Raw genomic sequence first — 71,590 nt, 5'->3', positions numbered from 1 at the left:
CATAGCATGAGCATCTTTAGCTTTGAAAAAGATAAACAAGTCCTTATCACTAGAGTTTATAGTAAAATTACTTTTCTAAAAGCAAAAGAATTTATTTTCTATAGCAAGATTGGTATTGGATTTCATTTATATATAAAATATCAAACTTTTGTAAATAAAGAGAGTTAATCATAAGTGGTAATTTGAATTATTGGCATACCTGAAAGAGCAACCAAGTCAACAATATCAAGACCCTTAAGCTTAAACTTGGTAAGAATGGTTTGAAAAGTGTTGTTAGGAGCAGGAATATTGTAGTTAGAGCCGCTCAAACTTGCATCAAGGGAGTCCCTTCTCCCAAGTGGTACTTCCCAGTATGGTCCTCCGGCCTGCATATCATATAAACCATTCATATCTTTTTAAATATTACTCCCTTCTATTCTAATTATTCAAACGTTTCATTTTTGTCAAATATCTCATTTTTTTATTTTGAAATCATTTTAAACTTATTTATGTCCAATTATCATTAAATAATCACTTTTTCCTTACTTACCCACGGGGCCGAGTGGTCCAAAAAATATAAATTTATATTGAATGTATTTACTTTTTGATATTCAGAAGATTAAGGTCTTTGTTAACTATATTTTACCAAAAAAATAGATATAGACCATCAAAATAATAAACAAATATCAAAATAACTAAATTTTTTTGTCATATTTCTAAGAATAATAAAAATCAACAGAAAATTCAAATACCAAATATAACTAAAAATGTAATCAAAACATACTTAATAGGGACCAAAATTTAAAATGAAAGGTATGCTACTAATTACTAAGTTATGATCGACTAATAAACTATAAGTTTGTTAAAGTATAAGGTCCTATCTTTTAAGTCATAAGCAATCAAACACCTTAAATGTCCCTACAACCTCTCCTGTTCACCCCTTCCACTTCCATGTGATTTTCTTTTTTCATAAAATAAATGTATTATAAAATGAGAGATTTGATCAGAATATAAAAAATATTTCATAATCAATAACTAACAAATCACCTAATAATTTAGTTGCTCAAACCAGCCAAGAGACGTTATTCACCAAACAAACTTTACATAAAACTGTAAAACTTACAAGAACAGTAGAATCTCTAGCAGTAATAGCCAAGATATCAGCACAGGAAACAGTTTCAGGGCATTCTTTTTCAACCGCAGCCTTAATCTCATCAATAACCTCAAACCCTCGAGCTGAATTCCTGTTTGGGTTTGATCTCTTCTCGCTAATTATGCTTCCGCTACTGTCTAGCAGCACTCCACCATCACACCCCTGTAATCATCATCACAAATTCACATCACACTTCAATATATATACTTTAACCAGGTGCAGAGCAAAAATCGATAAATTTTTGAAATTCATGTGCAATTTTAAAAATTATGATCTTTTTTGAACAATTTCGTATGTTTAAATACTTAGCTTATACTATATAATTTTATATCTAGGCCCCAATAATTTGGGGCGTCGAACATGTTGAACATACTCAGAACCTCCCTTAACTTTAACGAAACATTTATAAACCAGTTTAATTTTTGTGTAAACTAAGATAAATTAGACCTTGACAAAACAATCATGGAAATGGAGCCTAAGCAAAGAGGCAGCCATTCTAGGTTCTTTAGCGACGGCTTTGGCTACCACAGACTTGACAATTTGTTCAAGTTTAGGACAAGAATGATCATAGAATTGTGGGTATAGAGGGCCTCCTTCAGATTTGTTGGAGAAGCAAAGAGGAGCCATGGCTAATAAAAGGCATAGGAGAATGAGATAATTGGCCATTGTTATGATGAGTTGAGAGAATAGTGCTTTTGTGTTTATGCTAAGACTATATGGGTTTGGATTTGATGTTATTTATAGACTTAAGTAAGAGACTTGTAGACTTGTAGTTGTTTTGGGGGGTAATGAGTACAAGAGCTAGCTGTTATGGGAGGAGGTAAAAAGAGTGGGGTTGGTACCAAAGCTAAGTCATCATATTATTTATTGTACTATTAATTAGTTATCATAAAATAAAATAATGTGTGTTATGTGCCATGCAATGTAAGGAGCTAGGCTTGAAAAAAATAGTCTTTGGTAGGCCTAATATGACATACAAATTAGGTGTTTTTGTTATATTTGTTTTAACGGTACGATTTTTGGAGGGGTGTGAACATAGGAGCACCGGAACCCATGTGATATGTAAAATGAATTTTTTTAATAAAATATTTTATCAATTAAATAAGTGAAACTAAATGCATTTATTTGTACTTATTAGTGACATTTATACTTCTTTTTGGTGTAGTATTATGTCTATTTTGCTAGATTTTATGATGTATTGCGTAATTTCACTTAATGCTCATAATTATAATATTTTATTGAATTTTGAGTTGAAATGGGAGGAATTATGACAATTAATAGCACTATGAAATTATAAGAGGGGAAATCCTTAGAGAAATGATCTAAAACTCCTAACAAGTAAAGAAAAAGTGAGCACCAAAGACAACACCCAGACGGCGAATCATCTAGAAATATTAACTATGTATGAGGCGTAGCTCGAGAAGCTAAGCGGGGTAATTAAGCAAGGAAGGGAGAATTAAAAGTTTGGAATTAGAGAGAAGTAAAGTCGACTTTAATTTTGACGAAGGAAACCTAAAGTGGAGTGATCGTGGTTAAGGAAAGAAAAAAAATTAAGAGTTCAGATACAAAAGAAAATGCCGACTTTTGGAATGGCCAACGAAAGTTGACTCGGCTTTTTTGGTTAAGTGGCGCAAAATGTTATGTTTTTCTGTTTGGCTCGTTTTTATGTAAGTGACTGTGGTTATATGTTAAAAATTTAAATTACATTAAAATAACAACCTAGTTTATTCATTCTAAATATATTCCGTCAATTGTAATCCGATCCTCATCTTTAGGCCTACCTCTCTCGTATCCCATAACACTTCATTATTAACCTCCATTAAAGTTTTTTAAGAACTTAACATGTTCTTCAATTATTAAACTCACTAGGCCTAGAGAGAACGTTCTCAAGTTGAGTAAACTCGGTAAATCTTTTGATGTCGTTAATTATGGTAATTTGTGTTTACTTGCATTAGGTTTTTAATTCTCTGATTTTGTGATTAAATCCATCAACTGATTCAAAATATATATGTTTTTTTGGAAATACATTCAATTTTTGTTGATTAGGCGATAAATCGATAGATAAAACTAAAATATAATACAATATTAAAATTTTTATTCTTTACCTATAAAATGTTGGTAATTAAGTAATTTACCTAGCAAGCTAGATGGATTATATAGAGTAATGAAAAAATTTAAAACGTTGTACTTCAAAAAAACCTCCAGTTGGAAAGTTCTTCTAAACTCAAAATTATTAATGACTTTACTTTCCAATGTGTTTAAATTAATCAACTTGTTCTTTTAATGATTTTGCTTTATTAGCTTTGATGATTTATATTAAGCCGTCTGATTTGAACGCAAAACATGGGACCAACCTAAAAAGATTTGCTACATTCTCCGAGCAATTTGTTGTATATTAAATAACCAAATTAAAGCGCCCTAATCATGATGGAAATTTCATTTAGAAAATTAAACCTTATTATACTTCATCAGTTTTATTTTGCTGGGTCATTTCCTTGGAATATTTATAGATACTTTTTCATGGATATTATTATATTTTTAAAAATGGGTCTTCACAACTAAAATAAAGATGAAAAGAGTAAATTTACTTATAAGTTTAAAGAAAGTTTACTATTAAAAGTCAATTTGGTAATAGTAAAAGTTATTTTTCAAGTAGCATATATTTATTTTATTTCTCACATGTGGGTAATAAAGGCCGCTTCAATACAACCTCACATGTGAGTGTCAGTAGAATTTAAAACCACCAGAATTGTTATAAACTTATTGGCAATGAATATTTAATTAAAGGCCTTTTAAATCACTTGTAAGATTAAATACCCATTTATAAAGAGCCAACACCAACCGAGCACTGATACCATGTTTGATTATTAAAAATGGAAAAGGACAACCTAAACAACGATGAGAAGAGGTAACAAACTTACAAGCTTAAGTTTCACCACTAAAATTAGTGGTAGTAGTAGAAATTTTCTCATCAAATAAAGAATGACCCGAGTGACCTGCGCCTCTCCGCGAACCTGACTAAGGATATGAATAATTGAAGACGTCAGATCCATATTTTAGATTCTAATTGTTTCTTTAGTTGCCTTCTTACCCTAGTGTCTAGTTGTTTCTTACCTATACATTATTTTTTTAAAAGCCTTGCTATTGCTTGTGCTGTTCTTTTTTTCTTTCTACAAGTGGTTGTTCTCTTGTGAAAACGTTGTCACTCATATCCTTTTTATGCAGGGTTCCTTCATGTTTGGAGGAAAAGTCGACCACATTCCTCTAGTACTTCATGTGAAAGGAGTAGATTATGAATTGTTCATCAGTTTCCCTCACTCAAATCTCGCTTCTGAGCTGGACATTAAGATGATAATGATGATGATCCTCTTCTCTTTTCTTGGATATGAGTTAATAAGCTCTTCAACAAATTAAAAATTATACAAAAAATAAATAACCAACAAATTAAAATGAATGGAGTAATAAAAGAGCCTTAAATACTAAGCTTTATGCTACTCTAATTTGAATCCTCCTTTTACTTAGACCAATTGAATTCTGACGTTGTTCGAGTGCAATAAATTAATACTTAGCAATCAATAAATTAAAATATTACCTAATTGAAAGAACAATTGTCGGTGTGGATTGGCATTGCTTTCCAGTGTATTAACATGAATAAAACATATAAAAAGCATATCACTAAGAAGATTTTCATTAATTGAATGCTTATTATGCTGGCTAATTCAGTAATTTGATTGGAACCTTGGTAAATAAATTTGCGCCATGCTTAAATACTAGCTTTAATCATGCTACATTTCGAGACTTGTACCCTGTGATACAAGCAGATGTGCGTTTAGTCTTTTACTCCCTCCGTTCTTTTTTATCTTCCACATTATTATAATGGGTAGTTTCAAAAGTTCTTCCACTTTAGAATACTTTCTATTTTTAGAAAGTTTTTATCACACTTTTACCCTTTAAAACCCCTTTTCTTTTAATGTACCTCTTTTCTTTTATTTATAATTGTTTTCTTTCTCATACTTTCAATACAATCATTACTTCACACTACTATTTGATTAAAATAATACCCACTACAACCTCATACTTCCAATACAATCATTACTTCACACTATTATTTAATTAAAATAATACTCACTACAACTCAAAGATTCTATCTTCCTTAATATGTGTGAAAAAACCAAAGTGGAAGATCAAAAAAGAACGGAAGGAGTACCTTTGTATAAACAAAGGGGATTGTTTGTTGAAAATGTGATTTTTCTGTATGACTTCAAAATAACAGTAAAGAAATTCAAAATGAAAATCAAGAAAATTGGTGCCCAATATTTGCTTCTCTAAAAATATTATTTGTTAATATTAAAAACTCTTCAAAATGAAATATTTGCTTCTTTTCCTTTTTCTCCCCTTTATTTTTTCTTTTCTAATTTGACATCTGAACACAATGAAAAAGAAATTGAGTGAACATGCGAAATAGCTTTATAGACGCTCAAATCTCTACTAGATACAAAAATAAGGAACAAACTCAGGAAATCGGTAATTAAACTGAATTGAGTAATGAAAACAAAAAATAGATCAATAAACATTTGATTAGTGCGAGGTTTGTAATTAAGCTTAGATATTAAATTGTATTATTTCTCAAAATTGTCAACAATAATCTCAATCCGCTTATAATAAATTCAATTATTCTTTGTTTTAAATAATTCACTTAAGTATAATTGTTGAAAATAAATTACCTATTTTTATTTATGTTTAATTGCTTGACTCACTAAGTTATAGGGTTGGAAAGACGAACCCCTATCCATAAAATTAAGTATTGATACCAATAACATAATTGTTCGAACCCCTATCCATAAGATTTGAAAAATATTATAAACAATAAAATGATCTATTTTGAGCAATTATACTGGATTAAAAAACAATTAAATGTGATGTTGATTCATTAGCAGTTTCATTCTAGAATTAAATGAATAAAGACTCAAATAATTGAGCATTCCCAACAAGTGTAACGTTAAAGATCGATTAAATCGGCTAAATCATGGTGAATTGAAATTTGAAAGTAGTCGTTAACCTTTGATGATGACCGTTAATAGTTATTAAATTACAGATTAGTTAATGTATCCCGATAATAATCTTCAACTGCTCCATATTGACTATGATATCATATCTTATATATTCCAATTTAAAAAAGTCCTATTTAATCTCATTCCTAATTCCATATTTCCTTATTAAGCTGGATTGATTTGTTTGGAAATATTTGAGGTTTTAGCAACCTGGGAAAAACGACACTAGTAGTTTTATTACAACATATATTATTTTAATCACTTTTAGTAAACTAAATAAATATAAATTGACTCATTTATCCCTTAATTAATAGTCAAGGGAAAATAATTAATACTATTATTAAATATACGCGTATTAGGTAGGATGTCGCAAGGCTGCCGTAGGTCTCACCCGCTAAGAAAGAGGGTGGGTAGTGGCAAATAAAATAAATCCACTAAAGCAGGCGGACTTTTGAAATTATGGGCCAATGAGCTGGTATTTAGGAGCAAGCATGGTCTGTTACCCGCTCAAACCCGCCAATGAACAACTCTAGTTATGATTACGGTAATAGTCATTCTAGACTCTTACATAAATTTAGAAGTCTGATTTTTTAGCAATAAAAATAAAATGATAAAGCCTTATCCGAAAAAGATTAGAATCAGCTATATAAACTATAAGAACAACTCCGTTCTAATGATTTTCGACATAAACTTTTCTTCAACATTTACGTTCAACTACCAGTCATATCAGATCATTTTCAATTCCTCATTTTCATGTCATCTTTGTTCTACATATATATCTCTCTTATTAAATCCTTATCGGTTGGCCAAGACTACATTGTTGCACATTCCCAAATTTAGACGATTTCATCTCATGCCATCCTCAATTTATTCGAAGCCTAAATCATTTCTTATGTCACCGTTTCACACTCTATCTTTTATCCATTCATCTAAGCTTTCGATGTTTGGTTGTAAATTAGCAACCAACTTTTTTGCCACTGATTGGCCAAAAGTATCGCCTATTTCAGACTAAAATAACTAGCGATCACTGTTATACCCACTACTATTTGAAAATTTGAAAAAAATAAGTCTTTTTAATAACTTTAGTCAAAAAAAAGCTTCGTTTAAACTTATTTCCCAAAAAAAGCGTCCTTGGCTCCAAAGCTAGGCTTGGTGTATACTCGTTGTTACTAAGAGCGAATTAAAGGAAATGATCAAAAATTTAGTCAAGTGTGAAGTCGCTATTAGTAACAGCGAACAAAGGCTTGACCTGGTTTCACCAGGTTTGCTTCTGTTCGATGTTACTAACAGCGAACACATGTTTGACTTTTATTGACTTTTTTGTATGATTTAAACTAGCTATTGTAAAATTGAAAAATAGCCGTTATGAAGTTGAAGATAGCATTGTTATTATGTTCTATAAATAACTCCATCATTTCCCTGCTTCATTGTATCCAAACTCCATCATTCTTGTTCTAGCTAATCGATTTTGAAGGTAACATAAAGTATTATGTTAGTATTATTCTCAATTTATAAATGTTAATATTATTTTTGAATGTTTACTTATGTTACCATATCATATGTGTTCCATAGATATCACAGGAGCATTCTATTGAAGAGTTTTGTGATTGTGGTTATGAAGTTGCGATTAATACAGAATGGAGCGATATCGATCCTGGCCGTGATTTTGTTGCTTGTCCTTTCTACTTGGTTGAAGGAGTAGGTTGCACATACTTTAGATGGATTGCTCTGGAGGGTACCAAATGACAGAGAGTCTTAATAATACGGCTTGAAAAAACAAAAATAAGAGCTTAAAGATGAGGTATTTAATCTCAAGAGACAAATAGAGGATATGGCACATAGGAAAGAAGAGACTGAAAGGATTATGAGAAAGTTTAAGAAGCAATCTTAGTTAGTTTAAGAAGCAATCTTAGTTAGCGGCGGTGGTTTAACTTAACGAATGAACTATGTAATTTGATATGGATTCGTTAAACATGAATGAAATTGTGTTGAATCTTCGAGAGCATTTTCCCTATTTGAATAAGATTGTCTGTTTAATTTTGATTAAATTCATACTTAATTCTTGCCGAAAACTCCGAGTAATTAACATCATTTCATTTATAATAAACATGTGATTATACGATAAACATAGACACATCTACATATATATTACAAAATATACACAACAGTCCACATGTTACAAATATTTAATATATACCAAATGTTACTAATGTTTAATATATAAAACAGTATACTAATGCTAATCCTCCTCCTATACCCTCTCTAACTGTGGCGGTTTATGACGCCACCTACGATAGTAAGAGGCGATCGCATGACGCTCGGGTAGGGGAGGTGATTGATATTGGGATGATCCAGCACCCTGTGAGGACCCGACACCATAGTCGGGGCATGTTTAAGTCTACCTCCTCAAGATGAACGTTGGCATGATAAGGAGATGACCCCTGAGCGTCCATAATGGTGTCAAGAACAAAGACTTCTGGAATGAAGTGCTGAAACTTTATCCCTAGGAGTATGCCTTGGGCAATGTCCAGTACAGGCTCCTCCTGGCAGGAGCTGATGACAGTTACAATGCCCTGTGCCTGCATTCAATTTGCAGTTAATGAAATCTATAATATGTAAGTTCTATGGATAATAATCAACATGGAAGAACACTTACAAACTGTGTCATCGTCGGTGCTGCGGGAGCGTACTGGGCGGCTGCGATGATACCTCGTGGTGTCATCCATCGATGAGTGATGGAGAGGAACCACGACATGTAATCCGCCAAAGTAGGTGCGCTACAGTATCGATCGACGCACCTTGGGCCAGCAGCTCTAGCCTGTGATCCCAACGAGCGATATGGCGCCAGTTGATCTCCAACCAGTTCTTGGGTTCCTGACCCTTGCGTGAGCTGTGATGGAGCTCCGCCTATGTGTCACAAGGCGGCGGGATGCCCTGTACCATTCCAAATTGGCGCAGCACGCGCTCAGGGAGATGCACTTCGACTATGTCGAGGCATATCAAAGGTACATATGCTCTCCATGCCCCTGACAATATCCCTGAGTGCTGAGGCAATGCAGCGTATGCCTTAGCGAGGTAAGGGTCCCATTGAAACTACACGTGAAAATGTAATTAATAAATTACGCAATGTGATAGTTACAAGACTAGTAAGTGAAGCCTTTACCTGGTCAGCTCGAAGTAGATCAAATTAATCATGATAGAAGCCCACGCCAGATCCTGTGTGAGTCCTTGTACGTCTATCAAAAGACCACCGCGATCCATTTGGCACATTTGGTGGTGGAAGAATTGGTGGCACAAATGCATCATGTCCCACAGTCCTCATCGGTTGCCCAATGAGAATGTGCTCCCACGCCCAAAGCTATGAAATACAGATATAAGTAAGTAAACAAAACATAAGAACAAATTAAGAAACTGTAATACCCCAGATTTAGCTTGAAAAAGGATTGATAGACTACTCATATCAACAAGGTGCATCTTCTTTTCTAGGGAGCCCATTTGCTAAGAACTCCACAGTTAAGCGTGCTTGGTGGAGAGTAATCTTAGGATGGGTGACCTCCTGGGAAGTTTTCTCGGGTGCGCACGAGTGAGGCCAAAGTGCGCTGGAAAAACTTATGTTGGTTTGTGGGGCTAGTCTACAGTCTCCAAGAGTAGTCACCAGCGGTCCGAGGGGCCGGGGTGTTATAAATGGTATCAGAGCAACCTTGCGACCGTGGCTGATAGTGTTCAGTGCACCTAGCGGGGGAAGAGATCCTGAAGTTACAGTCCAACGAGGACGTTGTATTCTTAAGTGGGGGTGAGTGTAATACCCCAGATTTAGCTTGAAAAAGGATTGATAGACTACTCATATCAACAAGGTGCATCTTCTTTTCTAGGGAGCCCATTTGCTAAGAACTCCACAGTTAAGTGTGCTTGGTGGAGAGTAATCTTAGGATGGGTGACCTCCTGGGAAGTTTTCTCGGGTGCGCACGAGTGAGGCCAAAGTGCGCTGGAAAGACTTATGTTGGTTTGTGGGGCTAGTCTACAGTCTCCAAGAGTAGTCACCAGCGGTCCGAGGGGCCGGGGTGTTACAGAAACAAATCAATAACATGTAAAGTTAGTATTACCTGGAGAATAAATAAGGGCCCAGCGATCTCCTTCACGTTCTTCCGTGAAGCGTCACATAGTCTCTTGTACATATAACCTAAGGCTGCAGAACCCTAGCTGTAACCGGAGATGACCTCCCATGGCGCATCAAGTAACGTCAAGTACAAAAGTTGTACCCTGTTGCCAGTGTTGTCGAAGAACAAGACAACACCAATTAGATATGAGAGATACTCAATGGTAGCCTCATCAGCACCTTCAGGGAGGTGCGAGAAGTTCTGCGCAAGCCATGTCACAAGCAACCCACTCCCTTTGGATACCTCTGGGGGAGGTCAGACTCCTAAGACGACATGTCCCTTGATGGGAAGCCGTGTAAGCACAACTACGTCAAGTAAAGTGATAGTAGCTTCACCTAGAAGTAGGTGGAAGGTATGTGTCTCTTGGCGCCACCGCTCTACTAAAGCTGTGACTAACGCCCGATCCACTCTCCCATAAGTGATGAGGTGGAAGTCGTACAACCTCGCTCGCTAAATGAAGGGAATGATCCGTGCGTCAATCTGCCACAGAGCAGAGTCGAGATGCCTGGTGTATAGGGTCTCTGTGTTGGACACCTAAACTCAAAGATTATATTAGAATAAAGCTAAAGTATTAAGGCATATACATTTAAAAAATTAAGTTAACTAACCTGGACATCCCATAGTACATTGCTTCTGTGATCCGACTGCATCATCAGCACACTAGATTCACGACGGCCTGAAGCTGCTGGATTCATCTCTACTGTAATTCAATAATAACTTAGTTGTAGTTATGATTATATGTAACAGACTTAAGAAATACTCAAATTGTATACTTATGTTATATATTTGTTTCCATAGTCTTTATGTTTCTATACTCAAATAATGATACAATACCTTGACGTGCAAGTTCTAGTGTTGTGACCTTCGCTACCACACCGTCGACAAGTGTTGCGTCTCCTTGACCCTTTGTCCATCTCGTTGATGATCCTCTTTAACTTAGGTCTTCCTAGTCTACGAATGTGATATGGATCTGTATCATCTCAACACCGGTGTATTGAGGCCATGACCTCTTATCAATCAACGACATGAATATGGATTCATATGTATTAACATAGCTCTAGGTAGTGTAGCAGGAGTCCACAAAACGCTCATACGATAAGTGTCTTTTAATACAAACGGCAAGAACATAAGAACAAGGTAAGTGATATATGAAGGGTTTGTTACAAGTGCATTTCCTCTCTCTCAAATCCACACTTTGTATTTTACCACCCTTGGCGGATCCTCTATTACCACATCCAGTCTTAACTTGAAAAAGGCCTTGTTTGTAGTCAAATGCGACGATCTCATGGAAGTTTGTCTTCTCAGTGTTACGGGTGATAATTCTTGTGGCGTGTAAAGATTACTTACTTCCCCCAATTAGCCATGGATTTGCATTCTTTCGTCTTTTAACAAAATAATCATTAACACGGTAGAAGGTGAACTTCACAAGTGTAGTTATAGGCAAGAAACGTACACCCTTCATCACGTTATTGAATACTTCAGCTAAGTTGGTATTAGTAACACCATACCTATAACCTCCATCATGACATATTGACCATTTACACATATCACCAACTTGATTAATTCAAAACAGAGCTTCTCGTTTGGCAAAACCAATAGCCTTCAATCCCTCGATGACCTTATGTGGTTGTCTTTGCTCTGCAGTCCTACCATACATATTCTTCAGCTTCACATTACCCATTTGATAGTTGAAGTTACATAACAAATGCCGCAAGCAAAACCTATGATGGGCATTTGGAGGTTGCCATTCCGGCTTCTTCATGGTTGCTAGAATGCCCAAATGTCTATCAAAAATAACACATAAACCTGGATTATACATCACATGCTTACGAATACACGCCATAAACCAAGACCACGCAGCTATGCATTCTTTTTCTACCAAAGCAAAGGCAAGCGGGAAGATTTCCTTATTCCCATCTTGAGCAATCGTAGTCAATAATGTATGGCAATACTTACCATACAAGTGTGTTTCGTCAATTGCAATAAGGGGTTTGCAATACTTAAACCCCTCAATACTAGGTTTAAAAGCCCTAAACACATGCTGGAAAGTTCTAATACTAGAACGAACGTACACATCAACATCATTATCTTCCTTAAAGAACCACTCAACTACAGTCCCGGGGGTTAGAAACTTGCATTGCTTTCAAGAAGCGTAGAAGGAGAGGATAAGAGTCTTCCCATGTCCCATAGATTGAGAGAAGGGCTTGCTGTTTAGCACACCATGCCCGCTTAAAGGTCACTTCGACACCAAATTGTTCTTTCACCATTTGTCGCACCACAGAGACCTTAATTGATGGGTCTTCAGCAACACAATTTCTAATAACATTGTTAATAACGGAAGATGTCAAATGAATGTGTCCAGCTGACACATTTTCAGTACTTAATACACAACCCCCATGCTTCCTAACCCTTAGCCTCCAAGCACACCCCCTTTTACACTTCAAGGTAAGCACGGTTTGATTTGAAGTCTCAGTTCGGTACTCAACGTTCCTACGAATATGATACAATCTAACAGCGTCCAACAAGGCATCCTTTTTATCAAACATCATACCCTTTTGAAACTCTCCTTCATTGGTGTAGGTTATATCACATGCCCAAGACCTCCAAGAGTTGTTCTCAACGTGTTCATCTAAAGGGGGAACTAGAGCATAAGGTGTAGAAGCAACGATTGTTGGAATGTTGCCTAAGGTCATGTCATTTGCTAGAGCCTCCTCATCAACACTCACATCGTCCTCAAAAGGAGCTTCAACGAATTCATTACTCTCACTATTAATATCATCCCAAGGCTCATTTGTATCTTCTAAGTTAATCGTATCATCATTTGAGATTTGAAGTTTAAGTTGATTGGGTTCATTAGAAGGAGAAGAGAAAGATGACATAATGGGATTTTGGGTTTCTTGGGTAGAGAAAGGCGTAGGAGATCGAGCAGAAGAAGTTACATTCAGGACTGCATTTGTTTCTACAACATTGACATCTTGATTTCCTAGGGGTACCTCTTCTACATATAACTCTAAAGAAAGAATAGAGGTAGACTTTGAATACTCCCACATTGCATCTATAGCCTCCTCATCCTCAACCGGAAGAGCTAACAGTTCTCCACTCATATTATATTTAAAACTTACATTAACAGTACTTCTTGTTGTGTCAATGCCAATCTTAGAGCATATAAGATGTTTAAATTCATTCAAATCCATGTTTGAGTTGCATGCAAACAGTTTACGTCTTCCCCCAACATACTTAACATTGCTACTACTTGATCGAATTGAACCATTCCAAAAACATACAACAGTCACATGAAATGAAGCCATTTCTATAACAATACGTACAAAAAACATCACCATCAAGTTCATAAGAAAGCAAGTACATTGTTCAACAACCCTCACAACTAGAGTTTACAACATTCATAACAACATTTAAAAACAAGGAACATTGATTATTGACTGCATAAATATATATATATATATATATATATATATATATATATATATATATATATATAAATATATATATATATATATATAATTTACAAATTTAGGGTTTGCATTCAAACATTTTCTACATTAAATTTAAAAATTTTCTACATTAAATTCATGAACAAACAACCTCATTATGAAGATCATGGCAGATAACAACTACATTTGACATATTTATAGAGTTTAAGTGTAAGTGACCACTATAAATGACATACTTTTTAAAAACAAAAAGGACTAAAAAATTTATAATAAAAAGGTACCTTAATAAGCTGTAGATTACCAAGAAGTAGTAATTTGCAAGTTTATGAACCTGCATTTATGTGAAAGTTGATGAAGAAATATAAAAACTAAATTTTCGAAAAAAGAAAAAAAAACAAAAAAAATTAATACCCGAAGTGAATGTAGGAAGATGACAGAACTACTTAGTAGTAGAAACTTGAAATTTGATGAGATTAATTGAAAGATTGAAGTTGATTTTAATGGTGGAAAGAAAAGGGAGATTTTCGTGGGTTAGAGCGCTGAAATGAAGTTACGTGAAATGAGGAAGGAGGAAGAAGACTGCTGATATTTAGGGTAGCAAAAGGTCGTTGTTACTAACAGCGAATTTAAAGTTGACCACTCAACACCAGATGTCGCTGTTAGTAACAACGACTTTAACCTTGACTAAAATTTTGACCATTTCTTTATACTCGCTGTTAGTAACAGCGAGTATACACCAAGCCTAGCTTTGGAGCCAAGGACAAAGCTTTTTTTTGACTAAGTTTATTAAAAAGACTTATTTTTCTCAAATTTTCCTACTATTTTTGGTCGACGAGCCCGTATCTCGCCAGGGACGGATGGGGCAAAAGCCATGGGCCTTATATTCCAGAAATTTAGTAGATTTAAATTTAAATATTAAAAAAGAAAAAAAATAAAGAATTAAGAGTGATAGTGGAATATTATTGGCAAATGAATGAATCGTCTGACAAGTACATTAAATGAGAAAGATTTATACGTATCTTCCTCGCCTTCTCTTGCCCTCCACTGTGATGCTTTCGATCCTCCTCACGAGGGCGTCAAAAGGCTTTTCTCTGTACATGTCCAAACCACCTCAATCTATTTTCACACATCTTTGTAAAAATAGGGGAAACCCTAAGCTTCTCTTTAAATTCCTAGTTCCTATTTCAATCCATTATTGTTTGACCGTTCATCCACCACAACATACTCATTTCTGTAACTTTCATCTTGATTCTCGTTGCTTTTTTTTCTAGACCACCCCTTCCCACCTAAACTGTACATAAAAAAATAACAAATTGTTAGAGTATATAACATATCCTAGGGCCTCAACCATCAGCTTAAGCTTTTGGTTGAGTTGGTTCCTTGACACATTTTAAAATTTTGATTGAAACATCGGTTCTGATACCATGTTAGGTTGTGACAATTTGTCACATTATCTCACTGTGGCCCACTCGTACGGACACGGGACACCCGTAGGCTCTGGCCCACAAACCCACAGGAGTTCGCATGGCGTTCCTACCTTAATTGATTAATTACTCCCACATGCGAACTTGACAGGGGTTCGCATGTGAGGGGGGTGTTGGGATGGGTTATCCCACATCGACAAATTGAAAATGGTATGCACGCTTTATAAGCTATTGGAGACCTTCTTCTTATTGCCATATAGTTTTGGGATGGTATATATCTCCTTGGCTTATGAAGTGTGTGCACCTCGTGTTTCCCCGTTAACATACTAGCATTCACTATAAGTCCAGCCTAATGTAACACAGAAGATCTAGCTAGGTTCTAAAGAAATTGATTAAAGTATGGCAAAGTATATTGGATGACTTCCCATCTGGATACAACTAAGCTAGGCAGGATACAACTTACTTTGTTTAGAATGGCCTAATGGGTGGCAAAGTATATGCCTCACTGGATGACTTCACTTCATATTTCCATGAATAACACTTAATTACCAAACACTCTTTTAGTTAAGAATTTGATTAAAGTGTGTTTAAGCTACTTTTATTGATCATATTCTTATAAATTAAGGATAATTAGTGCCACTTGTTATTTGCCCCAAACACAAATATAAATGGGAAGGGATTCAATGTCTTTGCTTTCGAATATTGTTACATGTTTGTGATTCGTCCTTTTGGGTCATCTTTCTTGGTTCTTATGATAGTACTTCTATAAAGGAGAAAAAACAGTCAATAGACTACTCTATTTAAGCAAGGCACATTTTTTAGGTTCTACTTTATTAGTCTTTAATTAATTTAATAATAATTATTACTCATAGATGATACTCCTTAAGTAGTCCTTACTATATGTCATTAGATGATTATTAGTGTATTGGATTAATATATGTTACTAATAATGCCAAATCCAATTTTTAATATTTATATTAGTATTTTTGCTTTCATGTATGTTAGTTAACATCTCTCTAATATTATATATAAGATTGTACATGAGTTATTTTTCAATACTTTTCTTCAGAACCCTTTTCTAATTGGGAAGGAATACCATTTGTTTCAAACCCATAAATTTTTATGGAGGAATGAAATTTTATTAGTTGATCGAAAACCGTCTGCTATGATACCAAGATAAATTTGTCATTGAGCTTGTACACAATAGGAACCACACAAGAACAGAGTTGTTTGCACACAAAAATCAATTGGTAATAGATGCCCGTTAAATTTATATTTTAATCAACTTCTCTCTAATTTTTCGGTGTACAATTATATATTGATTATTTTTCCAACAAAAAAAAAAAACTAAAAAAGGAATTTTGATTTAATATATTTGAACCTCAATGTTAGGACTTGGAATATTGAAAACCTTAACTAAGAGAAAGCAGAATGTTAGAAACTTAAGAGGTATTGCTCTTTTTATTACCCACGTCCCACAATGTAAATGGAGGTATGTACATACTATGGATATTTATTGCAAATGTTGGAGAAAAATAAAAGACCCTAGGTAAGTGTATCTCGCTAGGTAGGTCGTAGCCTCGTAGGATACATAATTTACACTCTTTTGTCCAATTTGTGAAGAGAAAATTGTTTTTCCTTTTTTTAAAAAAAATATGGATATTTTGTAACTAATATAGAGTAAAAATAAATTTTGTAGATGAAATTAAATAAAAATTAAATAGTATAGATGAGATTAAAAAAAAGTGTTATTGTCAAAAAGTCAAAATAAAATAAAATATAAAAATAAAAAAACAGAAAAATAATGCTAAATAAGAGAGATATAAGTGGATACAAATTAAATGTAAATACAAATGTAAGTAGTAAGTATTAACTAACACTTCAATTAAAATTATAACCAAAACATTAAATTCGATACAACAAATAAAAATTAAAATGTTCAAATTTAGTGAAAAGATAAAAATTAGGAAAAAGAATGATATTTAATTTTCAAACTTAATAATAAGAGTTGATCCTTCTGCAGTTCTGCCTAATCTGACCCTGAGTCCCAGTCAATGGAGAGATATTACCCATCTTAACCATGGAATTGGCAAAATGATCAAAGAAAAGCTGCATATTCTCAGCATATTTCTTAACAAGTGTCATTGATGCTTGATTCTTGGTTAGCAAAATTTGATCAGAACTCAACAATCCCTTGTAAGACAAGATGTTTTTATAGTAAAGATTATCAAAAGTAATAGGGTTTGCGTAGTCTAAGAAGAATAAGTTATCATCACCACCCATCTGAGGACACTGCTGGCGCAACCGCTTAGCATATGTTTGGTCAAGTGTAGAATCAGGTTGCCCATTTCCATTCTCATTATATAGTCTTTGCCTGAAGCTTACACACCTTGCATCACCTATTGTGTGAGCACCTGCACCATGCGCAGAAAAAATACACCATAAACTTGAAAATTCTGTCTGTTTACCTTTTTTTTCTTGAAACTTTAACGCCTAAAAACAATTCATATATATATATGGCTCTGAGATTTAGTGGGCCATATGCAGTCAAACACCTTCCACGTACTCAAATCACTCACCATATATTTTACCTTGCTATTCCATATAATCTTTATTAAAGCTAGGTCCATTTTTAATAGTTGGGATAATTTATTCCATATCGACAAATTAAAAATAATGTGCATACTTTATAAGTTAGTGGATCCCTTCTTTCCATTGCCATATGGTTTAAGGATGACATACTTAATAATTAGCTTTATAAGTATGTACACTTCATATTTCTCCATACTATACTAATATTCATAATAAGTCCAACTCAATTTAACATTAACCAATTAACCTAAGAATTCCAACAATTTTCTTTTTAGTCCATACTATATGTATATTTCTATTTTTTTCAAACTCATTATTGATTAGTATAATCGTTTGTTGTTTGAAAGCAATGAATTTGAAATTGGCTCAATTCCAAGTTCATTTAACCAAAGGTAAAATAAGAAATCGTGAAATTTACTCTACTGTTCAAATTGCTTTTGCTCTCTTAAGATTTTCATTCGCAATTTTTAGTGTTGCTAAACATGGGATTTTAAACTTGAAATCTAAGAATCTAAAATAAAATACTAAGAGTATTCTTAACGGTGAGTTTTTTTTTGATGTTTTTTTACATCACTTGTAAAAAATAGGGGAAAGAAAATGATGAAAATTTCTTCCTTTGTTTGTTATTAAGAAAAACTTACGAACTTGTTTGTTTGAATGAAGTGGAGGAAAGAGAAATAAAAAAAATAAAATTGTATTATTTTTAAAGTTCATTAACAAGAATGCTAATTCCCCAACACAGCCAAATGACATGTGTCATGTGCTTGTTTAGTACGAGAAAATAATTAAGTAAAAAATTGAATATATATATAAGGCCCTCGGAAAATTGTGTCGTGTTGTATAGACAACTTTAATTTGTACATGTGAATAGACCGCCAAACTTAGAAAGAAAATTATATAAAAAAAAAAGGTGTATGGATACAAACCTGAGAGCGCAACAAGGTCAACAAGGTCAAGTCCTTTACTATTAAACCTAGAAAGAATAGTCTGAAATGTGTTGTTAGGAGCTGGAATGTCGTTGTTAGACCCACTTATACTTGCTCCTGTAGAATCTCTCCTACCCAAGGGTACTTCCCAGTCAGGTCCACCAGCCTGCAACATTCAGCAATCATTGGCTGCATTCCTATTTATGCATAGAACAACATCTAAATCAAGACTATATAATGTAATACTCACAATGACAGTTGAATCTCTGGCAGCTAAAGCCAAGATATCAGAACAAGAAACTGTACGTGGGCATGCTTTCTCCACAGCAACCTTTATCTCATCAATCACTTCATACCCTCTTGCTGATTTAAAGTTTGGGATCGACCCTTTCTCTGATACTATGTTTCCACTGCTATCAAGTAGCAACGAGGCATCACATCCCTGCACATTGTTTATCATATAATTTCAGAGTATATAACCTATCTTAGGATTTCGACTATTCATTAAAGCTTTTGATTGAGTTGGTTCTTTACATTGTATTAGAAGACAATATGATAATAAGGTTACAGGTTTGAATCTCAACCACCCTCAAATTCAAGTAAGATATACTGCATCAGTTATGTGCTAGAAGGTTCTGTGCTTCATCCCTATTTCTAATCTAGCTATTTCAAGTGCTCTCGTGTGAGGAGGTGTATTATGTTAAAATTATATAGCATATTCTAGGACCTCGACCATCAACTCAAGCATTTAGTTGAGTTGGTTCCTTTTTATGGTATCAATAGTCAACGTGACAAAAAGGTCACGGTTCAAATCTCAACCATTATCCCTCAAATTCAAGTAGGATATACCGCATCAGATATGAGAAAGGTCTATATTACATGATTGCATCCCCAATTCTAGAGGGTCTATGTTGCATCTCCAATTCTAGTCTAAAGGTCTCGTGTGAAGAGGCATGTTAAAGTATATAACGTATCTTGATGCTTCGACCATCAACTTAAGCTTTTGAACACTTGCTTGTTAAGAACTACGTTGAAGTAAAATATGGATCCAAATTAATAGAATGAGCAACTATAATTGTACCTGAACAAAGCAGTCATGGAAATGGAGCCTAAGCAAAGAAGCAGCCATTCTCGTCTCCCTGGCAACCGCTTTAGCAACAACAGACCTGACTATCTGCTGCACTTGTGGACAGGAGTAGTCGTAGAACTGCGGGGACAGATCATAATTGCGGTATCCCGTACTATAATGAGACCAGCACAATGGAGTTGTAAGTGCTAAAAGAGTAACAACAATTAAGCAGCTCATGATTGACTTAGCCATGTTGTTTATATTCTTTTGGGTTTCAATTTGGAGAAATTAAAGTACTTTTTGCTTTGTGTAGTAATTAATTAAAACGCTTGATTTTGAATGATTTGGAGATAGATGGTCATCTAGGGTATTTATAGGTGTATTATTTTTACGAAGTCAGAGAAATAAAATTAAGCAAACAGGGAAGATGGAGTAGGTCAACAAGCTTAACTTCTTAAGCTTCCAACTGCTAAATACTTATTACATGGATGAAATGGTCTTGTAATATTATACTCGATTCCTCCTATTCACCTTAGGTGTTCATTTATTTTTGGATATTATTCATCTAGCATTTTTAAATTGTATTTTATTATTAATCTATAAGTTAAAACATAGTCATGTAAGTTTTTATTTTAATCGTTCTAATGTAAAATTAATTAATATCAAGATTTTTTATAATTTTTAATTATACATAATTAGATTGATTAAGGAATGAATAAGTGCATTGTAGAGTGAGTAATATTTTATAATCTCAATATCATTAACTGGCTCCCACTTATGGTGAGTTTGAGAGGAGTTAGGTGTACGTAACATTACCCTTGTTAATTAATAATAAAACGAACAAAGTAATTGTATCCTATTAACCCTTAGTTTGCTAAATAATATTATGTACAACTTCACATAAATATGAAGTGCACACGATCTAATAAGTCATTTTACTATAGTTCATTACAAATTGAAATCGAAGAACTATAACGGTCTGTTTGGATGTTGTTACTAAACGATAGTAATGAGAATAATTTCTAGTGTTCATGAACTGTAATATGTTGTTCCCATTACAATAAAACTTTGATTATAAAAAATTCTTTTATTCAAAATTTTAATTACTACCTGATACCACATTTTCCAATAGGAATAAATTGAAGTGAATTTTGTGAAGAAAATGAAATAATTGAAGAAGAATAAGTATGATCATTTAACTTGTCAAGATATTTTCCTACCAAAATTACACTAATTTTTCACTACCAGTTCCATCATTTAATACCTACTACCAAATTGATCGTTAATATTTAGGTCCCATCGAACATAAAAGACCAGTGTAACATAATTCGCCAACTAATTCGCCATTTGAATTTGTGATTCGTTCAGGTTTGCCCAAAAATAGTCCAAAATCGATCATAGTCCGCTTCCTCCGATTTGTGATTTACGAGGAAATTAGCGAATGATGTGACATTGTAAAAAGACATATGAAAGGGTCTTGTAATATAAACAAGTACCAAGTCGTAGGAAGAAAACAAGATTTTGACTTGGCTACTCCAGCCTGAGGCTTGAGAATCAGGATATTTTTGTTTACTCGTTATTAGTTCAGGGTAAGTAGGATTGCTGTCCCTGTTATATATATATATATATATATAATCCCTAGAGGTTTATTAACAATTATTACTTTTATGGAAAATATATAGTTATGGTTGGAAACAGGCATAGATAATCATCAATTTAGTCTGAACTCAAAAAGATTCGCGTAAAAGTATTAATGTTGGCTACTGTTCAAATCAGAAACGTGAATAAATGGGCAAATAGGATTTGAGTATGCAATTTGAAGCCATTTTTATTTAGTGTTTGACGATGAATTAAGCCTTACATATATTATTATTATCAACTCTAATCTTTATATACATTTTCAAGATAGGGGGATTATATAATTTTTTATTTAGTCTTTTAAAAGTATTTCCTCCGGTTGGATCATATTAGTTTTGTTGTCTAATTTATTCTTTTAATTCTTAATATATGTAGCTGGATACAGTTAAAAATTATAAAAAAAATAATATTGTGAAAATAAAATATATTAAGATGAATCAAACCAAATAATTTAACCCTCTTTTTTCTTAAACATTATGAAAAACAAATCAATTTTGGTTGATGAATAACAGCTACAATGTAATTGTAACTGTGGGAAAATAGGAAGTAGAATAAAATAAAGATATTATTTCAGAATATTATGTTTAAGGAAGTTAAGATGTTTTTTAATATTTAGGATATTGAGGTTATTTTATTTCCTATTATTTTGTTTAGGTTAATATTTTGTTTCCTTATTTTAGTCTTAGTCTCTTGTATAAATAAAAATGTTCTTCTCATTGATAATTTAATACAATCTAAGTATTCAAAACTCCAAACACAAATTTCTACATTATTATTTTCGCATTATAATTTTCTATATTTACAACTAATTTCACCCAAATGTAGTAATATGAAACTTGTCTATATATGACTTATTTTTTAAAGGTTATATTCTCCGGTAATTTGAAATATAATTAAATTGAAAGATAAAATCAATATGATTAGATTGTGAGAACAAAAATAATGCACAAAATTAATTTGAATTGCCAAAAACTTCTAGACGTAAATTAAGTTAGAGAAAAATAATCCTACGTATGTCATGTAGGACAAACATTTATTACAGCTTGTTGCACGAGTAAATGCCCGATAAACGTGTTTTATGGCATTTATCTTGCATGTTGGCCTAATTCTTCACGCTTTTAAATAAATGGAATATAATAATACTAGTATAAAAGCTCGTAAAATAATCAATTAACGTTATCATAATAATTCTTTGTCATTTTCAAAAAAAATTTTTATTATTGTATAATCTTTTGTTTCTTGATGAAATATTTTTAAAATTTTAAATTTAATGAAGAAACTTTATTAATTAGCAAATACTTAAAAAAAAACAAATTAAACAAACATATATTCTAAGAAATTTTGATTGTAAATCATATATAGTTTTTAAATTCAAAAATATAATATTTCAAGAAAATTTAAAAGAAATATGTAATTGTGATATACTACTTACTCTTATTAAGGAATAATTAAGTTAATGTTAACTTTGGTAAGAATTATTCCATAAGGCAAATCACTATGAGAATGTTATGTGAAATTTACAATTTTTTTATTAGATAGCGTATCATCGTAAAATATGATTTTATTTTTAACTTTGTATATATTACCTTAGGGATCTTTTCATATATGTAATTATATTGTTACCTAAAGTAAGATATTATTTTTTGTTCAATTAGTTGTAGTATTATATAAGAGTACTAGATAGATTCTCGTGCCAAGCACGGTTTATGAATTATTTAAATATAAAATTAGTAATCTTATATGTGTAATTAACTTATTATATGACTCTTAACTTCTTAAGTATATTGAAATTATAAATTGATTTATTTTAAAAACTATAAAAGTATTACTATTAAATTGAGATTCATATTATTAATATATTACTATATAAAACATAATCATAAAATAATGCACTAAATAAGGAGTATAGTTTATAAGTAATTACATAAAATAATAGAAAATTTCTATACATAAAAATTAATATAAAAATAATTTAAATGTTTAATGTCTTTGTAAAACCTTAAAATATATTTTAAGCCTAAAGAACATATTTTATACTATAATAATTAATATATAACTTAACTTAAGTATTTATGTATTATAAACTTGTCAAACATAGGTGATTAAATTATCATTTGAAATTTATTTCACCGATATCTTATCCTAATTATTAATTATTATTTGCTTAAATAATTAATATGTTATTTGATAATTAGCCAATGCAATTAAAAGATATTACATATTTTACATGATTGTATATGCCAAAAAGTTAGTAATAAATAAGGTAAAGTTTTAAAATCGTTTGTAATTAATCAATTAAACAAATCTAATCAAAAAGATATTACATGATTTGCTAAAAAAATATTTTCCAAATAAGAAAACGAAAAGAGCGAGAAATTTTTTATTATAAAGTCAACATGTGTCCTAATCATCTCTTCATATATTGTATCATTTTTTAACATACTTACCAAATTAATGATATTGATTAACATTTTAGTCACATTATTCTACAGATTTCACAATATTATTCAAAAATTTACACTGATCTATAAATTTAGGGATAATATTATTCTACAGCTATTAAACAAATTTGAAAAATAATTTTGCTATATTAAAATATTATTTTCTTTTATTTTGGAAATAATATAGGAAACATATTGAAAAATAATAAAGTTATCCAAATCTTATTCTGCACCTTAAATAAATTCTAGTATATTAGGAAATGATTATCAATAAATAATCAGTTGTCACCTCAGCATAATTGAGCGGGAAAATATTAAATAAGAGTCTAACACATGTGTCAGTTTCGTTTTTTCATTAGTAGTCTTTATAAATTATAGATTATAGATAAGCATATTGGTTGAAGAGGACAGTGAGAAAATTACTCTTAATACTTCATTAGCGTAGAAGTAAAAGTCCTACTAACTTCATCTAAATGCAAGAGACAATAAATGGTAAATAAAAAGTAGTAAAGACAAATAGTTTGTTGAAATAATTAACACCTCCAGACAATTTTTCTCGCTCGACCATTCAGTGATATCAAGAGAATGATATCGTAATAGAAGAAAGGCTTTAATGTGTCAAATAGAACTTAGAGAGTAATTTTTGTATGTTATATGCACTTGGCAAGATTCATTACAACAAATTTAACTTTTTGTGATATTAGATTTAGTGTAATAATTATTGGTTTTTATTTTACATTTCACTATAAAGTAATTTAACGACATTTTATTTGGTCTTTAGTAGTATATACGATTGTTACTATTCTCTATAGTGGTATTTAATTATGAGAAATATCACTATATCCTATGTCGAAAAAAGCTTTAGTGTGATTTTTATTATGTTGCTAAAGAGTCTAATAAATGTCACTAAATCCTCTATATATATTACTAGAAATTTAAAATAGCAACATCTAAATAAAATATCGTTAAAATATATTCCAATAAAGACAAATTTTGTTGAATATGAAAGCGTAAATTAACTACCATTACAAAACAATACATTACATTCATTGGTGGACGCAGCATTAAATATGCAACCCCATCCAAAAACAAAAACTTCACAACTTAATTAGTAAGTCTCTGGATTGGAACCCACAACCTCTTGCAAGCATATGTAATTCGTTTGCTTTTTCCGCTTAGATAAATGCTATAGTGGTTAAATTTGGTAAAATTATTTAAATTGGTTTAAACTTTTTTTATAATGTAATTTGTTTTTAAATGATTTAATTTGTGTATGATTTTTTTTTTTGTTTAAATTATGAATGATTATTCATTTTTATTTTAATCAATGAAATTATGAACCAATGTTGATTATTGATCAATGAAATCAAATATCATCATTTGATTATAAATTTAATTTAATGATAAAAATATTAATCAAATTTATTTTATGTTTTCAATTTAATTTTTACCTTGTGCTCGAACGAGCTCCTTGGCTGCTCGAACGACCATTTTTGAATACTTTATTTGATTTTAGCACTTAGACCATTTATCTAATGTTCCACTATTTTGTAGTATTATGAATTTTATAACATATTCTAAATGTTCTAATAATTCCGTATTTAGAGTGTTTTAGGATAATTTTCTTTAACACAAAATCTAATTTAAAAATCTCATTTTATGCATCTATACCAAAGTTCTTATGGTTGGAATTGATAGCTAGCACTACAAACTTAATAAATGATAGTGTCTTAATGATATTCATTTGAATTTGAATCATTAAAGATCTTTCATCGTTAGAAGATGAAATACACATAAAATAATTAACACGGATCGGATCGGAGTCATCTCTACAAATATATATTTTATTCGTTTCATATTAGTTGTAACATTATGAAAAATGACACTATTTATTCATCACTCTTAATTTGTAATTAGTTTTTTATCTATAAGTTAAAATATAGTCAAACAACATCTTGTTTAATTCGTCTCATTACAAAGATTATAAATATCAAATTTTTATAATTATTTATTATATATAATTAGAAATATTAAATATTAAATTAATACATTAGACTACGTAAAAAATTAAACTCTCTCAATTTACTTGCAACGGAGGAAGTATAACACATTATAAGGGTTGTGTATATGTATTATGATAACCAACACACCATTATGAATATATAGTATCTTTAAAGTATTGAAAAATGTGTTTATAAAGTAAATAGCATCGGAATGTAATACCCAAAAAATAAGCTAAGTGACTTGAGTCCTTAATTGCAATTTCAAACCTCGACAATATGTTGATAGAATCAGAAGTTGCATGAAATTCTCATTGAGAAGAATTGAGATAAGGAGTAGCATAATCTTTTACTAGGGTAAAAAATTTTATATGCTGCATTTTAAGTCAATTTTTAAAAATTCTGATACAATACTTTTTAATTTATTGTAACCTTGAAATAGGTATATTGGTTTTTTCAATATACGTATTTTTTAAGATAACAAAAATATTTTATTTTTATTTATTTTTTCAAAAAATTAAAGATGAGAAAAAAATTATAAAAGTCCTTGAGTCCTTGACCTGTTGAGTTAACCAAAGCCTGACACAATTCGGCTCAAAACTGACCCGATCCAAAAACAACACAACTTGAAACTCACTCAATCGAAATTGACTCGAATTGAATTGACCCGACTAACAGTTTTAACAAGTCTAATTAGAGTATAAGTGGTATAATTTTCATGAATTCTATAGGCTACTAAAAAAAAATTCCAAATAAAAAGAACATTGTAAAATTTCCACATGGATAATATGGAAAGATCAAAAGAAAACGAAGAGAGTAATATGAAACATTAAATGTATTTAGAAACCATAATTTCATTTGAAAATTTATTGGCTCAACTTTAAATGTGGCAAATCAAAAAGTGTAAATTTAGATTTTAGCCAATTTGACCTTTACTTTTAAAAGTGATTAAATTAAGAATTTAAGATGACTATCCAAATTTATCATCATTAAATTTTTTAATTATAATTTTTTAATTAAAATCTATAGTTTAAAATGAATTACTTGTTAAAAGAAAACAATATTGAATAAAAATAGATTATTATTTCATCCAGAAAAACTGATACAATTTTTTTAAACAAGCAACAAACACACCCTCTTTCAACCCAAAAAAACACAAAATAAATTACATCAATTTTCAACAAATTAAAGCAACCAAACAGAGAAAAGAAAACACAGAGAATAACCAATCTTAGTAAGAATTAATCCTCCTGCAGTTCTGCCTAATTTCACCCCTGTTCCCTGTCAATGGAGAAATATTACCCATCTTAACCACAGACTTAGAAAAATGATCAAAGAAAAGCTCCATATTATCAGCATATTGCTTAACTAATTGCATTGCTGCAGGATTCTTTGTCCACAAAATCTGGTCAGAGTTTAATAATCCCTTGTTAACCAATATGTTTCTGTAGTAGCTGTTATCGAATTGAAATGGGGATACATAGTCCAGGAAGAACAGGTTCTGGTCACCACCAGATGGCGGGCACTGGCTACGCAACTGCGAGGCGTATAAGCTGTCGAGTGTCATGTCAGGTTGCCCATTTCCGTTCTGGTTGTACAGTCTTTGCCTAAAACTTACACACCTTGCATTGCCTATTGTGTGAGCACCTACACAAATACATATTGTATCGTTAATTGCTAAAATATATAACACAAAGTATTTGTTAGACTTTGTAAGCTTATGAAAACGTTTGGTAAATTTACGTATTGACTATTGGATGTTTTATTAGAAGAAAAGTGGTGTCAACAAGCCAAAAGCAAACAAAAAAGTTAACTGAAGTAGCTTTTTTATTTTGGCTCAAAGTCAGCTGAAAAGCTGGCTTAAAATCCATTTACCAAACACTTTTTTGGCTGTTTGACCAACCAACAAGTCAAATGCCAACCAAAAAGACAATGTAAAAGCCAACTACCAAACACTCCCTAAGCTTTTGATTGAGTTGGTTTCAGTATGTAGATGAATGATTGAAATTGAATGATTTACCTGAGAGGGCGACAAGGTCAACAAGGTCGAGGCCTTGGCGTTTAAATTTAGTAAGAATAGTGTTAAAAGTCTGATTAGGAGCTGGAATGTCATTGTTTGATCCACTTAAACTTGCTCCTCTTGAATCCCTTCTTCCTAAGGGCACTTCCCAGTAAGGTCCACCAGCCTGAAGTGTAATCACGTAGTTGGTGATTAAGTAAGTCTTCTATACATCATTGTTAACTTTCAGGTGTATATGCAAAAATTAAGTAGCATAATGTGTAGTGTTGGGATGGTTATCCCTTATCGATGAATTAAAGATAGTGTGCACACTTTATAAGTCATTAGAGTCCTTTTTTCCATTGTCATATGGTTCTGGGATTGTATACCTTTGGCTTATGAAGTGTGTGCACTTTGTTTTTCCGATTATACGCTGACATTGACAATAATTCCAGCCTAATTTTACATAATGAGTAATGGAAACAAGCTAATGCTTACAATAACTACAGAGTCTCGAGCAGTAATGGCAAGGATATCAGCACAAGAGACAGTGTGAGGACATGCTTGCTCCACTGCAGCCTTGATCTCATCGATAACCTCGAACCCTCGAACTGAGTTCTTGTTAGGCTTAGACCCCTTCTCTGAAACTATGCTTCCGCTACTGTCTAGCAATAATGATGCATCACATCCCTACAATATATTTATACAATAATTTTGATCAGTTATGAACGCCTAAATCTTAATTTGGATTAATGAGTGTCAAGGAATCAACACAACCAACAGTTCAAGCTGATTGTTGATGCCTTGTGATATGTTATATAATCTAACATGCCCTCACTCCCATAGGGCATTGAATATTTCGCTTTAAATGGGGGTAGTTGGGATTGGAACTCGTAACCTTTTATCACGTTAGATCTGATACCATTTCAAGGAACCAATTCAACCAAAAATTTAAGTTAATAGTTAATACCCCATAATATGTTATATAATTTAACATAATGAGCCATTTTCCTTATAACGTTAAGAGATACCTTTACAAAGCAATCATGGAAATGAAGTCGAAGCAAAGAAGCAGCCATTCTACGATCCCTGGCAACGGCCTGAGCAACAACAGACTTGACTATGTTGTGTAGTTGTGGGCAAGAGTGGTCGTAGAACTGAGGGTAAAGATACCCACCTTGTGCTTTGTGAGAAAAGCATTGAGGAGCAATCACTAAGACTGAAAGAACAATTAAGTAGCTTATGATTAACTTAGCCATGATTGTTGTGGTTTAATGTAGCTTATTTCTATGTTGTAGTGGTTTTGAGTTGTGGTTTGCTGAAATGTGTTTAAAGGGTATTTATAGGAGAGGTCAAACAAAAAGATAACAGGTTAGCATGAGCAATAGATGGAGTTGGTCAACCAAATATTCTTCTCCAGCTGCTCAAATTATTAGGAGTGTATCCATCTAGGATGGTAACAATGAAAATTTGGTGTTTTCTAAGAAAAAGATAACAAATGAGAAGAGAGAATGTATTGAATAGATAAAATTAAAAAACAGTTTAAATATACATATGTTAAGACTAATAAAAGTGGTGGGTTATTTTCTAAATATAGGAAGGATGCGAAATAAGAGGGAAAATCGAAATAATGCTAAATGAAAGAGACGAAGATAGATGTCATAAAAGAAAGTGTAATAGAATACTACTCTCTACGTCAAATGTCTTATTTGAAACTGCGGTATTATTCATCAATCACTTTTAATTTGTATTTTATTCTTAATTCATATGTTAAAAACATAGTTAAATAAGATTTTGTTTGATTTGTCTCAACATAAGATTTATTAATATATATTTTTTATACTTTTTAATTGTATATGCACAATTAAATCTATTAAGTATTAAATTAGTACATCAACAAAAGTGTAAAAAACAATTAAAACATTTAAAATAAAGGGTGGCAGTAGTAAGTTTATAGTGAAATTATTACATATTGTTAGCGTTAACATAAATTTTATCTTGACTTTCTGCTATTTACATGATGGTCTAACAACTCCTTATTGTATTTGTTGTGAACCTTATCCCTAAAGGTGGATATTTGGTAAAATATAAAAAAAATAATAAATTATACTGGAGAGTTAAAATATATAAATAATTATAAAATTAAAAAAATCAAAATAAAAAGTAATACAACATAAGACGGACCCACGTATATATCTTAGAAGAAAGTCTAACAGGATACTAGTAACTTACTAGTGAAATTGTTAAAACATTACTAGCTTAACATAAATTATTGGGGGAAAGTAAGATCTTGACTTTCCGCTCTTACATTATGGCTTGTATTTGTAGTAAACCTAATCCCTACACGTTGTTTACACTCGTGAGTATTTGTATCCATACATTTTGTCATGTTAGAGTTTGATGTAATGCATTTGGTATTGGTTGAAGTAGTTTAAAAAATCGAAATATAATGATTAGTGTCCTTTCTTCTTACAAAATCAAAGACTAAGTAAGAACATGCTATTGAAGACTCCGTTAATTATGTACGAACAAACTATGAGTCCAAAGGCAGGTCAAGAAAGGGTTTTAATAATGAGAATATTAACTCTTTCGAAAAAAAACAAGTAACGCGTAAATCCTGTCAAACCAAGACCGATTAATATCCTAACGAAACAGATTCGAACTTCTCCTAGAAGAGTTTCTAATGCGAAACCTAATTCATAGGATATATATGAATAATTCAAAAGATAAATGAAAATCTATTCTTTTCCACGTTTTACGTTGAGTTTTATATTTTCTTTTGATTAATAAATGTGAAAGAAAAAGAAAGAAATAACTTGGTTATTCAAATAAGTCGTATGTTCTTTAGTTTTATAGGAATACATTATAACTAACATTTAAATTTGAAATCTTATCTATTTGAATAGCGAGTGAGAATAAGTGGGGAGAAATTGGGAAATGACGCCCTACAATGGAGAGATTTGGAACAATACTTCACAAGAAAAATTGATTTATGGTTAACCTTCGCTCACTAATAGCTCCGTTATAAAGATTCAAACTTTGTTTTAGTGGGTTTATAAAATCTTTTAACTTGACCAATACATAAACTGCCTAAGCTAATTACTAAAGAAAATAATTATTATAATTGCTAGATTATAATTAAAATTATGCGCTAAGTTGATTTAACTCAATAGTTTTGCAACAGATAACTTTTTCTCAAAGAAAATTAGTGTAAGTCTGGGTTTTGTTCTTACTTTTTAGAATCGAATTTACTTTGTTGGTCTTGACTTAATTAGCTTTTAGAGATTTTGTATCGATTTTATTTTTTGCATTAGACAATTTAATACCTAAGTGAGTTTCCAAATTTAATTTCAGCTCAATTAAGTTCACTTGGATTCTATTATATTTTTAAAACATTATTTTTATTTTCACATGGTAGTTGATCTTTTAGTTTCACTCAATTAATTATCACAAATTCTTATATGTAGCAGTCGCATCAATACAATTTAACAATTCAATATAAAAATTTTAAAAAAATTATTAATCCACCAAATCCTTTAAACACTCATTTCAATGGTTAAATTTCAATTTCAACAGTTAAAATCCTTACTCTAAGTATTAATCATCCTTCTCTAGTGGCTTAAATTTGTTTTTAACAACGTACTTTAACCCTTAAAACACTCATTTTTTAGACTTAAAATGCTAATTACAACTCTTAAAACTCCTTCTCCAAGTCCTAATCGTCTTTCTCCAAAGGCTTAACTTTTTTTCATGTACTTAGTCCAACTTTCATAATATCCATTTAAAAGCTTAAAATCTCTACTTTAAGGTATAAAGTCCCTAATTTAAGCCTTAATTTTTCCTTAATCAAAGGTTAAAATAAATATTCTAAGACTTAAAATATTCGCTCCAAAAATTTAAAACTACCAATTTCAAAACTTAGAATACATATAACATGGTTATATTAGTAATACTAGATATGATAATTGAACAAATATACCATATTAATATGAGACAAACAAAGAAACATGGCTTGAACAAGTGAATCGGAGAGAATATGTCACATTTACCTCTGCTATTAAGTAGTAAATAATATTAGTAATATTAGTAATACTAGATTTGATAATTGACCAAATATACCATATTAATATAGGACAAACAACGACAAACGTGGGTTGAACTCGTGGTAAAAGCTTTTACTTTTACCCTTCAAACATAAATTAAATTCTCACCCCAACATATTAATTCTTTTTTCTCACCTTATCATATATATGTTTTACACTACTAATGTCCTCTTAGATTACCTTTTGTTGTTCTAGTCATCATGCTTTTCTCGTTTCTTTTGTTATTAGTTTTTTATTTTCTTTTATTTTGTAGTTGGTTCTACTTATTTATTTTATTTATATATATTTAATTTATCTTTCCTGTGTAGCTACGTGTCCTTATCTTTCTCGAGCCGAGAGACTCCTTTGGCCGCGCTCTCCTTTATGGGTATGAGTTGCCGCCGTCCTTCCTTTCTCAAATTATGTCCATAGTTTTTCTATGAGCGAGATACACTGGATAGGTTGATATATATATATATATATATATATATATATATATATATATATATATATATATATATATAAACAACTGTTATCCTACTATTGCAATGGAATTAAATATTTTTGAAATTAACAGAGTCGGTAAACACATTCAGTTTGAACAAGAAACTAAGGGTTGATGGAAGCAAATAATAATGGAAGTAATGAATAAGCTTGAAATTAGAATCATGTTTTCTTGTATTTGGTAAGAACACATTGTACAAATACTTGTATGACCTTTTATCTTTGTGGCTTTCATGTGCTAAATTAAAGATGACTTCAACGGAACTTGTCTTTAAATCATTTGATTTGTATGATGCCACTTGATTCTAACTAAACATCACTATTTTTCCGTATATTATATGCTCCTTTTGTCCCACTCCCACCTACTTTGTTCTTGATATATGATTTTGTTTTCTATAGTTAGTTATTTGGTATAAGAGAAAATAAGACTAAATATCTGAAATTTAGAAATAAAAGGAAATATTACTTAGAATAATCCAATTCTTTAATGATTTTTCTACAATAATTCCGTCTATGATTAATAATGAATAATTTCAATTTTAGAAGGTATTTTCCTAGAGTAAATCTGGTAACTCAATGACTTGTAACTCAATGACTTGTTATAGTAAGTTTTATTTTTTTAAAAAAAGATAAAATTAAAATAAAATGTCGAAAAAAATATTTAAAAAAATTTCTGATTTTTTTAATTATTCAGAATTTTTTATGTGAGTTTTCAAAATTTTTCTCTTATTTTACATTAATTTTTAATTTATTTTTTTGGTGAATTACCTACTATAGCAGGTCATCGGGTTACCCAAAATCAATCCAGGCAAATACTACCTAATGTTAGGATTATTAATGGTTAATCAATAAGTGGAATTATTGTAGGAAAATCATGAAAAAATTGAATTTTTCTAGGTAATTTTTTCTAAACTAAATTGTATCAAAGAAGAAATTAAATGTGTGGATAACCTTTGATTGAAGGTTGTGGTATCATGTTTAAACTTTAAACTAGAAAATATAACAAAATCAATCGGACAAACAAATTTCACTAGAATAAGAAAGTAAACATTAAAGTAGTTTTCAATTCACTATAAATTAATTAATATGTTATATTAAATTCATTAAAAAAAATCATAAATCATACAACATTTACAACATAAATATAACTAGCAAACATGTAATAGTTGTGATCAAATGTCACCTTACATGTTCTCTTCCACATTGTTATTTAATATAATCTTCTACGATTAATTTGGTGTAGCTTTCAAATTGAATTGAATCTGATACAATTGATAGTGGACGTGAGATTGATATACTTCATAACACCGCATAAATTTTCATCAACAAATTGATTTTTACAGCAGGTCAAATAAAAAAAAAAGAGAATTAAATCCAGGATAAAAATGCCTAAGAGAATGACTTTACTTTATTATAGTTGAACATATTATTAGTTCATTCTTTAATAATGTCACAATATGATTCTATGTTTTCGACCAAGGCATGAGCAAGTGAGTAGCCAGTCCACTCAAGGCATGGGGGGCATCGAAAAAAAAATAATGTCGGGAATTTATATTAAAAAAATTATCTTTAATATTGTGCATATTTAAACAAAAGTTCTATAGAAATGCTACTAATTAAAATTTTCTATCAAAGTTACACCTAAAAGCATATTCTTAAGTTATGCTAATTAATAGAAGTGATTCTCATAAAATATTTCTTCCAAAAATTAATTTGTAACAAATTAATAAACAAAAACAGCTTAAAAATTTTAAATAAAAACGTATTTACATAAACAAAAAAAACGCTGTCACCCGATTACTTCTTAACTTGTACCAAATTAATAACCAAACAATTTATACTACATACATCCCAAGTAGTGATGGCCACGAAGCGGGTTATCCGGAACCGAACCGCTTGAAACCGTCCCGGAATCGGAACCGTTCGTGACAGGTTCCTAACCGACCCGAACCACGGAACCGTGAAACAGCCGGAAAAAACCGCTTGAACCGGACCAAAGAACCGCGGGTCGGTTTACTCGGACCACCGGTTCCAAGGAACCGGACTGGACCGGTTCACCCGGCCCAACGTTTCCTTGGAACCGAAATCGGGCGGCTCACCCGGCTCAGCGGACTCCCACGCAATCGTAGAAGCAGAAACTGCAAGGATATCCTTTGCAATTCTCGATAATATGGGAAATTTTATGAATTTTTCTTTCCACCATTCTAAAATATTATAGCTACCTTGGTCAAATCATATTCAAATCATCAGTAGTGTTTTCTAGAATCCAGGGGGCTTCATTTAAATGTCATACAAAGTTCATAAAGAAAATTTTTGCTTTTATGTTGTTTTTTTTCTTCTACTCTTGGCATTCCTTTGAAGTGTATTTTAGTTTTCAACAATTCTATTCTATGTTGTCGATGAAAAAATTAACTTGATGTGCGTTTGTTGGCCCCCTAAGATTCCAGCTCATGTGAACACTATGATTCAGAAGCTTTGTACTATCCTTGGTCTTCTAAAGGCCCTCTTGTTAATGTCAGACAGCTACATCTTGCAGCTTGTTAAAACATGCTTTTCGACGCTATTGGTTGACAATATCCAACTTTGGTTGACAATATCCAACTTTTGCAATTGAAGGTATGAGCTTGACCAGTGCGGTACTTTTAATTTTGTTTTCAGTTTACATGAATTTCATGTTTTTGATGCTCCTTTTCCCAACTGTTACAATTTTATCTTTCTTCATTGACATTACAGATCTTCTATTTATACACACAACTTAGAAGTTATGTGTTTGGTGAAGTTATTCAACCTCTCTGGAAGCTGCCCTTCTCAAAAACAGTTGCCAGAGCATTTCATTTATCCGATGAAGAGCAGAAGCAAATTCTAATCTTCCTGAAGCTTTGAGGCAAACTTCAAACGATGTATTAAGGTATTTAACCTAATTTTTCAGGTTGAATTAATTATTTTTTTTGATTTTGAGCTTTTGAAATTTATGGAGTTGAATTTTATTTTGCTTACCTTACCTACATTTTTTTGGGTGTTTGAGATTATTGTGTGTTGATTTTTTTGATTAATTTAAAAAGAGTTGAATTTTATTATGCTGTTACTGTTTGCTAATGATTTAATTCGGTTGAGTATCGCGAAGTCCATTTCCCTAAAATGAAAGACATATTGCTTCATTGGTAATTGAGAGATCTTATCTTGACCTTAAGAGTCAAGTAGCTGCTATAAATGGTGAATGCTACATGTTTTTGTCAGACGTGAAGTGTTTGGTATCAAATCATTCTACAGCAAAGGTCTGGAGTGCTGGTGTTCTTTCATTTGTGTTATGGTATGTCGTCCCCTTTGAGACTCAACATTTGATGTAAAGACTCAACCTTTGTGTATGTTGCTTTAGAGCTCGTTATTATGAAAGGATATCTGTTCATGAGTGAATCTTCGATGTAGTCATTGAGCTTTGGTTGATTTTTGATTTTGTATCTTCAAATTCATTTTCATTGTTATTTTTTTCTTTTCGTATTTTTTCATTCAACTTTCGTTATTTTTTTCAGTAAAAATAGGCCTAAAAGTAAACCACTAGCTGTTTGCGAACTTATGAGCGTTTTTTTAAGAATTGCTGCTTCTCAGGTGAGATCTCATCCGTTATTTTTGCTTAATTTTACTTCGGTTCATTTGATTTTTTTATTTTGTGTTTAGGTAGTTCGGAGAAGCTATAGTAGGATTTCTATGATCATATATTTTGAATTTGAAATTAGAAAATTTCCCGTAACCATGGGCATTGTTTGGGGTTATTTAATTTTTGGCGCATATCTGCTTCATTTTATGATTTTTTTGCAGCAGCGACTCACAACGAAACTAGACGAAGATTATCATTATTAATTTTGAGAGTTTCTTCAACGTGTCCTGAGATCCACTAAGTTCAGAGATCCACAACCTCAGCTAAGTGTTCGGTACAAGAAAACTAATTATGATTATTACTTCTGAGAGTTTCTTCAATGTGTTCTGAGATCTGTTCTGGCTGCCAAGTTTGAAGCTCCTGCACACAATGCTGGAAAAACCGTAAAAGTCAAAGACTAGCACAAGAGCTTCAAAGTATAACTCACAGAACTTTAATGAGGAGTTATCCCAAGCTACCATTATCTTGGTACGCACACCAGCAAAACTAGACGAAGATGATGTACGTATCAACCTACACAATACACCACAAATCTAGAGGAAATGTCTCCTAATTATTTTGAGACCTATTGTAAATAAAGAAATGCTTCGTCTTTTTTTATATTTGCATGTCAATTGACTATCTCTTAAAAGATACGAAAGAAATGGTTTTGTTTTTATGTTTTTCAACAAAGGCAACATGGTTGATTAATTTCGAACAAAAGAACTTGGTACTTGTCTGATGACGCAAATAGGAGGTTGCACTTTTTTTCATATGAGAATTATTAATGTGTATAGTGCAAATGTTCTGAACCACAGTGCTAATGTATTAAGCCGTGACAATTCGTCACATAATTTTCACCGTGGTCCACTCGTGTGGACACGGGAGACCCGTGGGCTTGAGCCTACAAATTCACGAGTCAAGAGTATTGACTTACACATACACTTGGTGAGGTTCATTATTTCCCAAAACCATATGGTGGTAGGAAGATTAGCTCACCCACATATGGTGGTAGGAAGATTAGCTCACCCACTATATATGTAAGTCAACAACCCACTATTTTATCGACGTGGGATCTTGTCTCACATGTGAAGTATTTCCAACACTCCCCCTCACATGTAAGCCACATCATACCAGAAACCACCTTCGGCTCCGATACCATATTATGCCGTGACAATTCGTTACATAATTTTCACCGTGGCCCACTCGTGTGGACACGGGAGACCCGTGGGCTTGAGCCTACAAATTCACGAGTCAAGAGCGTTAACTTACACATAATGTGGCTTGTGCTTTCTAATTTGTTGTTGAGGTAAATCTTCATTTTTATCAAGAACGTATCAATTGTAAGGTTGTGATGAGAAAATAGAATAGAATTGAAGTTTGATTTCCTAATAGTTGTATATGTACTTTTTTTACCCTTATAGATGTTGGAATGATAGTTGTATATGTACTTTCTCTTGCAATGTCGTGCAATAAATGAAATGTCTTCGACTCTGTTTAGCTAAATTATATTGGCAATAATATGCTTAAAACATCATATTTATACATGTTAGGTGCAATTATCATCAAATAATCTATTTAATTACACTTTTAATTTAGGATAACTTTTGGGGTGCACATGCGTAACATTAATATGACTCCAACATCATGCCTTGATACATCACAAAAGCGTCCACAACATAGATTGCTCAACGACTTCCTCTTCAAACATTTAAGCAACCCATAATGGTTGTCCACATCCTTGCGTTAAACAATACACCAACTATCATCAACTAATCACAACCATTCCAACCCATCGCACCAGCTTCGTGCACTGATGACACATCAATTGCACATCGACACCTCAACATACACTTGCAGTCCTTGTAATCTTGACACATTTGCAACACATTAACATTTTAATATTTTCATTAGTATTATTGTTAGTAGAAGTGCTTAAAATAGCATTATGAAATTTGATAGGATAACTTGAGGGACCGCGTGCCACAACTAGTTTTAAAAACCAAAAAAAAATGTTTGCACTCACTTAGTTCTTAAATTGTACCAAATAATTAAATGAAACACAAAATTTAATAGAAATTGAGTACCCTAAATATGTTTTTAAAACGTAACAATATGAAATCCAAAAAATAACACATTAGGGGTATTGGACAAACAACTGATACCTAATAGCAAATATCTGATAGCTGATTACATTGGTTAAATTGACCAATTGATTTTATTGATTGGTTTGACAGACAGATTTTAAACCTGCTGATATGAGCAACTTGTTCCAAACAACTAATTTATAGCAATAAGTTATTTTAACCAGTTAATTTACTAAACACTTTCCTTAGATGGTTTGACTACTCAACCCTCATCAAAATAAGCCAAAATTGCCTAATAAGCTATTTTGCCCAACATCCCCATTATATAGTTAGAGTGGGAACTAAACATTTCGTCTAAAATGCAAAATAGTAGTATTAGCAACTTATCCCCTAGTATTTAATATATCTTACATCAATGATCTCTTTCTTCATACAACTAAATATTATACGTAAAATATTTTTTAAAAAGTTAATTATTTTTCGACTCTGTTTTATTAAAATTTAAACAAGCTAGGAATTGCAAATTTTTTATGCTGTGTTTAGAAATGATGATATCATTCGAAAATAAAGATTTGACATAAATTTAGTGTTTGACCAATAAAAAAAATTTAAAATTTGGATTTGAGTCAAATCCACAATTATTATAAAAGTGATTAAAGATGAAGATTTGAGAATGACTTCTAACACCTTGTCATTTTCAAATTCTTTAATTTCATAATAAAATTTACAACTTAAAATGAAATGATTATTCTCAAATGCTACCTTACGGTTTTAAACCTCATATTTAAAGCTTTGCATAGAATTCTATAAATATCAAGACCGACTCTAATTTTCAAGTTGGTTCTGATACTTGACAATGGATTTCAAAATTAAGCCGTCATAGTTCCTAATGTAATCGTAGTGCTGTTTAGCAGGAATGTCCACTATATTTTCATTTTGATAAATGCGATTATTTGTATTTATTCATGTCATTTTTATACTCTTTTTATGATGATTTAATGGATTTTTAGGTAGGTTTGATAGTATGATTTCACATTTTTGCTTCATGTGTTTAATTTTGTATTTCATGTGATTTTGAGGCGAAAATTGAAATTTTATTAGGTTTCGGGGTGATAAGAGGGTGAAGGCTTGGAGAAATGGCCTAAGACCCCTAAAGAAGTGAAGAGATCAAGCTAAACAAGCCCTAAAGGAAAGAAACGAGTCGTAGCCAAGCTGTGCCAAAGAGCCACGACTCGTCGCTGAGCATTTGGAGTACAGAACAAAAGCGACGAGTCATCCCCAGGGTCCACTAAAGTCATCAGAGTTGTCCAGAGCCAAAGCGATGAATCATCTCCCATATGCCACGACTCGTCGCAAACTTCCTGAAGTCAAATCTCCCAAGCAGAACAAAAGCGACGAGTCATCGCCCTTGTTGTCACGAGTCGTCACCATTTCGTTAGTCGTTATTTCGTATCTTTTTCAGTTATTGTTTTAGGAGTTATTATAAATAGCGATAGTTATATTTTATTAATCATCAGTTTTCTTAGTTAATTTCAGAATTCTCTCTTTTGTTGTTATTCCTTTTAGAGCTTTCAATGTTGAGAAACTCCATTGTCATGTTTATTTTTATTGCAATTTACATTTATGTTCATCTCCATTAGTAAGTATTCTTGATTTACTACTTCATTACTTGTCTTTTTATCTTGAATTATTCATTATTATCATGTGTAGTATTTCAATTAGGTTTTCATTCATCATTAATTGCATATTCATTACCATGTCTAGTGAGTAGTTTTCTTCAATAGGGTTAAGAGATTAAACCTAATTCGAAGCATGGATTGATATTTTATTGATTAATTGTGTGAAATTTGAATCTATGATTAAACCTATGCTTAATGAACCTTAGTTTAAATATCTTTATTAACCTTTTCAATAAAACGAAAGTTTGAGATTAGAATTAATTTAAGATTAAGGTATTATATTTAAGTTAAATTCGTATTAGTTTAACCAATAAACGGAAGTTTGAGGATTAATACTAGTAAGGTCTTAAACCGATATTGATCAATAAAGTGGAAGTTTGAGGTTAATTAAATCACATTTAATTATGCCAAAGACTCAATTTCATACAATTATAAGTAATTGACTCCCATGTTAGAATTAGGTGATTCCTAACACCCTAGATTTGCCTTTTTTTATCATCTTCGTATTGATTACTGTCTTAGCTTTATCCATTAGTCTTATTTACATCATTTTAGTTATTGCTTATAGTAGTGTTAGATTCTTAGACCAACTATTTTGTTTATTTATGTCTCGGTAGTTATGAACTGAACAAATTTGTTAACTCGGTTTTCTGGGTTCAACCCGTATTGCTATACATACACCGTGCGCTTGCGGTAATTTAAATTTTGAACATCACATTTATATGCATTCATGCGAAACTTACTATTGTTTATGTACTTTTATGTTGCAAGTAAAAAGATAGATATGAGTATTACTTGTCTGAGCCTCTTGGAACCTAGCAGTAAAAGACTTGTATCCTAATCGAAACAACAGTAGTCATAGTCTCAAACACAAGTAGTACGCTTTTTTAAGTAGCGATGCATTCTAATTCCTACTATCATGGCTCAAATCTTTCAAAACATACGGATATGCTCCAATCCGTAGTCTCTAACACAAGTAGTATGCTTTTTTAAGCAGCGATGCATCCTAATTCCTATGGCCATGGCTCAAACCTTTCCAAACATATGGATATGCTCCGACCCATAGTCTCAAACACAAGCAGAAGGTTTTTTAAGCAGCAATGCATCTAAGTTCCTACAGTCATGGCTCAAATCTATCCAAACATATGGATATGCTCCGATCCGCCATCAACAATAAACCATCAATTTTCAGAACTCAAGCAGCAATCACAAGCAATAATAAACATGATTAACATAGGGCTCATAACTTAAAATTTAATTCTTTAAAGACAATCTGACACTGACCGAGAGAGAAACCTGCAAATTAAGATTTCTTATCTAATTAATTATTATTTGTTATATACTCTTGCTTTCTGTCCTCACTTTCTTTAATTAAAATGGGTTGGGTAGGAGAAAGAGGGAAGTGTAGCTTCTACCTGGACTGAACAGATAACTGTCATGATGCTTGCTTCATTTTAGATCCAAAAGCATGTATGCTTAAATGGAACCGTATCTGACTTCAGTCCGTCTTTCAGTTCCTTGAGCAGCTGGCATAAATGGATTGTTACTTTCTTCTGCTCTTTGGTAACCCGGAATTCCTCCAGTAACCTGTGATTACCCTCAACACGACTTTGAATGAGCAATTTGGAAATGAAATGATAAAAAGACCTCAATCCTATGTTATGATAAATAGTACAAAGTAGAACGTCCAAATTTGAGACATGAAAATAGTATAGATGCCTTTATCTTACTAGTTACTAACCACCATCAAAAGTATAAACCTGGACACTACAAAATAGAAAAAAATATAACAAGATATAGCTCGACATGCATCCATACTTAAATACTGCAACAGATTGCAGATATCAACAGAGCTCCAGGTGACATCAATCCGAATATAATTAATTGCGTCATATGCAAGAAAATATGAAATGATATGAATACCCAGAACTTACAGTTTGCAAGAAAGCTGAAAAATAGGTCATCCCAGGCAAGGCATCAAGCCCATGCTGCAAAGAAAAATTTTACGATCACGATAAAGAGACCAACACCCATGGAATAAAAACAAGAAGTTACATTACATATTACCCAACAGTAAAACCCTGTTACGTAACGTATGATTTAATATCATGGAGTGATAATCATTATAAACAGTTATTAAAACATATTGCCCATTATAATTTTTTTTTACGTGTTTTAGTGACTAAATGGTCTACCTACTGTAAGCTTTTATTTGTATATATGTTCTAGAATAATTGAAGTATTATGATAAAAAGGATGTTTTTTTTCATATTTCCAATTCACATTGCAATGTCTGCAAAACGAGTCATAACACCGCTAGGTGCCGCATCTACAACTGTTAACGCAATTGTTACGAGATCCGCGATTTTTTTTCTATCAACACCACATAGAAAATTGAAGAGTGCAGGAAATTAGGTTATAGATTTATATGATACAAGAAAGGCATGATCATACCTGATATTGCACCCGTGATTTATAAATGAATCCACCACAACAGAACAGAGTAACCGAAACGAAGAATCTGCTCAAGAGAGTCAAGATAAAAAATCAAACTAAAATCTGCTAAAGAGTAAACAAGTGCAGTAAACACCGAAAAAATAAAAGTGTATATAACAAAAGCATAGACACTTTGAGATCAACAGAAAATTTTCAAAACATTATATAATCCCTTGGATGAAAAATTCAGCAAAATAAAACTCTCTTTCATGCCACTTGCTTATGAATGGCAAGTGCAACAGCCACAAGTGCTTATATGTTTTGATATCTGAATTTTCAGTTAATGAGATTAGGAAAATTGAAAAGAATCAGGACATCAGGAGGCAATTTGTGTGGACATTAATTGGCAGTTGTTTGAAGTTAACAGGTATATTTTTGCTAAATATTAACAGTATTTATGAATCTTCTGTATAAATTTGTACAGAAATAGTGATATGGCATATTTGCTTCAATGTCCAAGTTCTCAGGCCTCAGCTCATAAGATAAGGCAAAATGTTTAGATCTAGACTGGATAAAAACTTTTGTTACATAGTAGAAGTATCAAACGACAACAGCCATCAAATGAAGAAACTAAAATCAAATTATACATACATGCAGGATATGATTCCAAATATGGCCCATCCTTTTGTAGCCTCATTCCCTTCATTTTGTTGGCGACCTGTGAAATTTCAAATCCAAAGTTTGTCATTTCAAAGGAACAGGAGTCTGCTCTTTACCTTGCACTAACATTGCTGGAGAAGATAATCTTACTGCACATTTTCGTGAGAGTAAAATTAATAGGCTCATAATTCTCCACAGGAATGCTGATTTCCACTTCATAAGGCGTGTTTTGCGCCTTTTGACCTGCATGCGAAACTTTAAGACACTACCTCACTTCAATAAAAAAAAAGCTAATAAGCTGCAGTCATACATGTCCAGTCTACAATTAAAATATCTGGCGACAAAGTAGTTGGTAGATTCCCAGCAGCAGAAGAGCCAGATAGATGAACTTCAAGGCCATTCTGAGGGAATACCTGAAGGAAAGCAATGATTAGTAAAATCAACAATCTTTCACGAGGGAAGGCCCGGTAGCACAAATCACAGTAACAAGTACCCGATGCAAAGTCAAAGAGGGACAAACTTACCTTCACAGTGGGTTTTTGCACCAATTTCGAAAGAGAAGCAATTGCCGTCATATAAAGAGTGACACGAGTCTGTTCAGTGCTAAAGCTGCACAGAAAAAATCAAAAGTCCCAGTAAGCTAACAGCCCAAAAAAAAGCAGCAGTCTCCGACAACCTAGCGTGTAATACAAATCAGAGCCTCAGAGAAAAGCCCAAAGCAAGTATCTATTATCTAATATAAACAATATATTTAGCAAGTACAGACTGCATAACATATTTTCATTAAAACCCTTACCTGAATTCTTTGTGAAACTTCTCAAACCCAAGTTGAGTCAGGCCATTATAGACCTAAAATTCCACGAAAACCAGGATCAATTAGTTTACAGGCTAGTGTAGGTTTGAAGATGAAATCACTAGTCACTTACAATTTCCCATGACCGAGGATGAAATCCAACAGTAAATCCTTCAAATACCCGGGGACCACGTTTTTCGCATGGAATAGCAAGTTCTACAATCACTCTTCAACAAGTTGCAATCAGTAATACATAAAAATCAAAGTTGTTTCTTAAGTGCATCAATTCTCCCAAAACGCTCTTGCATACTTGGGAGAAATGGTGCACTAGAAAAAATCAAAATAATTAGAAAGCTAAAATTTAATTCAGCAGTGTGAATAAAAGTAACAATCAAAAAAGATAAAGTGCAAATTAAATTAAGAATCAAGGCTTTGGTATTATAGTTGATGTACCTAGGATACTGTTTCAGGGGAGTTGAAGGTCAGAAAGCTATATTAAAAATAAATTGCATAGTATGAACAGATGAAAGAATAAAGAGAACTCATTGCTAGTATTGAAACTTGAGAAGAGAAAATGATACTAGGACAGCCAGAAAGCAAAATGAAAATCATTACATATATGTTGTAACTACTGGAGACTTTGACAATCGAGAGCATATCAGAAGAAACGTATGGAGATTAAAAAAAAAAAAAAAAAGAAAAGTTAAGTATATGAACCAAACAACATTGTATTAGTTTCACTCCCCATTATTCAGTTGGTTAGCATGATACAAGTATACATCAGAAGTGTTGAAGTATGTGAGGCAAATAGCATTAAACAAGAGGGAGAGTCTAATAAAAAAATCAGACAGAAGACCAGTCATACTCTTATTAATTTTATGTTTATGGAATCTACAAATATTAGATCAATAAATCATTGTGCATGTCATGACATGAATGATAAATCGGCACACAAACAAGATAGCTTCATAGATCAAGAACTGAAACACAAGGCAATATTTGACCCAATTGCCCGTGAAAATAGAGATTTTCCTCATAACAGACAGTATTGTGTGCACAAGGAATAGATTATGATAATATAATAGCAACACATAAATCAATTTTAGACTAAAAAACTTTAAGCACTACCTACAAGATGATTCATAGGTCACACTGCATATGCATCCAAGCTCACCTAAAATGTGACAACATAGAATATAAAGTCATCTGTGAGACATCAAAGATTAAATAACAACTTAAAAGTAGGAGGGCATGTATATGACAACCTTTGCACTGTCTGCTCAAACAAGTTCCGCATATGACATTTACCTAGTGAAAAATGAGAAGACGGCTATGAGACAACTGCAAAATTAGAAACAAAGAAATAAAATGAATAACATCTAAGAAAAATTTGCCTAAATGCCTAACCTGAGCTGTGCGCCCTAATTTGTCATAGCTTTGCTCACAGTTCATGAGATCGCCTTCATAAAATCCCTAGATAAATGTAAGAGAATCATATGTAAAATACAAAAAGATTATTCTATGAAATGACTTTTTTTACATCTTGACCAAACAGAGGAAGCGAGCCAAAAACTAATGAAGAGATATTCAGTATCATGGTTAACAGAAAAATTGCTGGAAGAATTTATAGAAAGGTAAATGTCCTTCACCTAAAAAATTTAGATGTCTTAGGACAAGTAGAAACGGAAAGGACAAAAACTAAGAAATGAGACAAAAGATTCAAATGAAGCCTCTAGTCTTAAAATCCAGTCAAGTAATCAATCCCAAAAATGTCCAACCCAGTTCTTCCGCCGGTGCATAAGAAATAGTAAGTCATAGCTTCATTTGGCCAAACACAACAATTAGTAAAAGCACCAGAAATTTCTATCTCCATCTTGTTTTCTTATTCTCTTCCTTCAACAGTTTTTCTTTTCTACTTAATTAGTGCCCCTAATATGAATGAGATTTGCTTTGACACTACGTCTAACCATGATAAAAATTAAAACCCTTAAAATTAAAGGATTACTTGAACAAAGTTGACATGTTCAGAGCCGGCAACAAAATGATTATATGTATCAAAGCGACCAAAATCAACATATCCCTGCACCCAAAATTATTCGATTAGTTTGCATTCTACAGCCAAGTAATGTTCTAGCAAATAAATTCAAAGAGACTTCTGAGGACAAATAGTTTAAATAATTACTTAGCTACATAGTCAACATCATATCGACCAAGTCGTAGGTGACAACTTGACAGTACGTTGGGCAGTATTCATCAGTTTTAAACGATTGCTCCCTGGGAGGTTGAGTATCCATTAGTTTTGGACGTGTGTCAATAAATCGCACGTATTGGGATATTTTTTGTACATTTAGCATACTTCGAGGTTGATTAATTGACCATAAAGCAAGTGGGTTGAGTGTACAACTGATTTAAAAGGAAAGGGAGTCCTCAAGAGTAATGCATTCTCAAGTTTAGAAATTCTCTCAATGTTTTAAAAATATTCTGAAACATAAGTGAAATTTTTAGAGCTTAGACAACTCTAACGATTTCAAGTGAGAATTTGTTCACAAACACTTCCTATCAAGCGCATAACCATTGCCAAGTTCTAAATGTGTGCATTGTATCTCTTAAGGGTATTTCAAAGAACAATGACCCAGGCACATTAGGATAACTAACTCTTAAACTTCGGTGCTTGTACACCTAGCAAAGATTTCATCAAGATCCTTTTAAATACTTCTCACCTTCATGTGTTTGTGATACATTCTTCAAGGCTTGTTGTCAAGCTAGCGTTTTTCCTTGAACATTGCTCATTGACGATCGTCAAAGGTTGGATAGTTTGTGTTCAAATTTTGTGGTACTCCATAGTAAGGTCTCCTTTAAGACCAACACCATTACCATAATGGTGACCAAATCTTTGTACTGTGTCTAACCACCACAACTCATTTCAATAGACAATTTTGCTTGACCAAGAGCCAACAAGGGGGCACTTGGTTCATGAGAAGGGGACAGCATAGTAAAAGAAAGTGAAAGGAATGAAGACAAATGAAAACCACCATTCGAAAACCCTCAAGAAGTGGCAGACACCTAAAGTTCCAAGAAATAGAATACAATAAATAAAATAATAATTATAAGTCAGTGAATTACAGTTTGTGATCTGCTCTCCACATCCTTGCAAAATCGAACAACCAAATCTGAATCCTAGATATAGACAAAACAAATGCAAGGTATTAAGCATCAAAGTACAAACCTTTTATAATAATTTATGGCTTAGAGAAGATTTAACATTAAATATGTCCATTTAAACAAACTAACCTGTCCCTCAAACTCAAAAAGATGCCCTTTCCAGCTTGTATGAGACACAGTCAAGGAAGAAATCACTTAAAAAGTATATGAATCTTAGTGATTATTGTATAAAATAACCATCATCGCAATCACATTGGAGGTGCATTATAGTAATCTTCAAGTACGACAAATGGATGATATCAAAGAACCAAACCATTCTTAAAATCGAGAAATCATTAACAATGCAACCAATAAAATTAAGGTATTGTATAGAAGCACAAGTGAAAGCAAAATTATAACAAACAGCGTAGAAGTTCTTTGATGAACATTTACTCCTTGTGAGTTGTGACCCTATATTAACTTATCATCTTAAACTGCTCAGTAATAGTTTAATAATCAAGGGTGAATTGAAAATACCATCTCATTATTACATGATAATGTTATAATACTACTTCTAAGCTGGGAGCACTTAATAGCATTGGGATAATGATAATCTTTTTAAGGCACAGTATTAGCTTAACATGAGTAAACTAGAGTGCATTAGGTTAAATTCAGAAAATATTAAAGCAATCACCATTTATCATAATTTCTTTAAAACCCACCATAAAAAGTTTTGTTTTTTGAAGAATCATCTTACATTACCATTAGCGTTTTAATAGTACCACTTATTGATATTTGTAAAGTTTGGCTCTTAATTCACGAGTTGATCGGCACGTGACCTCCTAAAATAAGTCCCTCGCTTGTTTCCTCCTATTACCACATGAGTCAAATTAATTTTCGCAAATATCATCAAAATGGTAGTACTAACAAACAAACTGGTATATAATGCGATTTTTCGAAAAAATATTATAAGGTGGTTTTTAAAAAACAAATATTGTAGCAAGTAATTTTGTGAAAAAATTTCTTTCAATCAATAAAATATATCAACACATAATTCCTTAGTTCTTTTGGTTTGTCCATTTTAGAATATGACCTACAAACTATGAAAGAGGAATCTAGTGTGTTAGTGGGTTATTGTTAAATTATAAAAATGTAAATGGTGTATTAAATTCTTTGGACAAATAGAAATGGGATAGTATTTTATTGAAACAAATATCTGGAATAGGAAACTGGGTTTTATAATTAGGAAAATTACCTGGAATAATCCAAACTTTTTCTAATTTTCCCACAAAAAGCTCACCTATTGATTAACAATGAATACTCACGAGCTTTAGGGGTGTTTACTCATAACTTACCTTGTCAATTAAATGGCATATACCATTGTAGGTAAATTATCAAAAAAAAAAAAGAAAAACAAGTGGGGATAATAGCAAGCCACCCCTCCCTTGCACAGCACCTTAGCCCCTGCCCACACCCTCAGCCACTAGCACCACCCATCGCCTTTGCTCTGCCCACCCACTGATACTCTCCCTGATGTACCCATTTCAAATCAAGCAATACCCATTAACAAAAAATTCAACATCCAAAACTCCATCATCACATCAACAAATCAACAAACGATTTCATTTATAAAACAATGGCAGTAATTCACATGAATTAACCTAAATCATTTTTAAAAAAAAGAAGCCAAATTCGAATCCCAAACCCCATTATTTGGAATAGCTCCATCTTAGTTATGGCAATTGGAATAGGTGCTAGACTTCATTTCTAGAAACTAGGAATAAAAAAGAAATAAAGAAGTAAAATAAAAAATTCACAAAATTAAAAATTGAAGATCATATTATACTTTTGCAAGTGTCCACTCATCTTTATTGTTTGCTTACCATTCAAACAGGATCAAGTGAAAAGATGAATTAGTACAATTTGCTGTAAGATTTACAAGTTAGTATAACCTTGATTGACGTTCATTCATATACGAAGAATTCCAAGGAACAAAACCCATGAAAAAAAAAGAAAATAACCTTCTCAAAATGTCTGAAAGGTTAAACATGGAAAATAGGTTGCAGTTAAGAGACTCTTACTCAATAGTAAACACAGAGCAATAGAATAAACACAATCCATTCTCAACCAGAATGCTAACAGAGCTTGAAATTTTTTGAAGATGTGCCATGATATTTATGGTATTTTGAAGAGTAAAAAGAAGACTTTAAATAGAAATGATTGACTTAAAGATAAGTGACAAGGTGATCCTAATCCACCTGCAATAGAGTCTTTTAAATTTTAATGGTAGGAAATACTAATAGAGGAAAATGGGAGGTTATTTTATTTTATTTTTTTTCTTTTTTAAATTATCTCTTTATTTTCAAAATAACCTACTTAAAGTCTCTAGTAGGTAATCGATTTCCTTAGTTTACAATGAACGTACACCCCCTAAAGTTAGGATTAATTATGGTTAATCAATAGGTAGGATTATCATAGGAAAATCAGGAAAAGTTCTGATTATTCTAAGTAATGTTTCCTTATAATTAAATTTAAGAAATGTAAAGGGAGTATTAAATTCTTTTAGCAAAGAGAAACAGGCTAAAAAATATATTGTAACATAAATAGTACACATCCAAAGTGGACAGACTTATGACACTACTTATTACAGAAATTTGTGCAAATAAAAGAAATAGAAGGAGCAAATTTGTTATTGCAAGGGCCAAAGGGCAAAGCTTAAGAAAAGGGTTGTGTAAGAGTGCTCGTAGCTTCTCGGGTAAGCATAGTGCAACAAAAGAGACAACTCACTTGCTCACGGTAGTACAACTGTTTAAGCATTAACATACATAGAAGCTTTTGAAGAACTCGAGGAATAATTCTTATTTGAACCATTAAAGTCTTTAATAAGGGATTAGAAGACTGAATTCAATGTTCGATGAAGCTACTCATCAACCTCCAAGAAACACTCTAGAGTTAAGAGTGATAAGGCAGTCACCTTTCAGTGTCGAAGTTTCTCGATTGTTTCTAGGTGCGGAAATTTCACATTGTGAGCTTGTTGAAGCTATCTTTGAGTGCCCAAATACATGTGTGAGAGTGCAAGCACAGGAGAGATAGATAGAGTTTGAGAGTGGTTGTACACCATGTGTTGTATTCTTTCTGTAATTGCAAGTATTACATAATGAAATACATTTGATACTTGAAGTGGTATCCTAAGATACCTAAAATTGCTTATATTCCTCCCCTATTCCTGTATTTTGTTATACGCTCATGAACATTGCCATTTCATTTGTTCTTTAAAGTTTTCCCTTTCATTTCTCTTGCTTGTACGTGTCTTCAATATTCACAACAAAAACACATCAACATTGCGCATTATTTTAGAGTGAAAAGTCAATACAATCAATCCCTAGGAGAAAATCTTGACAATTTTGGAGTCTGCCAAATTTCAGGCGATTCAGAATAAGACTCCCTATATTTTAGTATCAATAAGTAAGCAAATTCATTTGAAATCTGAAATACACATTAGAAAGAGCAAGACTGATTTGTAATCTAAAAGAATAAGGATACAAAATCAACAATGTGACTGGAATTATCAAGAGCATAGCAATTGGACTTGGGTACTGCCACGGAAACAACTCGAACCGCCAACGAGAGCAAAGCTGATCCACAAATAGTAACAATATCTTATAGAAAAACTATGAATCTGAGAAAATACAGTATTGTTTATAAAAACAAAGAACTAAAAAGAAAGCGGCACATTGCAAGAAAAATATGCACATTGGAAGAAGTCTAATCAAATGATTTTGCACTCTAAGAAGATAATTCCTAAAAAAATCAAACAAAAACCCAAAAGAAACTTTTGAAATTTGAGAATCGCATACCTAGAATACTCAACATATATAAACGATAACTGTTACTTGAGCTTAACATCTGTTGAGAAAATGCCGTATTTTGTCAATCTTCAATATTTACATTAGCAGAAGCATAAGAATCCAGAATATATAAAATCTTCATATTTCTAAAAATCTACAGAAAGTATCATAGAAATTAAAACCAAACCATCATCAAAAAAGAAAAAAAGAAATTTGCCTGAAAGTTGGAAGAGATCATAGAAGAAATGCTGAATGAGCAGCTGAAGATGTTAATTTGCACGATGGAAGTTGGAGTCTGGGATTTCTGAAGAAATGCACGAAAACTCCACTGATTATCGCTCTAAACGGACGGGGTCTTAATTAGGTCAACTGGCTGGCCCGAGGAAAAGGTTAGGGCGGGTCATAGGGGGACCCAAAAACTTATATGGGGTTGCACAATATAAAAACATGTAGTTAGAGATATTCAAAACAAACTTAATGATCTGAAATTTACCTGACCTTATAATTAAACTCGAATTGACTTGACTTTAAAAATAATTTATAATTATGTAAAATACAATATGGACACAAAACTTGATTTCAAACCGACCAGAAACACTCAATCCGAAATTAACCCAATAACTTAAATGAACACCTCTACTTAACGTAAACTATAAGCTCCCACTAAAAATTAGGTGCAATGATAATGTGAATTAAAATAGGATATAAAGCATTTGATTTTCAATTCATCTTTTTCATTAACATTTTGCGTTAAAAATAATTTAATTAACACAAAAAATTTCTATACCTTCAGAGTATGATACTCCTTTTTAAGGTGCGAGTTCGAAAAGAATGGTAATACTTCAGTTACCATGATGTACCGTAAATAAAATTGAGATTATAAAGGGACCGGTAACTTCTTAAAGTGTGAAATTATTGTAAAATAAATTAATTTAAGTAGAGATAATGTATAAATTTGGCAAAAATTAAAGCAGAAAAACACTACCACAATAAATTAATAATCATCTTAAAGAGGAAAAAAAATACAAGCGGCCCATTTGGTTGATGGTAATTAAGTAATGGGAATGAAATGTTGTAATGGCAATAGTAATGAAGGAATGGATATGAGAATTGGTAATAAAGATTCTTTTGTTTGATGTACATGACTAAAGAATGGTAATGGAAAATAATATTCCATTGATTGCATTTGGTTATTAGTAATAAAAAATGGTAATGACTCTTAGTTTTATTATTGTATATTTGTATCTAAAAGCATTATTGTATCTAAATTATTCTATCTAATGATTCTTTTTTTAATAATAATATTTTTTTTAGATAATTACATACATTACCTTTTTTTTCTTCATTATTTTTTTTCTTCACCTCGAAACAACATTACCTTATTTTATTACCACAGTAATACTTCATTACCATTACAACCTAATACCATGTTGTTTGATGGTAATAGAAATGACCTTTTTGGTAATTTCATTACCTTATTTTATTACCATCCATTACCATTGAAAGCATCCAAACAACCAAATTTTTTATTACTTAATTTTATTACCATTACCGCCCTCTAATATCATGTACCAAACGGGCCGATGGAGTAATATAATGTATTAATGTGATAGAAAGTTCTGCTCCTATTTTTAGTAAGAAAAAAGACTTCATAAATATTTGGAAGAGTGTTCCGATATCCAATTAGGATAGTCTTAAGTCTTAACATTTTATAACAAAAAATAATAAAGAAATTTAAAAAGGACTCGTCTTTCTAGCTATAACCTCTTAAGCAGTAAAGCAGAGAAAGTGTAATGTATATACTAACATCCCCCAGAAATATGCCACGTAGCAATCTTACTGCTACGTGTCGTAAAGATCCATACTGATTACTGATTATCATCATCTTTTCTGCCGACTGAATGCAGGATCCATCACTTATAACTACCTTGCATTACCAGTAGGGAGTATTCATATACATCCAGCAATTACAACTTCAAATTAAAATTCTCAAACTTTGTTAAGAAAAAAAAATGTCAAATCGTCAAAGAGGAACCACTAACCAAGGTGGTGGATTGGGTGCTCCAGGAACCACAGGAGCAGCCGGAGCCCGTGACCCATTAGGTGCACCGGGCTCCACTGGAGCATCCAGAACCATGCCTGGTGCAACTGGGTACGACCCAACAGAGTATGGAACCGAAGGTACTGGTGGACAAGCTCAATTACACCGCCCAGAGACTGGTGTTGATACGGATGTTGACCCAACAACTTACACTTATGGGACAGCTGCCAGCATGGGCAGCACAGGTACTGGGTACCATTCTGGTGTCCATGTACCTCTCACTACTGGCGGCGTGACGGGTACATATGGGACATCTGCCACCATGGGTAGCACAGGTGTCCATGTACCCCTCACTACTGGTGTTGGTCATGACATGGGCCAGGGTGATAGGGCCCATGGATATGGAGGAGAAAGAGGAGGACATGACATTGGGGCTGGTGTTGGTTATGACACGGGAGACTTGTTGAGCGGAGATGTTGGTGGTGGAAAATATGATAGGGGGAGACATGGTGGATATGACACTGGAGGAGCAAGGCAAAGAAATATCGATGAAGAGCATCGCCGAGGATAATTAATTGTTGAGCATCAGTTTATGATATCATAGTTGATTTTCTTGCTTTTCTTTCTTTCTTTCTTTGTTACTTCTATATGATAAGAATAAGAGAGTGATGTGCAAAAGTCTCTTTGTTTTTGATGTACAAGACTATATGCATGATGGTTAAGTGATTTACTACTCTTGTGGTTTGTGTAATGCAACCTCTTTTTTTTTTTTTTTTTTTTTTTTGGAGTTGTGCTACTTTCTGTTTCTTTGACTGCTAAAGATGTCAATTTTCTTTGAATTTGCTATTAATTTGTTTATTCTCATTATTGAGTGTAACAAGTTTAAGTTTTCTTTTCAATTTGAATAGTGGGTTATTAAACAATAAAGGCGTGTTTACAAATTTTTTGATACTTAGAAAATTGAAAAATCAGAAATTTTTTGATACTTAGAAAATTGAAAAATTAGTATAATTTTAGTCTGAATATCCCTTAATAATTTAAATAAATTAGTATAATTTTAGTATGAATATCTCTCTGGCAAAATTTATTTGACATTAAATGGTAATAAAAAATTATAAAAATAAATCTTGAAATGATCAAATTTATCATGAAAATGAGGATCATATATATATACATTATGCTAATAATTAAGGCCATACAATCTGTTTTTAGCCATTTTCATTTTTGGAAATTTTGGGCTCGATTTAAGCCATCATTTAAAGCCAACATAGTTAAGAGTCACAGCTTTGATAAGCCCTCGATTCGTTGCACTCATTGATATTTCATCACTAAATGTGCACAACTTTGAGAGTTGCATGCATTGATATTTCATCTCTAAATGTGCATAATTTTAAAATTATTGTTTGTGTTTTTTTATTTTTTTACTTTGAAGGAATCGATGACTTAGTAATTAAAGTTCAAATTTTATTGAAAACTGCTATAAATAATGTTGACAAATAAAATAAACTTATGTCATAAGGTTTTTTTATAATGATTTCATTCATGAAAATGAAAATAATATGATATATTTTACGAAAAATAAAACTAATTTATTATCACTTTTACTATTTAATATTTCCTCTGTTTCATTTTACTGCATTTGACTTTTTACGCGATTGAATGTGTTATTTTTTTCATTTATATATATTAAATAATACACATTTAAAAATTATGAGAAGTTAATAAACGAAAGTATTGTTACTAGACTATTCAAACAAGATTCCACTTGATTTATTTTTTATTACACATTAGCCGTAATATATAAAATAAGTTTGAACGATAGAGTTGTGTACATGACCAAAATGTAGCGAGTATTTTAGAACGGAATAAGTAGTAATAACATATCAATTTACAAGCTGATCTACATTATAACAATGGATAGCATAGGCTACGCATTTTGTTACCTTATACTACCTCCGTTTCACTGTACTTGCTACATTTGATTTTTTACGCAATTTAATATTATTTTAATCATTTATATATTGAAATATAAAAATCATAGAAAGTTAATTTTATAAAACTATGCGATTAGACAATTCAAACAAAAACCCACTTGCATATATTTTTTCTTTGATCTCATTGTAACTTGTAACTTTTGTACAATTCGTTGTGAATGACATATATCGTCCTTTTTATTTTGTAGTGGCATTGACACGATTATTATTGCGATATTTTACTTACAAGTCAATTTGGAGTAATGAAAAAATTTTAGATTGTTTATTTTACAAATAAGACTGTTGAACTATTTTCCATAATTTTGAGATCTGGATCCGCCAGGATATCTCCAGCCTATTAGAGTATTGATGAGTTTTATTTTTATACTTTTTGGTCATCTTTTGAGCTGTTGTTACAATGTGAACTAAGTAGTTTGAAACACTTAATTATGCCTATGATCAATGACCAGATCGCTTGAAATCGAATTGGGGAAAATCGATATCAGAAACCATAATTGAAGAACTCAACAATTATTTAATTAATCACTAATCAAGCAGCATAAAGGAATTAGACGACGTCTAGACCTAACCTAAATGTTCTATTGATAAAAATATAGCTTTCTTGAAACTTTTATGAAAGATTTACAATGATGGTTTAGGGTTTGGAGAGAAGAGCGGGTAAGAGAGATTATTGTTACAATTAGAGAGATAGATGGATTAAAAGTGATTAGCATATTCTAATTAGGGTGATTTTGGGTTATTTATAAACCATAACCCAATTCACGTACAATATAAACAAGCCTAATATAGGAAAGAAAACAAATAAAACTAACTGTTTAGCACCCATGATCGAGTCTCTTTTTTGTGGCCAACTCGGCTTTTCAATCTATCTCAAAGCTAAATTTGATCATTTTACTCTTTTCCTTAATCTATCTTTTAGGATTTACTTTTATTTCAAACATTACTAGTGTACGAATCTCGTAGCCTCTTCTGTCCCTCGACCACCAAGCCCAATGGGAGCAAGAAGAAGAAGAAGAATGGCAAGAGGATGTCTTGGTGCCAAATCATCACACCTTCAACAACACATAAATCCAAAACCTCCAACAATCTCAACCTTGATTTCAATCCACAAACAACTTCCCATAAAACCCCTATACCTTCAACAACACATATAACGAAACTACAAAACAACATCAAGAGCTAACATGATGTACAAAATACATGTACATTAAAGGTATGTAAATCTCATACACAATTCTCATTGAGAAAGTCATATTCTCCTAAGAATTCTTTTTTTCCGTGAGGTGTTAGGTTTGAACTAAAAGAAAGCCATTTGTTCTCTACCTTAGTATCGTAGAAAGGTTGGTGATACCACCTCCTGATTATTTGGGTTAAAGGGATTAGGTCTCAACTAATTTAACTATTCATGGTTCTTTGCTAGTTAGACTCACGAAACGATGGTTCCCCTACAGTGGAATCCACTAATAATAATTATAAAAAAAAAAAAGATTTGATTCATCTACTGAACATAACGTCATTAGTCGATACTAAGAGATTAACTAGCTACTTTTTGGATACACATTAGGGATTGTACGGTATGGTGTTTTTCTACTCGGATAACAAATTCAAGTAACCCAATCTCTTGAGGGTAATTACCTGAATTTTGTTACTTCTACAAAAGTCGAGGGAACAATCAACTTTCTCCGTTAAAGAATCAAACCTAATCACTCACCCTACAAACAAACAACCGCACCACCAATTACTGTTTGAAATTCGCCACCACCGTTATTTAGTTCGGAAAACAATCTCTCACTCCACCTCCTCCACCAACGACCACCACAAATATGCCACCATCTATAAACTTCAACCATTTGCCACCTCCACCATCAACGACCAGCTAACTACCACAAATACAACACCTACTAGCAACAACAAGAAGAGAATACAACACTTTCACAATTCATAATTTAAACCAAATTTGTCTTCAAGCACAACAATCACCATTTATGATTAAATTTGAGGAAAAAACTCAAGATATAAAATCTTAAACTTAACTTCAACCATTTGAATGATATTTTCGTTGATTTAAGATGGAATATACACAAATTTCATTTCCTGGGTTTAATGTGAGGTTTCTAAAAGGAGGAGGGGAGAGGGAAAATTGAAAGATATAAAGCAATGCCGTCAATTTTGTGGTTTGCATGGCAAAGATAGAAAGTGATGCCACTAATTTTGGGGGTTTGCAAGCTGGAGGAAAACCTTGACAGAAATAGATTTTGCTATTCACTTGTGAGATTGGTTAGGAAAGTTGGAATAAATGGATCAAGATTAAAAAGTCTTTCCTGTATCGTTTTTATTCAATTTGTTTTTCTATACTAAACAACTTAAACAAAAACACTTTCGATTACTTTTCTTTTAGAATTCCCTTTTATTATATTTTCAACCCGTTTGGTTTGTGGTAATAAATAATAATAATGAAAATGAACAATTAGTATAATTTTAATTGAAAAATCTCTTGATTACAATGACTATGCTTGTCCAACTTTAATCATCTCATTTTCTTCATAAAATTTATTCCAATGCATTACTATTGAGAGATGTAGTATTATATGGTAATGAAAATTTATAAACAAAAATTTTTTTTATAATCAAAGTTTCATTACCATGAAAATAATATGAAACTTTTAATGAAATGTTACACTATAAATCAATCTCATTACCACCTTTTAATACCACTAACCAAACAAATCATCCATTCTTGATACCAAAACACCCCTAAGAGTATAATATTAATAAACACCCCCTAAGAGTATCTAATAATTTAATTATTTATTTAAACAAACAATCATTATGTTGTTACAAACAGTTTATACTAACTATTACTTTTTCTATTCACCACAAGTGTCTCATTTATTTTTTAAACGCTATTTATCTCTTATTCTTAATTTATATTTTATTATTAATCTATAAGTTAAAACATAGTTAAGTGAAATCTTATTTGATTCATCTCAATACAATGATTATTCATATCAACTTTTCTAATTTTTAATTATGCACAATTAAATATAAAATTCACATAACAAGGAAGAAAAGACATATAGGGATGAGAATAGGAGTTTTATGATTAATAACTTCTGATTTAAGGATTAGCATACGTGTCAACTCCTAATGGAGCCATAGCATACCTAAACAACTACGTGTCAGCATCATCTATACTCAATACCATGACTTGTGCTTCTAGGTTCCAAACATAAATATATCCACTTTTCTGTTCAAAATTTCTGTATAAAATTTGTGCATCAGGCTGTTGTCTGCATCTAGCACCCAACTGAATATCAAAGACTTAGCAGTTACCAATTGTATACAAAAAAGAAAGAACTTGTTTAGTAGAGAAAAAATGGATCTCTTGAGGGATGAGTACGGGAACCCAGTCCGTCAAACTGACGAGTATGGGAACACAGTACAACACACGGGCACCATGGGTGCATATGAGATAGGAGCAAGCAGGTACGTAGGAGATTCAACTCTAGGTGGTGGTGGAGGTTATGATCCTACGATGGGTGGGTATGGTGTCATAGGTACCGGAGGGTATGATTCTACAATGGGCAGTGGGTATGGAGCTCAGGGAATGCAAACAGGAGCTGGAACTGGCTATGGTGGTGCCGGTGACACAGCAAGTTATGATACAGGAATCGGAACTGGCATGGGTAGCTACGACACAGGTGTGGGTATGGGTGGAATCCAGCAATTACAATATCAGAAGCCTCGTGACACTGGTCACACTGGCATGCTCCATCGCACTGGGAGCTCCAGTTCTAGCTCTGTAAGACTTTTTTCACACCCCCATCCCCCTCCCTCTCCCCCTCCCCTTCCTCCCAGAAAATGAATTCGCTTTAAATTCCAGTGTAAATATGAATAACGGTGTCATGCATTAATTAAAAATGTAAAATTGCAGTCGGAGTATGAAGAACAAGGAGAAAGAAGGAAGAAAAAGGGGCTGAAGCAGAAGATAAAAGAAAAATTACCTGGTGGCAAGCACAAGAATGAAGAATATAGCTCAACCATGACTCCTGGGTATGATGTCTATGAACAACACGAGAAGAAGGGAATCATGGACAAGATTAAGGACAAGCTGCCCGGCACTCATCGTTGAGAGATTTACTGCACCTCTATTTTCCTACCCTTTTCTAGTTAAACTCTTGGTTCTATAATAAAATGAAGTTGAGAAAATAAACATTATGTACCTCATGTAACTACGGTTGAATCAATTGAAATCAATTAGCAAGTACAAGAACATATATATTGCTGAAGACAATATACAAATGCTACTTATAGTGCCTGAAACTTGACGCATAAACATGTCATACTGCCTCTAGTATGCACCCAAAAACAGGGTATACACTGCCTACAAATTTCTTCATAATCATTGAACTTGTACTGCCCATCACTGCATTGTCTTAAGATTCTCTAAACATTTGCTAGTGTCCTATCCGCAAATGCCCCGTGCCTCCCCACCACTACATTTGTCGACGATATAATGCCCCCTGCCGGAATCAATATTTTCAGGATTTCGACCCATACTACACTTAACCCACGTAAAACATAACCAGTAAGGAAAAAACTAAGAAATTATAGCTCATTAGCCACAATTAAAAAGAAAAGGCAAATATCATCTTGGCATGGAGGCCAATAAAAACCCGGGAGATGAGCTAAATGAAGGAGGAAATGTGCCTGTTGCTTCTTCAGTGGACTTTATAAGCTCCCTAATTACATAAGCGGACATATAGATCTCATCAGCTTGGTTTTTCGTTTCCCATTCTTTATCTATTCTGCAAGATTCAGTAGAGATTTTAACTGATCAAACACTATTATGAAGTGTTAAGGAGGAAAATAGTAAGAGAAGCTTTTGTAAATATGAACAAGCACCTAATAGTGTTGCAAACTAGCATCTAGAATTACATTCAAACAAGAATTCATTGAGAAAACTCAAATTTATTTCATTCATGTTTATTAATAAGCTAGCTTGTATTGAGGCACATGTTTGAAACCTCGATCAAACTACAGGATTACATGTGCGAGATAGTTTCCTTTTAACCAAAAAAAATTCTTTTGGTAAACAATAAATACTGATTGGAAAATAGCTATTTAGATAATTATATAAGCTATACTGCTATAGTTGCAATATAATCAAGAAAAGCTTGATAGCTCAGCCAAGGGCTCAAAGAAGCAAGCTCCAGCTAAAAAAATTTTTTGTGAACGAAGCTCCTTAAGTCATCTTGGAGTATTTCTCAAGCTAAGCTTGAGCAAACATAAATCAGATTTAGCTTAATCACAATACACAATAAAAACAAAGAAACTTTAATTCTAAAGTTATCTTTTAAAAATCCGACCTTTTTACCTATTAAGCAGTTTAACTTTAAAAACAACTACGTCAAATTGCGATTACTATATTTTTATTAAAACTTTTAAAAAAGTAAATTTAAAATAAAACAGATAACTAAATATTAATAATAATAATAATAATAATAATAATAATAATAATAATTTACAAACTATACCCCTTAAAGTTTTGGAAATGAAGCGAATTACAACCGTAAAGTTTTTCTTTTTTTTTTTGCGAATTACAACCATCATCTTACAAAACTTTGTTAATTCAGACCAACTTACCGGATGACCTGCTACATGACCTTTAACCGGACCAAATTAACTTTAACTTTCACTAAAATCTAAATTAATCACTCACAAACCCTAATTAATCACCCCTTTCCCAATCTCCAACATTTCACCACCCTCCACCCCAACACCTCTACCACCATCCTTCTTCCACCCCAAAGTTGTTATTTTATTTTCTCTACACCAAAGAGAACCACCCCAAATTTGCATTTATTTTCTCTCCCTATCCAAGAGCACCACCTCAACACCTCCACCACCATCCTACTTCCACCCAAGAGCATCTCTAACTTGTCATTTATTTTCTCTCTCCCTCCAAGAGCACCACCCTAACAGCTCCACCATAATCCATCCAAATTAATTAAACATAAAGCCCATGATATTATAACATGTGGAATTTGGCTTCTCTTTTAAAACAGCTGTGGGCTATTGCTTCTCTGCAAGATAGGTTGAGGATCCTCTAGATTCATAATCATTATATCAAGGAAGATGATCTTTGGTCCATGAACTTCCGAACCACTATATTGTGGATGCTCTCCAAGATCGTTCAATACAGAGGTAAGTTCATGGGAATGAAGGATTGGCAGATGTTGTGTTGAAGTAACAGTTTTAGTATAAAGAAGGCTTATTTCCACTTGTTAGGGCCTCAAACCCCCTTTTTGTATAACAAATTGATTCGTAGAAATGGGGCTTCTCCTCGTAGCATCTTCTGTATTTGGATGGGTATTCAAGGTAGACATCCCACTGGGGATAAACTGAATAGATGGGGTATAAACATTGAGCAGATGTGTACTTTGTGTAAGAGTGCTGACGAAACGTGTGATCATATTCTCTACAGCTGCCCTATTGTTGCAGATCAGGAACTCATGGATAATATTCAGCTCAGTTGGAATGCAAATAGTTTGCAGCAAGAGATTGACATGATGAACAAGCTTAGTAAGCGAAGGAAGTCTAGTAAGGCTAGGATTATAGTTATGGTCAGGACAGAATTGATATATGTCTTATGGTGTTTTAGGAACTTTTGTATCTTTCGTAGTAATAGTTACTCTACAAAGATAGCTAAATCAGTTGTGTATAATATAGCTGCTAGATGTGGTGATGATCATATTGCTTTGCTGCTTCCAAAGTAGATTGTGTGCTGTGGTTGTGGCTTAGCCTGTGTTGTTGGTAGTCGGTTTGTGGAGCCTTTGTGTTTTGAGTTCTAATAATAAAACAAAAAAATAAATTTTTAAAAAAACTATAAAAACAAAAGTACTATAAAAGCAAACTAATAATAAAAAAATAAAACTGAAAAAACAATAAAAAAGGAAAAATAGAAAAATATTTACACTTCCCTTTCCCTGTGCTACAACCACCACCATCCATCCTCCCATTGTATTGCCACCACCTGCCCACCACCCTACCCTTTCCATGTGCCACCCTTCTCCTCCCCATTTGAAAACCCTAATTCAAATTCGGACACATTTCGATCAAGTTCGATCAAAATTTTGGTAAAATACGATCAAATTCGATCTAATTTGGGGCAAATTTCGATCAATTAGGTTGGGATTTGTTCAATTGATCGAATTTGCAGGTAGATGGAAATTAAGATTTGTTTCATTGTTCTGCTTTGTAGGGAAATGGTGGCAAGAGAAGGGGAAGGGTGGGGTACGGAGAGTGGAAGGAAAGGGGCGAAATTTGCAAGGAAAGCGGAGAGTGGTGAGTGGCACTGGGTGCGGGAGGGAGTTGGGTGGTGTGAAGGGAAAGGGGTTTATTTTTTTTAATAATAATCCAAAAATCTTATTCATTTTTTGTTGTTTTAAATTTTATTTTAACCAATTATAGTTAGACCACACATGATACTTTTTTTGGAATAATGTGCAAGTAAACCGATGAGACCTTAAGAAGAAAAAGTCATGCAAAGATCGAATTTCTGGAGGATAAATGTAAGGTCGGACTTTTAAAATATAAACACCTATAGGCCAGACCTTTACAAGATAATCGCTTAAAGGTCGGACCTTTAAAAGATAACCACCTATAGACCAACCCTTTACACTATGTTTGGAAAGCAAATTAGGAGGGAAAAGAAAGGAAGAGAAGGGGAAGAGGGTAAGGGAAAGGAAGGGGAGGGGTAAGGAGGGAGAGTGTTTCTTGAGGGAGAGTGCTTCTTGTTTATTTAGAAGGAAAGGGAAGGGAAAACATGAAAAATAATTGTTTTCCCTCCAAATCTTTCCGCTTTAGAATAGATTGTATTTTAAACAACGTTTGTCCATGTTTTCCCTCCAAAAACCTCCCTTCCCTTCCTTTTTGTTATCCAAACAATGAATCCTTCATCCTTCCAAATCCCTCCCCTTCCTTTCCCTCCATTAAATATAGTGTTAAAAGATAACCACTTATAGGTCGGACCTTTAGAATCAAATTTTCCTAGAAACAAATTGACTTGTAGAAGCATTAGATGTATTAGCCAAATATGGGCAACTCATTTAAGCAAATCATCAATACAAAAAAATTGCAGTAAATAACTTGCATAATAGAGATAAACTAACCTGGGCTTAGAGTCAAGATTGTAAAAACAATGTGAAAAAAGCACCTTAATAACAGGGCGCAGGTTGATCTTGACAATTGGTTCAATAATACCTTCAGAGCAATAACCAGTACAGCACCAAGAATTAGGATTTAGCAGAACAATATGCAACATTGAAGATCTTGTTTTCAGATCCTTAACCACAGTGCGGAAGGACAACTCATCTTTAGCATTCTCCAGGAGTTGACAAGTCAACATTCTCTCCAATGTGTATTTGCTGTCCAAAAGAACCAAGCGACAATTAAAGTTCAAATCAAGGGACTTGCACAAAAACTAAGTATGCTTTCCCAATAAAAAGATGAAAAGTGCAAGTAAACAGAGACTTCCACACCATTGCTGAGGAAACAATAATAGTCAAACAGATAACATGAAACAACAGCAGCAATATATTACCTGAACAAGTTATCTAATGACACGGATGAAGGAGAAATTGAGATATAACATTTAAGTAGTCGAATGCCACCATCTAATGGTTCAGAACCTTCACAGCACGGGTATGCACCAAGAGTCCACGAGCACTGAGGACATGTGAAATCAATCCATTCAATTTCTTTTGAAAGGCCATCTGATCGGAATATAAATGAATTTCCAAGATAACAGTTTAAGAATGACTTTTGGTCGGCTTGTAGAGAAACAGGCTCATTTAAAGGTTGACCCTTCGGAGAAGACTCAGATGCATCATGTGCACGACAGCAATGTGCTGGATCAGCAACTGTAACGGGAGCAACCCTTGGAGAACAACATGATGGCTTCCCACTATGGTCTTCATCAGGTTCTATTGGGAACTTATCTGAGCCGAGTTTCAGGGACACATCATGCAAAACAGGCCTTTCAACAGAGATTGTAGCCCCGTCAATATTACGATGATTACAGGCAATGTCAATGGACCCCTTGTCATCACCACTTTCAGTCATATCTGCCTCTGACAACCTAAACCCTGCAAGATCAACTTTGCAAAGGATGACAGATGCAGTAGTCAACATGCATGTTCCCTCTGAGCACCCATAGGATTTTACATATCTGGTCACAAGCTTCTCACTAATCCCTCCAAAAGAACAACAGCAAGTACCAAACCAGTTATCAGCTACATCAGTCCAGTTAACAGAAGGCAGATCCACCAAACAGCTATATTCACATGAAACATGTATAGGTTATCTTATGTAGTTGACTCAAAGTATCAACAGTAATAGGCATATATTTCAAGACAGTTTACAATTAAAGAGGACATTTCAAGCAACTTCTTTTCAATTGGATTTTGAACTAAAAGGGAAAGAAGACATCACATTGACGGAACAGAGGCCTCTAACACTACTAAGAAGAAACTAAAGGCAGTACATTACTCAACCATAAATTCCATGAAGTGAATTAATAGATCGATCGTAATCTGATCAAACTTCAAGGTGTTAAAGAGTCATCTCCAAAAAGCATAGCATCAAAAGCTCAAGTAGATTGATCAGAATTGTGGGCGCCAAAAAACCCCAATTTGATAACAAATGCAAGAACCATTAAGAAAGCATCAAATGAAATCTTTTTTATCTGAATTTTCCTGAATATAAACTTCAAGGTGTTAAGAGTCATCTTCGAAAAAAATCGCGTCAGAACTTGAGTAGAATGATCAACAGTACAGAATCGATGTTTCAAGATTGGTGCGCAAAAAAAATCAATCTGAGAATTCGGTTGCAAGAGCCATCATGAAAGTACTAAAATCGAATATTTCTGATCTGAAATTTTTTAAGGACGTACTTTTATGTGTTATCTTGATAGTGACACATGTAATTTGAAGTTTGTTTTGGTTAAATAGGTTTCCTGAGCATAAGTATTGAATTGCGCTCCTTTATTTTGCTTTAGGAGTTAGTTATTTACTATATATATTTAGAATGGAGCAGTGAGATCGAATTGACAGCTTGGTAGAAATTGTACAACTAACTCAAGCCATAGCTGCAACACGGTTGAAACATCAAGTTTTGCAAGGTTGTGAGATTATGGGGACAAATCATGGATAACCAAAGCATAAAGATTGATGTCCCGACGTCACCGCTCTACTCATGACCTGGAAAACTACCTTGAAAGAGAGAAGAGCCAGGAAAGGTTCTTTGAATACAAAGTCACCCCCAAAGAGTAGAAATACAACTTAACCAAGTTCAAACTTACAAAGTTGGCAGCCAAATGATTCAAGGGAGTTAAAAACAGGAAAGAGAGGAACGGACAGAATATCAACAAGGTAAAAATTCATGAAGCATCATTAATAGATGTATGTTGCGTAACATTGATGAGCTCTAGGAGATTAAGATTGGATCATTCATAGGTGGTTAGAAAGATGATCTTTGAGAGAGGCTGAAAGCCATGCCCAATTTAACCTTTGAAGGGGCATGTAGTACAACATAAAACTAGGAAAAACACCTAAAGAAGTAACCGTTAGTCCCTACTGCAAGACAACCCACCTTAAAAAAATTCCCTAAACCACCAAATAAATACCCATCTTCTTTTTCCAACTATCCGTTGAGCCTAAACTGAAGCACGAGCTCTAAACCCAACCCAAGGAAGGAAGATAAACCCAACCCAAGAAGATGCGATGCATAGAATTAGGTGTGAGTGGTAAAAATAAATAGGGGGCTACTCAGATATTATGTAATCAAAGTTAGCCCCTAAAGTTAAAAGACAATACCATCAAACAATCATTAGACCAGCACTACCATATGGATAAGAATATTGGGACAAATGGGCTACTTCGAGAGATAGAATTTAAAACTAACATATAAGGAAAGGTTTGCAAATATCAAGGAAAAATGAAAGAAAATCATTTAAGATGGTTTAGGTTTATGAATACACGGGGCATTAGCAAACCGATAAGGGAAGTACAAAATTATAGCTCATGAGACTTAAAAGGAGGGTGAAAAAGATTGAAGATGACCTATAGGTAAGGGCAAGGCTGGAAAGAGATACAAAAGGATTTAAATTTGAAGGTTGAGATAGTAGAAAATAGATATTACTTCCTCCGTGTTTCCACAAGAAATGTTTACAGGAATTAAGAATAATAGAATCTTTTAGATTGTGTATACATTATTTTATTATTTTACTGAATAATAAATTTGATGAAAGAAAAGTGGGGATTATAAAGATTATAAGAATATTAAAATAAAGTTAGTGGAAGAAATATAAAGACCACAATTAATAAAAAAATATTTTGTGAAGTTAATAGGAAACATGTGGGTACCGTAAGCAATATAAAAATGTTAAAATGAAGTTAGTGTAAGATATGTGGGACTATATGCATTATTAAAATATTAAAATGAGGATAGATAAAATTAATTTTGTCCAAAATTTTTATGATATAAATAGAAAAATTCTTTATGGGAACAACAAATAGAACACTCTAAAATGGCAAATGAGAACTTCTTTAAGGAACGGAGGGAGTAATAGAGAAGAATACACATCGACGACCAATGGAAAGGATCTACTGATTGATATAGCTGGCCCTAACCTTTGGGGATAAAAGCTTTAACATTATTGTTGATGGAGAAGAAGAATTCATTTGGACAACCATTGAAAATACAAGGATACGACGCCTAAAGACTGTTAGAATTATAGACATGACTATGTTAGAAAACATGACCACTGCAATCCTGTGCAAACAACACTCCCTAGTCCAAAGTTTACATTCAATTCACAACTTCATATCTTAAATTTCTAATTTGATCCTTGCGCACAGCATTCCTTTTTCAACTCACGACAATAGCAATCACCAGTTAGCTAGTAATGATCTAGTTGCACAATCAGCATTTATTTTTCAGAAATCTAATTATTTGTAAGCGAAGAGATGCTCAAAGTTACAGCAATGATCAAGGCATTTAGAAATGGAAACCATGAATCCAGCCAAAAACGTACCGAACAGAGCGCTTAGTCAGCTTAAAAGCACAATTCCTGCAGTAGAAGTCCACATCTCCTTTGGAAGACAAAGCTTTAAAATCTATTCCAACACAGCAATAATTCACAAAAGTCAAATAAAAAAACAAAAGAATCATAAACCACCAAAGAAAACACTCCTAGCACAATGATATCATACCGGAATCCATAGAAAGTGGTTCAAGAAATCCGTCAGACGAAACACAGGAACCAAATTCATCACCAGAATTAAGTTCAGAAACAAAAGATGAAACAATAGGATGATCTACAGGAAGAAGAAGAGGAATCTTAACTTGAATGTGGTCTTCATAAGCTCCAAAATTAAGTGGAGAATCAAGGTCGACCAAAACCCTTGGTAGTGGAACAAAAAGAGAGATTTGATTTGAGAGTTTTTCATGGTTCCAAGTGATGATGAGAAGTGATCGTTCGAACTTCAATTCGACATCAAGATGATTGCAGTATAGTATTGGATTAATTTCAGCGGAGAAGATGAACAGCTTGAGAATTGGAAGTTGAGATTGTGCTTCCCATGTGTACCGCCATTTCCTAGGGTTTTCGTTTTCAGGAGACATTGTTTTAAGCTCTCCCGCCTTCAGTTTTTGCGTGAGGGGTGATTGTATAGTAAAAACGGATAGTATATGGTTTCAGTTCTGGTTCTATCATTCAACTTCTCCCTGGGTTTGATATTTGTCGTAGATTTTTAAAGAAGTTAAAGAAAAATTTTTTGTAATGTATTATTTCTTCCTTCTTTAATAAAGTTTTGTTTTCATATGGAATGTTAATAAAAATTATAAAAAATAGAATGTATTCAATAGTGAAGATATTATTTTATTAAATAATAAATTTAATGTGGGAAAAGTGATGACTATAAATTTTTTAAAAAATATTAAAAAAAGTTAGTGGAAAAAATATGGGGACCACAACTAATAAAAAAATGTTTTAGTAAAGTTAATGGTTAACATGTGGGGACCATAAGAACTACAAAAATATTAAAATGACTAGTGGATAATATGTGAAAACTATAAATATTATTAAAATATTAAAAATGAGGATGAAGAAGTTATTTTTATCTAAAATTTATAATATAAATAAAAAGAATTCTTTTTTGAAACAACAAATAAGACACCCAAAATAAAAAATGAGAAGTTCTTTAAAAAAACAAAATGAGTAATAAAAAATTTTTTGGGAACAACTATTTTTATAAAATTATTTTGTATGTGTAAAAGTGACAACGACATAAGAAAAGTCATCAAACTTCGGAGACTTATATGTAAAATACTCATTGACCTTTTCATTTACCTTTTTGCCTTAATCAAGTAAGATTAGAAAGAATTAGATCAGACCCAATCAACCTGATCAGATCGAATCAAACCTTAGTAAATTCAGATCTAATTCAATCAGATCAGACAAATAGACATGCCCTAAATCAAATTGCAACTAATGTGAGTAGGGTTCAAAACCATCTTTTTGGGAAAATTTTCTTCTCAACCAAAAACTCATTCTAAGCAAAACGATGATACAATAACCCTTCAGAGTGGTAAGAATTTGAAAGAAATAAAAATAATGAAAATTCAAGGGAAAAGTATCGTGAAAATCAAGAATCATCGATAAAAAGGTGTATATGTATATTAGCTAGATGACACAGACATACAAGATGAAAATTTAGATTTCCCTCTTGATTAACTTTTTAGACTAGAAGTTCCAAGCCAGCTCTAAGACAATGAACAACTTTTTGAAATGTTCGGCAAATTTGAAGTAAACATTCCCGTTGCTTGATTTAATCAAACGTATTCCTAAGTACGCAAAATTTTTACAAGAATTATTATGTAACTAGCTACATACCCGTGCTTTATTTTTTTGTGTAAAAGATATTAAATATGGACTATACATATATATATATATATGAGAAAGGGTTTTTGTTATTATATATATAAAAAAATGATATTATGTTCTAAATTAAGAATATTTTTGAGATTTATAACATAGTATCTTTTCTGTGTAACATAGTGACTTTACAGTTAAGTATTTTTGGCTCGAACCTTAGATTTTTTTTTATCTTATTTAAATCAAGAGTGTAGAATACTTTTTATCCTTCTAATTTTTAACACCCCTCTTATTACATCCTTCCCATATATGAAAACATTCTTTAAACACTATAGTTCTAAAAAAAATTCATAATAGGTGTCTAATCTCTCATTTCTTAAGCTATTTTTACCTCTATCATATCAAGAGGTCAAAAATTAATATACTCTATAGATTTCACCACCCATATGGCCATACATGATACATCATTCTTAAAATAGCACACATCAAGATCATCTTGATTTCTTTAACATATCTTCAACCAAGGTAAATGTCACACATATATAGGAGCAAATTAAATAACATTGCATCAACAATAGAGTATTAATAAGGTGTATGTTAATCTAAACCCCTAAATTTTTTTAAATTGCGATTGAGCTTTCTTGCTTTCTTTCTCAGGTAGTCCATCTAAAAATAAGTTTTAAACTCAACCTTTAAACTCACTCGAAATGCAACAAAAAATAGAAAGAAGTCTGCACAAATAATAATGTACAATAATAAGTAACAATCTTAAAATGCGCAACTTATAAAATTATAACCCAAAAAGCTACTTTATTAATTAAGCAATTAAAATGCCCGAATTCATAACCCTGATAAGAAATTTTCCAATTTAAACGTAATTGATAATCATGAAACATAATTATTAACCGAATTCTAAAATATTAGTTTACCTAAAAACTCTAATATCAATCCTTTTCAAAAAAAAAATAATCCAATTTTACTCATTATAAGACAATAAATTTAATCCAATGAATGTGAAATGGGTATTAATTGTTGATTAAGAATGAATTATTGTTCTTTGTGTAGAAATATGAATACCCAACATTAAAATTTAAGTTGCAACATAAAATTTTTCGTAATTAAAGTCATCGAGAAAATAAGAGAGATGTCAGAAAAATACTAAAAATTTGTTTGATAAAATTTATACTATTGTTTTTTTAAAAACCCAAAAATATTTCGTGGAAAATAATGATAGAGATGTCAAAAAAATTACTAAAAATGAGTTGTTTGGAAAAAAATAAAAACTTGTATCCTTTATATTGTATAACACACCTCAAAAATTCAATATTAAAAGAAAACAACAAAAAATTTAAGTTCTACCCTTAAATTCAATTTAACAATATGTACCTAGATTTTGTTTTCAAAATCAAAGTAAAAAACTCAACATATATATAGATTAAAATGTAATTTAACACACACTAAAAATAATTACACCAATATCCTATGGCTTTGTTTTGTTCACAATTGGTAGATTTGTTTTATCACTATTAACACTTTTATTAAATTTTTAGTAAAATATGATAAAAAAATTGGACATCTATCTATATCTATACTAAAACAGAGACCACCTAAGAACACATGTCAATTTCTCATGAGTTTAGTTCCCACCTAATAACTAGAGTACTGCATAAGCTACTACCTTAAATAGCCTTTCAAACTAGATTATCTATTATAATAACCCCTACATTTAAGGCATTAATTATTGTAGCATTATTGGCTTTCTCTATCTTATTAAACCAATTCTCACATTTTGTGAAGATCATTGCTGCTTGTGGAGGAAGATTACTTCTATCTTTTTCTAATAAAATTTTTCTATTTTTCTTCTATTTTCATATCTAAAAATTGAGTTTTTTTTTATTCTTAATTATCTCTCTCTGTAACTTTTTTTTGGATTAGTTAATTCGAACGAAAGAGAGAAGTAAAACATGTAACTAATCTCAATAAAATGGACCATATCTCCTGCATTAGTATATTTTTATCTCTTTCATTTCTTAAATTTTTTTATTTATTGATTTTTGATATCATATTTTCTTCTATGCATGTGAATGATTTATTTAGAAATTTAGATTGATTTATTTAGAAATTTAGATTTTAATTGCTTTTTATTGTTATTATTTTGATTGATCAAACATGAATCTCTTTCTTTTTCTAATTTAGCAAATTTGTTCAAGTTGATTACAAGAAGTTAAAAAGGGAGACACTACTACTTGCGAGAGATATGAGATATCCAATAACTCTAAAAAAAATTTAAAACCCTTTTTCATTTAAATTGGAGTCTTTTTAATATATTTTTAAATCTTATATTTTTTTTCTAATTTATTTTAGGGTTTGACTGTGCTCTTTTAATATAGAGTTCAAGTTTTTGAAATTTTCTATAAAATATTTAGTGGGCTTATCTAATATCAGTATTGGTTGAAGTGAGGAAAGACATAGAATTGATATAATTGTGATATGTTTTCTAAATGTTACTTCCACTATCATTAGACTACATTTCTTATTATTATTGAAACTACAAAATTTTCGTACTGTTACTCCCACTGTCATTATTTATTTAATTGCACCGTATCAAATATTTTTATTTTCTTACAAATTGGTATAATTACGTTACATTTGGAATGGTTTTTCAATTTTGTGATCTTCAAATAAGTGGGTAATGATAAGATATGAAGAATAAGTGAAACCTGAGAATAGAGTTAATTAGATTAATATAGGTGAGTCATCTTGTTGGCTCTCTTAGGTTTTGATGATGACTACACTTAATATAAACAAATGTATTTTAGAGATTGTGTGTAGGTTGATATCCGGTCTTGACTAAGATCGTTGATAGTGCCT

The 71,590-nt window shown here is 32.3% G+C and overlaps 7 protein-coding genes and 1 long non-coding RNA gene across 18 annotated transcripts in view; 3 read left to right on the top strand and 5 right to left on the bottom strand.

The window, feature by feature from the left end:
• Positions 1-1,959, bottom strand: part of LOC130808874 (peroxidase 72-like) — a 4,627-nt gene extending 2,668 nt beyond the window's left edge. The window contains exons 1-3 of the mRNA XM_057674411.1: positions 1,580-1,959; positions 1,103-1,294; positions 200-365 (exon numbers count right to left, since the gene is read on the bottom strand). Coding sequence (XP_057530394.1) covers positions 200-365; positions 1,103-1,294; positions 1,580-1,798 — 577 coding nt within the window. The 5' untranslated portion in view covers positions 1,799-1,959. The remainder of the gene's footprint in view (positions 1-199; positions 366-1,102; positions 1,295-1,579) is intronic.
• Positions 1,960-17,018: 15,059 nt separating this feature from the next.
• On the bottom strand, positions 17,019-20,149 carry LOC130808192 (peroxidase 72-like). Its single transcript, XM_057673662.1, has 4 exons — positions 19,816-20,149; positions 18,985-19,176; positions 18,735-18,900; positions 17,019-17,630 (listed from the first exon to the last, which is right to left on the bottom strand). Exons 1-4 carry the CDS (start codon positions 20,053-20,055, stop codon positions 17,212-17,214), a joined length of 1,017 nt encoding a protein of 338 aa, XP_057529645.1. The 5' UTR covers positions 20,056-20,149; the 3' UTR covers positions 17,019-17,211.
• A 6,796-nt stretch (positions 20,150-26,945) lies between these two features.
• On the bottom strand, positions 26,946-29,193 carry LOC130808148 (peroxidase 72-like). Its single transcript, XM_057673610.1, has 4 exons — positions 28,913-29,193; positions 28,380-28,571; positions 27,903-28,068; positions 26,946-27,529 (listed from the first exon to the last, which is right to left on the bottom strand). The coding sequence occupies exons 1-4, from the start codon at positions 29,138-29,140 to the stop codon at positions 27,114-27,116; spliced, it is 1,002 nt and encodes a 333-aa protein (XP_057529593.1). The 5' UTR covers positions 29,141-29,193; the 3' UTR covers positions 26,946-27,113.
• A 5,495-nt stretch (positions 29,194-34,688) lies between these two features.
• LOC130807657 (uncharacterized) lies at positions 34,689-36,130 on the top strand. The gene is made up of 3 exons (XR_009040639.1): positions 34,689-35,083; positions 35,201-35,375; positions 35,998-36,130. It is a non-coding gene; the product is annotated as an uncharacterized LOC130807657 (long non-coding RNA).
• Positions 36,131-36,366: 236 nt separating this feature from the next.
• Positions 36,367-51,132, bottom strand: LOC130807656 (uncharacterized). 9 transcript variants are annotated; one of them, XR_009040638.1, is made up of 19 exons: positions 50,963-51,132; positions 50,755-50,803; positions 50,442-50,532; positions 47,048-47,087; positions 46,880-46,933; positions 45,762-45,836; positions 45,164-45,229; positions 45,022-45,064; positions 44,885-44,930; positions 43,890-43,983; positions 43,760-43,812; positions 43,488-43,572; positions 43,274-43,376; positions 43,114-43,206; positions 42,955-43,021; positions 42,322-42,388; positions 41,802-41,855; positions 41,283-41,454; positions 36,367-36,494 (listed from the first exon to the last, which is right to left on the bottom strand). XR_009040638.1 is itself a non-coding variant. In XM_057672953.1 (18 exons), exons 3-18 carry the CDS (start codon positions 50,473-50,475, stop codon positions 41,344-41,346), a joined length of 1,080 nt encoding a protein of 359 aa, XP_057528936.1. In that variant the 5' UTR covers positions 50,476-50,532; positions 50,755-50,803; positions 50,963-51,125; the 3' UTR covers positions 38,782-41,343. The 9 variants fall into 9 exon arrangements, 6 of the variants coding, with proteins under 6 accessions (XP_057528938.1, XP_057528935.1, XP_057528937.1 ...); XR_009040637.1 differs by lacking the exon at positions 36,367-36,494 and adding an exon at positions 37,219-37,971; XR_009040636.1 differs by lacking the exon at positions 36,367-36,494 and adding an exon at positions 38,782-41,163 and having other exon boundaries at positions 50,963-51,131.
• Positions 51,133-52,718: 1,586 nt separating this feature from the next.
• On the top strand, positions 52,719-53,519 carry LOC130808723 (glycine-rich cell wall structural protein 1.8-like). Its single transcript, XM_057674193.1, has one exon. The coding sequence runs from the start codon at positions 52,758-52,760 to the stop codon at positions 53,355-53,357; it is 600 nt and encodes a 199-aa protein (XP_057530176.1). The 5' UTR covers positions 52,719-52,757; the 3' UTR covers positions 53,358-53,519.
• A 4,509-nt stretch (positions 53,520-58,028) lies between these two features.
• LOC130807857 (dehydrin Rab18) lies at positions 58,029-58,928 on the top strand. Its single transcript, XM_057673229.1, has 2 exons — positions 58,029-58,582; positions 58,715-58,928. The coding sequence occupies exons 1-2, from the start codon at positions 58,157-58,159 to the stop codon at positions 58,910-58,912; spliced, it is 624 nt and encodes a 207-aa protein (XP_057529212.1). The 5' UTR covers positions 58,029-58,156; the 3' UTR covers positions 58,913-58,928.
• A 72-nt stretch (positions 58,929-59,000) lies between these two features.
• On the bottom strand, positions 59,001-67,635 carry LOC130807856 (uncharacterized). 3 transcript variants are annotated; one of them, XM_057673226.1, is made up of 5 exons: positions 67,056-67,635; positions 66,878-66,959; positions 63,386-64,117; positions 62,955-63,209; positions 59,001-59,588 (listed from the first exon to the last, which is right to left on the bottom strand). In XM_057673226.1, exons 1-5 carry the CDS (start codon positions 67,465-67,467, stop codon positions 59,429-59,431), a joined length of 1,641 nt encoding a protein of 546 aa, XP_057529209.1. In that variant the 5' UTR covers positions 67,468-67,635; the 3' UTR covers positions 59,001-59,428. The 3 variants fall into 3 exon arrangements, with proteins under 3 accessions (XP_057529209.1, XP_057529211.1, XP_057529210.1); XM_057673228.1 differs by having other exon boundaries at positions 59,038-59,588; positions 63,386-64,030; XM_057673227.1 differs by lacking the exon at positions 59,001-59,588 and adding an exon at positions 60,271-61,630 and having other exon boundaries at positions 67,056-67,581.
• Between the last annotated feature and the right edge of the window lie 3,955 nt (positions 67,636-71,590).

The sequence above is a fragment of the Amaranthus tricolor genome, chromosome 3 (genome assembly GCF_026212465.1).
Source record: "Amaranthus tricolor cultivar Red isolate AtriRed21 chromosome 3, ASM2621246v1, whole genome shotgun sequence".
Taxonomy (NCBI): domain Eukaryota; kingdom Viridiplantae; phylum Streptophyta; class Magnoliopsida; order Caryophyllales; family Amaranthaceae; genus Amaranthus; species Amaranthus tricolor.
Note: the sequence above shows the minus strand (reverse complement) of the source record. Positions and strands in the feature narration are given on the sequence as shown.

What these genes read in the sequence shown, in the direction of transcription:
- LOC130808192 (XM_057673662.1), bottom strand. Translation starts at nt 20,055, where the DNA reads ATGGCTAAGTCAATCATGAGCTGCTTAATTGTTGTTACTCTTTTAGCA. An exon ending in TCCATGACTGCTTTGTTCAG is followed by an intron (nt 19,177 to 19,815) that starts GTACAATTATAG and finishes AACAATGTGCAG; the next exon opens with GGATGTGATGCCTCGTTGCT. An exon ending in TGACCTTGTTGCGCTCTCAG is followed by an intron (nt 17,631 to 18,734) that starts GTTTGTATCCAT and finishes CGCATGGTGCAG; the next exon opens with GTGCTCACACAATAGGTGAT.
- LOC130808148 (XM_057673610.1), bottom strand. Translation starts at nt 29,140, where the DNA reads ATGGCTAAGTTAATCATAAGCTACTTAATTGTTCTTTCAGTCTTAGTG. An exon ending in TCCATGATTGCTTTGTAAAG is followed by an intron (nt 28,572 to 28,912) that starts GTATCTCTTAAC and finishes AATATATTGTAG; the next exon opens with GGATGTGATGCATCATTATT. An exon ending in TGACCTTGTCGCCCTCTCAG is followed by an intron (nt 27,530 to 27,902) that starts GTAAATCATTCA and finishes GTATTTGTGTAG; the next exon opens with GTGCTCACACAATAGGCAAT.
- LOC130807656 (XM_057672950.1), bottom strand. Translation starts at nt 50,983, where the DNA reads ATGATCTCTTCCAACTTTCAG. An exon ending in TTTTTGAGTTTGAGGGACAG is followed by an intron (nt 46,934 to 47,047) that starts GTTAGTTTGTTT and finishes GTCTATATCTAG; the next exon opens with GATTCAGATTTGGTTGTTCG. An exon ending in TTTGAGCAGACAGTGCAAAG is followed by an intron (nt 44,931 to 45,021) that starts GTTGTCATATAC and finishes GTCACATTTTAG; the next exon opens with GTGAGCTTGGATGCATATGC.
- LOC130808723 (XM_057674193.1), top strand. Translation starts at nt 52,758, where the DNA reads ATGTCAAATCGTCAAAGAGGAACCACTAACCAAGGTGGTGGATTGGGT.
- LOC130807857 (XM_057673229.1), top strand. Translation starts at nt 58,157, where the DNA reads ATGGATCTCTTGAGGGATGAGTACGGGAACCCAGTCCGTCAAACTGAC. An exon ending in GGAGCTCCAGTTCTAGCTCT is followed by an intron (nt 58,583 to 58,714) that starts GTAAGACTTTTT and finishes GTAAAATTGCAG; the next exon opens with TCGGAGTATGAAGAACAAGG.
- LOC130807856 (XM_057673226.1), bottom strand. Translation starts at nt 67,467, where the DNA reads ATGTCTCCTGAAAACGAAAACCCTAGGAAATGGCGGTACACATGGGAA. An exon ending in TCATTAGATAACTTGTTCAG is followed by an intron (nt 63,210 to 63,385) that starts GTAATATATTGC and finishes TCTTTTGGACAG; the next exon opens with CAAATACACATTGGAGAGAA. An exon ending in AATCTTGACTCTAAGCCCAG is followed by an intron (nt 59,589 to 62,954) that starts GTTAGTTTATCT and finishes TGAATCTTGCAG; the next exon opens with AATAGATAAAGAATGGGAAA.